The 67,631-nt window shown below is 36.4% G+C and overlaps 11 protein-coding genes across 15 annotated transcripts in view; 3 read left to right on the forward strand and 8 right to left on the reverse strand.

Annotated features, from left to right (window-relative positions):
• The first annotated feature begins 1,041 nt into the window (after positions 1 to 1,041).
• On the forward strand, positions 1,042 to 2,121 carry LOC110752700 (uncharacterized). Its single transcript, XM_021953413.2, has 2 exons — positions 1,042 to 1,530; positions 1,627 to 2,121. The coding sequence occupies exons 1-2, from the start codon at positions 1,042 to 1,044 to the stop codon at positions 2,119 to 2,121; spliced, it is 984 nt and encodes a 327-aa protein (XP_021809105.2).
• A 149-nt stretch (positions 2,122 to 2,270) lies between these two features.
• On the forward strand, positions 2,271 to 2,777 carry LOC148296754 (uncharacterized). Its single transcript, XM_088248619.1, has one exon. The coding sequence runs from the start codon at positions 2,271 to 2,273 to the stop codon at positions 2,775 to 2,777; it is 507 nt and encodes a 168-aa protein (XP_088104745.1).
• A 14,061-nt stretch (positions 2,778 to 16,838) lies between these two features.
• Positions 16,839 to 17,198, reverse strand: LOC110752703 (uncharacterized). The gene has a single exon (XM_021953415.2). It carries the CDS (start codon positions 17,196 to 17,198, stop codon positions 16,839 to 16,841), a length of 360 nt encoding a protein of 119 aa, XP_021809107.1.
• A 34-nt stretch (positions 17,199 to 17,232) lies between these two features.
• On the reverse strand, positions 17,233 to 18,122 carry LOC110752704 (uncharacterized). The gene is made up of 2 exons (XM_021953416.1): positions 17,711 to 18,122; positions 17,233 to 17,609 (listed from the first exon to the last, which is right to left on the reverse strand). The coding sequence occupies exons 1-2, from the start codon at positions 18,120 to 18,122 to the stop codon at positions 17,233 to 17,235; spliced, it is 789 nt and encodes a 262-aa protein (XP_021809108.1).
• Positions 18,123 to 21,040: 2,918 nt separating this feature from the next.
• Positions 21,041 to 24,542, reverse strand: LOC110752696 (non-specific phospholipase C3-like). The gene is made up of 4 exons (XM_021953409.2): positions 23,794 to 24,542; positions 22,000 to 22,409; positions 21,643 to 21,813; positions 21,041 to 21,505 (listed from the first exon to the last, which is right to left on the reverse strand). Exons 1-4 carry the CDS (start codon positions 24,426 to 24,428, stop codon positions 21,171 to 21,173), a joined length of 1,551 nt encoding a protein of 516 aa, XP_021809101.2. The 5' UTR covers positions 24,429 to 24,542; the 3' UTR covers positions 21,041 to 21,170.
• A 4,332-nt stretch (positions 24,543 to 28,874) lies between these two features.
• On the reverse strand, positions 28,875 to 32,454 carry LOC110752694 (non-specific phospholipase C3-like). The gene is made up of 4 exons (XM_021953406.2): positions 31,638 to 32,454; positions 30,298 to 30,707; positions 29,981 to 30,151; positions 28,875 to 29,513 (listed from the first exon to the last, which is right to left on the reverse strand). Exons 1-4 carry the CDS (start codon positions 32,270 to 32,272, stop codon positions 29,179 to 29,181), a joined length of 1,551 nt encoding a protein of 516 aa, XP_021809098.2. The 5' UTR covers positions 32,273 to 32,454; the 3' UTR covers positions 28,875 to 29,178.
• Positions 32,455 to 35,454: 3,000 nt separating this feature from the next.
• On the forward strand, positions 35,455 to 36,795 carry LOC110752705 (uncharacterized). Its single transcript, XM_021953417.2, has 3 exons — positions 35,455 to 35,735; positions 35,826 to 36,513; positions 36,595 to 36,795. The coding sequence occupies exons 1-3, from the start codon at positions 35,455 to 35,457 to the stop codon at positions 36,793 to 36,795; spliced, it is 1,170 nt and encodes a 389-aa protein (XP_021809109.2).
• Positions 36,796 to 38,868: 2,073 nt separating this feature from the next.
• On the reverse strand, positions 38,869 to 43,918 carry LOC110752699 (non-specific phospholipase C3-like). Its single transcript, XM_021953412.2, has 4 exons — positions 43,140 to 43,918; positions 40,950 to 41,359; positions 40,618 to 40,788; positions 38,869 to 39,527 (listed from the first exon to the last, which is right to left on the reverse strand). Exons 1-4 carry the CDS (start codon positions 43,775 to 43,777, stop codon positions 39,193 to 39,195), a joined length of 1,554 nt encoding a protein of 517 aa, XP_021809104.2. The 5' UTR covers positions 43,778 to 43,918; the 3' UTR covers positions 38,869 to 39,192.
• A 7,489-nt stretch (positions 43,919 to 51,407) lies between these two features.
• Positions 51,408 to 54,545, reverse strand: LOC110752706 (RING-H2 finger protein ATL52-like). The gene is made up of 2 exons (XM_088247767.1): positions 54,441 to 54,545; positions 51,408 to 52,632 (listed from the first exon to the last, which is right to left on the reverse strand). The coding sequence occupies exons 1-2, from the start codon at positions 54,465 to 54,467 to the stop codon at positions 51,520 to 51,522; spliced, it is 1,140 nt and encodes a 379-aa protein (XP_088103893.1). The 5' UTR covers positions 54,468 to 54,545; the 3' UTR covers positions 51,408 to 51,519.
• A 4,647-nt stretch (positions 54,546 to 59,192) lies between these two features.
• Positions 59,193 to 60,699, reverse strand: LOC110752718 (RING-H2 finger protein ATL52-like). The gene has a single exon (XM_021953438.2). It carries the CDS (start codon positions 60,429 to 60,431, stop codon positions 59,328 to 59,330), a length of 1,104 nt encoding a protein of 367 aa, XP_021809130.2. The 5' UTR covers positions 60,432 to 60,699; the 3' UTR covers positions 59,193 to 59,327.
• Positions 60,700 to 63,497: 2,798 nt separating this feature from the next.
• The window catches only part of LOC110752714 (uncharacterized), a 14,102-nt gene continuing 9,968 nt past the window's right edge, over positions 63,498 to 67,631 (reverse strand). For 4 of the 5 annotated variants that reach the window (XM_021953427.2, XM_088248902.1, XM_088248903.1 and 1 more), the window contains 6 exons: positions 67,136 to 67,184; positions 66,764 to 66,834; positions 65,732 to 65,851; positions 65,120 to 65,205; positions 64,673 to 64,718; positions 63,498 to 63,875 (listed from right to left, as the gene is read on the reverse strand). In XM_021953427.2, the coding sequence (XP_021809119.2) occupies positions 63,843 to 63,875; positions 64,673 to 64,718; positions 65,120 to 65,205; positions 65,732 to 65,851; positions 66,764 to 66,834; positions 67,136 to 67,184 (405 nt within the window). In that variant the 3' untranslated portion in view covers positions 63,498 to 63,842. The remainder of the gene's footprint in view (positions 63,876 to 64,672; positions 64,719 to 65,119; positions 65,206 to 65,731; positions 65,852 to 66,763; positions 66,835 to 67,135; positions 67,185 to 67,631) is intronic. The other variant, XM_088248904.1, reaches the window with a different exon arrangement.

Consider the following 67,631-nt stretch of genomic DNA (forward strand, 5'->3'; position numbering starts at 1 on the left):
TGGCAGGGGGCTGTAGCCAAAATGAGTTTGTCTTTAAGCACTTCTTCCCTTCATCCAAATTAGGCCTTAACATGCTTGAATTGCATGAATTATGCTCTCTTGCTCTATTGGCCTACAAAACACACAAATAGAGGCAAATAACTCAGAATTATAGGAAACTAAGCAAAAGAAGTAAGTAAATTGGGCATGTATATGTATGAAATTATGAGCTTTAACAATTACCACCGCCGACTTGCCTCCATGCTCGACGCACGCTCCCGCTTACACCTCCCATTAAACCCTAGCCCGTATGCAATTGGGCTCCACACACTTCTCTCCTCCCGATCCACGAAGTCAAGTAGACCTTAATATGAGAGTTGACCAGCTAGCTCAGAGAATGGACGACCAAAGCAATAAGGCAGCTCCTCAACCAAATAAATTTGGCTCAAAACCTTAGTCTTGGAACACTGGGCAAAGAGAAAAGGATGGACGAACGCGCCGATAGGCAGCTCAATGGGTACCAAGCAAGTCGAGCAGGAATAAGCAGACAAGGAGAGGGACAACAACGTGATCGGCTTGCTGACATGTCGCAAGCATCCGCGAGCCACACTTAGAGCAGACGAAGTCACCCACCAATTGAGTTTAAGGAACAACGTGCGCGAAAGGCTGGGCCCATGACTTGACATCCGCGCCCGCCTGGGCCCACAGGGAAATGTTCATCAAAGGCTAGGCTCCCAGGGAGGTCAACCTAATAACCCTCACAATGAGGACCATGAAGAAAGGCGCACCGCTGCGCACTCGTAGCGGAACATTCACAAAAGGCTAGGCCCCGAGGGAGGTCAACCTGATAACCCTCACAGTGAGGACCATGAGGAAAGGCACTCCGGTGCTCACTCTCGAAGAGTCGATCCTCATCAACTAACTACAGAAAATCCTTCGCAAGTGCAGTCCACCAACACACCGCTTAGGCAACACAGCCGAGAAGGTCAAACCTTGCGAATCAACAAGGAGGTCAATCAGCGTCGCCCCAATCGCGAAGGTTGTCAGCGTGGCCAACCAGAAATGTGTGCCGAAGACGTTGAGAAGCTTGTGAATGACCGACTTCAAGACTTGAAGACCGGCGGGAACTTCGAAGATGCACTACGTAAGGAGATGGACCAGGTAAACTCTACGCCTTTCACAGCGGAAATCGAGCAAGCTGCTCCCTCGAAGCGATTCTCAACGCCGTCGTTCACACACTTCAAAGGGGATTCGGATCCCGAGAGCCACCTAAAACACTTCAAAAGTGTCACGATCCTCTACAAGGCTGACGATGCGCTGATGTGCAAGGTGTTTACAATGACCTTGCGAGGAGTAGCCCAAGACTGGTTCCACACTCTACCTTCCAGGTCGATCAACAGCTTCAAGGAGCTGGCTTACGTCTTCACCAAAGAATACACCTCTTACCCGACGATCAAGAAGAACCCTGATCACTTGTACAACCTACGCAAGAAGTCCGACGAATCGCTTCGAGACTACATCAAGAGATTCAAAGCAGAAAATGCCAACATTGTAGGATGTGACGATCGGATCGCGTCCTCTGCTTTCAAGAAAGGCCTTCCAGCTGAACACGACTTATACCGCGAATTGACTATCACTCCTAGCTAGACTCTGGCAAAGGTCTTCGCGACCGTGGAAAGCTATGCGCTCTGGGATGATGATCGAATCACTGTGAAGAAGTCTACTGAGAAGGAAGATCAGCCGACTAAGCGGGCAGGCCAAAGAAGCGACGGGTTTAGCAACAGGAACAAGGACAAGAGCCAGTCACACCTACAAGGGGATGCTATGGCAAGAGAGAACTACACCAAGTTCTCCATCCCCATACATCAAATCTTAGCCCAAGTGAAGGACAAACATTGGGTAAGAAGACCGCCACCCTTGAAGGGAGATCCGGACAAGAGGGATACCAGAAAATATTATGCCTTCCATGGGACGCACGGTTACACTACGAACAACTGCTTCGCTTGGAAAGCGCACCTTGAAGAACTCGTGAGAAAAGGTCATTGCATGGAATTTATTGCGAAGCAGGCCATCCAGCGGACTGAGGATCGTGATGTCGCCAAGGAGCCACCTCAGAAGGTCATAAGGATTAACACACCCTAGCCGACTCCGAGGAGTCTGGGCTAACCAGCAAAGAAAAGAAGAGGAAGATCAAATAGGCCACTGTGATCTCCCAAATCTCAATCGACCTTCCACCAGCAGAAGACGACCCTGTGATCGGCTTCCAGAAGAAATATCTAATCGGCCTCGACATGCAACATAACGACGCCCTTGTCATCAGCATTCAAATCTCTCAGGCCTTGGTTGACCGAATCCATGCAGACGAAGGCAGCGCAGCCAATATCCTGCAACTGGCGGTCATCCAGCAGATGGGCTTAGAGACGAAGATCATCAAATCAGCCAGATTGCTGATCGGCTTTAATGGTGCAACAACGGTTACCGTGGGCACAATAGACCTTGGTGTCTACTCCCTACCTGTAATCAGCTTGCAAACATTCATGGTCATTAATGAGGTCTCACTATACAACGGCATTCTGGGCAGACCATGGATTGGCAAGATCAACGCCATCACCTCCGCCACACATCAGAAAATCCACTACCCAATCCCTCGGGGCAGTGTCGGCCAAATCAACAGCGACCAGGCAATGGCGAGGAAATGCTCGACCCAAGGGCTAAAGAAAAGCAAACAAACGCAGTTCCTCCCTTTAAGTCAGGCAGATCTGAAGGAAGTTGAACAATCGAATCTCGCTCCCTTATAGCAATTAAAGCGTCAAGACCAAGCGGAGGAAATCTGCCCAGAGGTCTCTCTTGAAGAACGATGAAAACCCGAAGAGGACGTCGAGCTAATACCCTTGGATCCTGACCAGCCAGACAGAAAAACGCGGATTGGCTCAAAGAACAACAAGGACAGATGAGAAGGTGGAGCTGACCACCTTTCTCCAGAACAACAAGGACATGTTTGCGTGGTCATCGTCTGACATGCCCTGCATCGGCCTAAAGATCATCTGTCATCGACTTCACGTTAACCCTACCAGCAAGCCAATGGCGCAGAAGAGACGCAACTTCACTCCCGAGCGAGTCGTGATCATTGAGGCCGAGATTGACAAACTCCTAGCTACCGGCTTCATTGAAGAGGTCTCCTACTCGGAGTGGCTAGCCAACGTTGTTCTGGTGGCAAAACAAGAAAAGGGCAAATAGAAAGTTTGCGTCGATTACACCGACCTCAACAAAGCATGCCTTAGAGACAACTTCCTATTGCCAAGAATCGATCAGCTTGTGGATTCAACTTCTGGCAATCAGCTACTCAGCTTTATGGACTCCTACTCCGGCTAAAATCAAATCTTGATGCATGAGGATGACAAGGCGAAAACCTCTTTCATTGAGAGAGAGGGACCTACTGCTACAAGGTCATGCCCTTTGGGCTGAAGAACGCTAGAGCAACCTACCAGAGGCTCGTAAATAAAATTTTCAAGGAGTAGATCAGCAAAACTATGGAAGTCTACGTGGATGACATGCTAGTCAAAGCCCCCAAGCGTGCAGATCACATCAAAAACCTCGCAGAGGCATTCAGCTTGCTCCTCCAGTATTGCATGAAGTTAAACCCAAGTAAATGCACGTTTGGCCTCTCGTCCGGCCGATTCCTAGGATACCTAGTCACACAACGAGGTATCGAGGCACACCCACACCAAATCATAGCCATTCTAGAGATGAAGTCACCTTCCACAGTGAAGGAAATACAAAGTCTGATGGGGATAGCAGCGGCCCTTAACCGATTCCTCTCGAGATTTACTGACAAGTGCAGACCATTCTTCAAAACTTTGAAGAAAGGGCAAAAAGACAAGTGGAACGAGGAGTGCGAAGTACCTTCCAGAATCTAAAGACTTACCTCACTTCACCTCCCTTGCTCTCAAAGCCAATTCCTAGTGTTGAAGACTTGTTCGTGTACCTGGCAGTGTCCAACTCAGCCGTCAGCTCAGCTCTTATCCGAGAAGAGCTAGGGACCCAACATCCGGTATTCTACACATCAAAAGCTCTCCTCAATGCAGAGACTCGCTACCTGAAATTGGAGAAGCTCATTTTGGTCCATGTAGTTTCCGCGAGAAAGCTGCGACCCTATTACCAAGCTCACCGAGTCATCGTTATGACCGACTTTCTTTTGAGATAAATCCTCCACAGTACATGATTGAGATCTCTTATTCAGATTTAGGATATATGTTGCAGTATGCTTATTTCCTAATCATATTTTGGACTCACAAAACTGATATAATTGAAGTATAATTGCAAACCCTTAACTGTGAAGTTATTTTGCACAATGGGGATTGATATAATGGATATGTTGCAGTATGCTTATTTCCTAATCTCTTCTTTTCTTGGTTGCTTGCTCTCTCCTCAGTACTCATTACATTAATGCTTGTTGATGCAGGTCTTTCCCTTCTTCAATATCCTGGGGTGATGCACTTTAGGGAGCCATAATCTACATAAATGAGATTTTCCAGTCAAGTACATGACTACACTAATTTAACATTATCAATTTATGCAATTGCATATTGTAAACTAACAATTGCACCCAGACACTAAGAAATTGAATACAGGTATATGCAATTGCATATTGTAAACTGAGAATTGCACATATGCCCTATCAAATGTGGTTCAATTTTATTTTTCATTAATTCAATGTGGTTCAATCATTCGACCATTTAGTAATTCTTTTTGTTGAAAGTTTTTAAATTCATATTTGTATCAACAATAATATGTTTGATATTATTGATTTTTTTTTGTGTTAATTAACAATTGGTGATAATCAACAAAGTTCAATTTTCTTTCCATTAATTCATTGTGGTTCAATTTAGTAGTAAATCACAAAAGTTCTATTGAATAATTTATTCTAACAAACACTAATTAAGCGACTTATTCATCAAGTAAATGATGTCGTCCCTTGAACAAATTACCCAACGAATGCCATGATTTACTCAATGAACGAGTCCCTCAGTGTTCATTGGTTAAATTATGTCGTTCGATGGATAAATCACTTAACAAACACCTTGACAAAAAAGTAAATTAGTTAACGAATGAAATTATTTACTTGGTAAATGAAAAAGGGCTTGTTTGTTAGGTAAACAATATTGTTCCTTGAGTAAATTACACAATGAACTCCATGAACGTCTCATTCAGCATTCGTTAGGTAACATTGACACTCAATGGGTTATAGGCATTTGGACTCGTTACCAAGCAAACAAAATTCTTTACACAACGAACGCTAAAGAGGCTCGTTCATTGGGTAAATTACATAACAAACGGAATAATTTACCTGATAAAGTTGTATTATTCTTTATTATTTGCTCTTTGTTAAAGTTGTATTCATTATTATTTTCTCTTCGTGGATTATTATCATCACTATTTTTTTGGTCGAAATTTTTTTGGGAGCTTCACTAATATACCCAAAATGGGAGCTAAATTTATAAAAAAAAAAATCCCACATAGAATGCACTTCAGAAACACACCCAAAATACATTTATTATATAACAAATTGGTATTGAAGTTCCTATATATTACAGGGCTACCACTGATAAGCCCAACAGAAAAAAAAACTCAAAAAACACCCAAAACCAACCCAGCCCAAATTTATAAACAAGCCCAAACATTTTAACCATCCAGAAAACCGTAACTTTTGTCCAAAAAAAAACGGTAACTCAACTTCGAACACGCGCTTTTATTAACTTCTCTGCAAAACGTTGCTTCTTTCACCTTCATCAAAGCGTCTTCATCTTCAATCAGACAGAAACTCCACAACCACCGCCAAGCACCAAGAACAAATACCACACAGTGACCTCCGCCTACAAAACCAAGAGAAAAATTCAGGGGACGATTTCAACACGAAAAAGCTTCAAAGGTAAGACATTTACAACACCGAACTTACTGTAATGTTGATAAATTTATATAAACTTCTAGTCTAGGGTAATAACATTATTTTAGATTCGAATCAATGAAGAAATCTTGAAACTATATTGTATTTTCACTATTGCACTGAAAATGTTGATAAATTTATAAAAACTTCTAGTCTATGGTAATAACAATATTTTAGATTCGAATCAAGGAAAAAATCTTGAAACTATATTGGATTTCACTATTGCACTGACTGCATAAGACCATAAAATAGTCAGTAATTTAGTCGCTAGTTTACTGTCATGTTGATTAATGGCTATAAAGTTCCAATATAAGGTAATAACACTGCTTGTTTCCTATGAAATCCTATTTGTAATGCATGTCAACCACTATAAAGTTCCAATATATGGTAATAATACTGCTTGTTTCCTATGAAATCATATTTGTAACGCCTGTCTACCATTGTAAAGTTCCAGTATACGGTAATAACACTGCTTGTTTCCTATGAAATCCTATTTGTAACGCATGTCTACCATTGTAAAGTTCCAGTATATGTTATTATCCTATTTCTGATGCATGTCTACCACTGTAAAGTTCCAGTATAGGGTAATAACACTGCTAGTTCCCTATGAAATTCTATTTCTAATGCATGTCTACCACTCTGAAGTTCCAATATAGGGTATTAACACTGCTGTCATGTTGCTATTTCTAATACAGGTATACCAAAATAAAGGATGAAGAAAGAACAATCCAGACCAACCTCCAAACCAAAAGGCCAACAGTCATCATCCAAAACAAAAACAAACAAGAAGCCAGGCAGATGGGAAGACCCAAACTATGTGCAAATCAAGAGCAACATGCTCTCTTTTATAGCAACAATTGACAACATTAGACAAAGACATGAAAAGTGGAATGATATCTTGACACTGCTATCGAAGACACCTTTTTGGCCACTGATAGAAGCATATATGCAGAAAAGGTTAACAAAGCTAGAGTGCATGAAGTCTAACTATGACATCGTGAGACTCATAAAAGACTATGACACAAAGACAAGGAAGTTCAAGTTTAATCATGGTCACAGTGAGATGAAAAGCCAAGATGTGGCTGAAATTTTTGGCTTGCCAAACAGAGGCAACAAGTTACCATGCACAACAAGCTCAACAAGGCCAGATTCGCATTTTGTGAAGAAATACTTCACGGGTTATAAGAAGATAACAAAGACTTCAATTGATAAGTGCTTGAACTTAGCACTTGAAGATGAAACAGAAGAGGGTCCAATGGATGTAACAAGATTGATAATCCTTCAACTCTTCATGGCCAATTTATTCTGCAACTCTGGTTGTACACTTGCTTGGACATACACAACCACAATAGACACCTTAGAAGAGATGGGGAAATATAATTGGGCTCAAGGAGTTTTGGACTACATGTACTTTGGATTTGAACAAGCAAAGAAGAACAAGAAGGACAAACAAAAAAAAAGCAGCCAAGCGTGAGTGGCTGCCTAGTCCTAATACTGGTAAGAACACAAATCTCCAAACTACAAATTCGTAGCATTATTCTAATGATATGAATTGACAAGTGATATTGCAAAAAAAAAATTGTGCAGTATTGGCTCTGTCAAAGATCTAACCTGCTCACTCCAATTCCTGGAAGAGAACAAATGACACCAGGGGCTGTCAAATGGAGTCTTCAAGAACTGAGTGCGAAGCTTCATCATCTAAAGAACAACCAGATAAAGGTACTCTTTCCTTTCAAATAATCTGCAGCTGATATGACAACATTGTTAATAACATGTCATAGACGTACATTCTTAATACCATGTCATAGAAGCTAACTATTAATACCATGTCATAGATGTAAACTATTAATACCATTTCACAGAAGTAAACTATTAATACCATATCATAGAAGTACACTCTTAATACCATGTCATAGAAGTACACTCTTAATACTAAACTCTACTTAACAAACAGATAAAAAGCACTAAAGTTCAAGAGGAGGATGATGTTGCTGAAGAAGTGAATGAAGAGCATGATGATGCTGAAGAAGTGAATGAAGAGCATGATGATGCTGCTCAAGAAGAAAATGAAGAGGAGGATGATGCTACTGAAGAAGTGCATGAAGAGCATGTTGATGTTGCTGAAGAAGAAAATGAAGAAGAGGATGATGAGAACCAAGAACATGAAGTCCACCAACACCACCAGCTACAAGATGACCTTCAAACTGAAATCCCAGAATACAAGAATTCAACGTTGTTTGAGGAAGTTGTTTGATCAATCCCAAAATACAAGGAGGATGAAATACAGCTTACAAAAGAGTATATGATGGAGATCAATAATGCTGCTGAATATTGGACAAAGAAAGGAGAGCATCAAAATATCCATGATGTAATAGCATCTTGCATAAAAAAGAATAAATTGATTCAGATGCTATACAATGAAAAAGAAGAATTAAGGAAGCAGCAAGAGCAATTGCAGAAGCTGGTTAAGGAAGAAGCATATCACAAGAATTCCATTCAACTTGATCTTTATGAGGAAAAATCCTGCATGAGAAAGCTGCAGCTAGAAAATGATCAACTTCTTGCAGAGAAGATTTCCTACCTTGGAGATTATAAATGAAAAGGAAGCTATCATTGCCTCTTTGACAGATAAAAAATTAGCACAAGAAATGCAGAGTGAAGAGGATAATGGAGAAAAGAAAAAAGGTGAAGCAGAAGAGATAAAATCAAGAACCTTGCATCTAAGGGCCAAAAAAATCAAAGAAACAACATCTCAAGAGATCGCAACAGAACCAGATTCCTCATTCCCTAAAGCAGAGAAGAGAGCACAAAAGAGAAAGGCACAAAGAAAAGGTCAAGAACCAGCCAAATCAAAGAAGAGGGCCAAAGGTTCATTCCTGCAATGGAATACATATCAGGTCTACAACATTTAGTAGATGGGTAAGGCAATGTGTTTCATTCATTTTCAATGGGTTTAGGCACTATTATTGAACATGCATTAGAAATAGGATTTACAGGCATTAGAACTAGGATTTCATAGGAATCAAGCAGTGTTATGATCCTACACTGGAACTTTACAGGGTGTAGACATGCATTAGAACTAGGATTTCAGAGGAATCTAGCAGTATTACTACCCTATACTGGAACTTTACAGTGGTAAGCAAGCGTTAGAAATAGGATTTCATAGCAAATAAGCAGTGTTATTACCCTATACTGGAACTTTACAGTGGTAGACATGCATTAGAAATAGGATTTCATACCAAACAAGCAGTGTTATTACCCTATACTGGAACTTTATTGAATAGTTCTTTAACTTTTATTAACATTTTTTCTAACTACAAATATTGTTACAGCACTGCTTTTTGGCAAGGGGAAAGCATTTTGTTCAAAGACGACATACAAAGCTTATTAAGAGATACTGAAATTTTTGGACAAATCATAAATGCGTATGGAGAGATACTTCATCATGATGAAAAGAAGGACCCAAAAAGACAACATAATGCATACATCACGTGCTACACTTGCGTAAGAAAATAGCTATCTCATCACCTCTAGTGAATATCACAAATTATTCATCTTCCTATACTTTTCACATTCTTTCTAATGCTGAAACTATTAATCTTGCAAAGGTATCTCACAGGGAAAATGCACACAAGAACGTTTGATGAATATTTTTTCAAAATCCTTGAATTAATAGGGAAAACATCAAAGGTTTTCATACCAATAACGGATGACGGCCACCACACCCTCCTTGTCTTTGACACCAATTCATTGCAATGGACGCACTGCAACTCTTTGAGGGGGGAAACGGAGCAAACAGTTGAATACTACAACAAAAAAACAGTAATTTTGGTAAGACAGACTCCTACTGTGAACTGTTAACACAAGGCATTAACAAAATAGTTAAACAAGAATCAGTGAAGCTAACAACATACTTGCCTACAATGCAGGTAGACACCTCAAATGTCTTTCTCAATAGTGTGAAGGAATGTGCTCCAAAATTTTTAAAAGAAAACAGCTTCACACTTCTTGAGTTCAAGAAGCCAGTCTACAATGAAGAATTCACCGAAGACATTGCAAAACTTCTTCCAAACCTGAAAGTTACCCCAGCAATTGCTCAAACAATACAATATCTGATGAAACATGATCCCACCAAATTCAACTTTAAGGAGGACAGGGAATGCGCCCAACAACTCGAAAATTCGTAAGTGTCACAATAACACTTTTCTTCCCCCGATTCAAATTAAACTATGATTCACTAAATATTGCATATGTGTTTGTGAATTTGCAAAAAAGATTGTGGTGTATTTGTCATGTACTACATGAAGCAGTTGTCGCAACGAAAAAAAAATTGACGAAAGCTTGAGTACAGAGCAAGTGTGGGAAATGAGAAAAGAAATTTTATTGAAGACAATGGGAAGTGAAAAAAGTTGGTATTTCACAGAAGGGAATAAAGGATGAAAGCATGGATTTCACAGATTTTAGAACTGTCCAATATGTAGCTTCTAACTTCCAAATGTCAAATTGTTAATATGTAGCTTCTAAACAAAATCTTTTGCTGCTTCTTAACTTTGTCGTTACTGTGTAGTGAAATTCAAATGTAAAAAATTGTTACTCTGTAGCTTCTCATTTTCAAAATTCTTAACAGTGGGTTTCAAAATGCGCATTAACAGTGACTTTCAAAAAGCCCAGCCCAAGTTGACAAAAACGAGGTCAGAAACGAACTAAAGCCCAAAAAAATCAAATAAGCCATCGTAAAATACAGAAAAAAGGCCCAATCTAATTTGACAAAAAAAAAAAGCCCAAATAAACTAAAAGAAATCACAAAAAGTCTCATAAAAAAAGCCCATAAAACTATATTTTAAAAAAAGCCCAATTTCACCAAGCCCATTAAAAAAAAAATTAAACGCAGAGAACATGAGAGACGCACGACCCAAAAAGTGAAAAACCAACTCACCTCTCACTCCTATCTTTGCGACACCGACTCCAAAAGCAGGCGACAACTGCCATAACCACCAATCAACGACAAACTCCATAACGAGAAAGCCGGCGACTCGAAGTTACAATCTGCCATAGCCACAAGTCTTCAAAATCGACACAACAAAACCCTAAAACAGCAACTAAGCACAAGGACAACCTAGGAAAAAAGGAAGAAAATTTCATCCATAAAGATCGACAGAAGGTACAGTCTCAAAAACCCAAACTCACTTTCTACTTTCGTGTTAAGATCGGGCTAACTAATGCAAGAGTACCACGTTTCATACAGGTAACTGACGAAAAGTTCCAACAATGACAGAATCAAAGACCCAAACTACAAAAATCACTGACCAACAACCATAAACAAACACTCCATATGCAAAAAGCACAGAAGACCATCCCAAATCAAACAAAGAAGCTTCAGAAATGACTGACAAAGCATCAGTATCAAACTCCCAGGTATTACAAAATCTCTAACTTCAAAGTCCAATAGCATGTTTTGACATGTTTTGAAAAGAAGCATGTTTTGACTGCAATGTATATGTTTCACAACAGTTAATACTATGCCATAGAACTTGAACTGTTAATACTATGTCATAGAACTTCAAAATATATACCATGCTTTGTTACTGAAAATCTGGGAATGCTATGCATATTGCTCTTCTAGTGCACTGCTTGAAGACCGAAATATATAGCATGCTTTGTTACTGAAAATCTAGCACTGCTATGCATCTTGCTCTTCTAGTGCACTGCGAAACAGTGCACTTGAAGACTAAAATATATAGCATGCTTTGTTAATCAAAATCTAGGACTGCTAGGAATCTTGCTCTTTTAGTGCACTGCAGAAGACCAAAATATATAGCATGCTTTGTTACTGAAAATCTGGGAATGCTATGCATCTTGCTCTTCTAGTGCACTGCTTTGCAGTGCACTTGAAGACCAAAATATATAGCATGCTTTGTTAGTCAAAATCTGGGACTACTATGCATCTTGATTAATACCATGTCATAGACCAAAATATATAACATGCACTCGAAATGCATATGAAATAAATTATAGTGCACTAGAAAGAGAAGCATGAGGTTCAAATGCATAGAAGTAAACAGTTAATACCATGTCATAGAAGTATTAATACTCATGTGTCATCTTTCTTTTGTTTAGTTAAAGTAACCTATTTGCTTCACTTAGCAGGTGGTCATATGGAAAAAGGTAACTGGGTTCAAATACAAAAAAAAAAAAAAAAAAAAAGCAAACAAAAGGATCCCAAGCCAGCAAAAGCACAAAATAGCATCCACAAACACACAAGGCACACCACCAACAACAGCAAAAGCCAAACTGTCAACACCTAAAGCCAATCCACCTAAACCAAAAACCAAAGCTAAACAAACACCAAAACCATCCACACCCAAATCCACAAACACACTGAAACCAAAGAAAACAACGAAGATCAAAAGAACACATTCCCAAACACAAAAACCTAAACCAAACAGACACAATAACCCAAATTATGTGCAGATCAAAAGCAACATGCTCACATTTGACAACACAATTCAAAAGGTAAAAGACAAGCTTGAAGCAAGAAAGGATGTCCTCAAGATCCTACAAAAAAACTCCATTTTGGAGCATCATCAAGGCTTACATGGTAGGACAGTTCACCAAGACAGAGTGCCAGAAGTCTAATTATCAAATAATTAGACTGATCAAACTCTACAACCCTGCAACCAAAAAATTCAAATTCAGTGAAGGCAACGCGTATGAAATTACAAGCAACGATGTGTCTGACATCTTTGGATTGCCAAACAAAGGAAACAAGTTGCCAAGCACAACAACTTCCACAAGAACAAATTTGGACTTTGAAGAGAAATACTTCAAGAATTCCAAAAAAATCATAAAAATTGATCTTGATAAGTGTCTGAACATAGCAATAGCATATCACAAAAACAAGAATGCAATGGATGTTTTGAGGTTGTTAATCCTAGAGCTCTTCATCACAAATCTCTTTTGCAACTCTGGGGTGACAATGGCTTGGACCTTTTTTACTATGATCGACACCTTAGAAGCAATGAACAGCTACAACTTGGCACAAGGAGTCTTAGATTACATGTATTTTGGACTGGACCAAGCCATAAAAAATAAAAAAGACAAGACAAATCAACCAAGTGTGAGTGGTTGCCTTGTGCTAATCCTGGTAAGAAACTACATCCATTTGTTAATCCTATTATATTATTTGTTTTCATGTGCATTAACACTTTATATTGAAAAACATGTGTGCAGTATTGGCTGTGTGAGAAAACTAACCTGATCAATCCAATTCCTAGAAGAGAAGATCATAAACCAGCGGCTGTCAAATGGAGCCTTCCGGAGCTCAATATCAAGCTGAATATTGCAAAATATGAAAACATTAAGGATTTTCTTACTTCCATAAACACATATAATGTTAGTACACCATAATTACTACTGACTCCAATCATTAAACAGATAAAACTTGCTGACAATGAAAAAGAAGAAGAAGCAACAAAGACTGATCATGCAGACCATGAAGAACAAGAAGAAAATGAAGAGGATGATGACTTTGTTATCACACTTAAAGATTGGGTAAGATAACCTACAATGATCAAACATTTATATTTGAAAACTAAATTGACAGTGTACAAACACATATAAATGTATATAAATTTGCTAATCCTCTTTTTCCTCCTCTCTAATATTTGTGACAATTAAAGAGTCATACACGAAAAGGAAAAAAGCAGACTGTTATTACCCAGAAACAGAACTTCAGCTTCCATGAAAATGTGGACCAAAGTGTTACCCAGACAAAAACTCCACAAGAGGAGCAAAAGGTAAAATTTCTCCACAAATTAAAAACAAATGTAAATCATTTAAATATCCAAATGCAACCAGAAACCAAAAACAAAATTATCAGTTTTAGTTGCGAACATTCTATTATTAACCTAAGTAGAAAAAAACTCTTGTGCTTCATGAGGAAAATGAAGACAATGCACAATCATTGGGATGCAAAGCAAATGATGAAATTGAAGAACAAGCAGTTAACCTTAGTGCAGACACAATGACGGAGGAGAGGACTGTTAATGTCCGGCAACAAGATCCAGAACTTGACAGACATAGTGGGTTCAATCCCAGAGTACTACAAGCATGAAATAGTCCCTACCCATGAGAAAATCCAACAGCTAAAGGAAGCAGTCGACTATTGGATTGAAAAGGCAGATACTCGAAAGGATATGATGCAGACTGCTATAGAATCCTGCATCAAGAAAAATACATTCATTCATCAAATATGGGCTGAAAAAGAAGATTTGGAGCAACAAATCGAAATACTGAAAAAGCAGCTTGACCAAGAGCAAAAAGAAAGTAGAAAATTACAAGGGGAACTTCATGCACTAAAATCAAACATGAGACAGCTACAGGAATAACGTGAACTACTTGAAGGGGAAAAGTTGTCCTACATTGAGAGCATGAAAGAAAAAAACACTGTTATTGCCTCTCTGAAACATATGATGGGGAAAAAGGAGAAATTCCAATGAAAGAACGAGCTGATAAGGAGAAAAAATATGAGAGAATAGCAAAAGAACGAGATGACAACAAAGCAGTTGAAGGTGAAACAACAGAAAAGATTGAGCAGAAAATTGAGAAACCAGCAAAGAACCTTGAAAGAACAGATGGAAAAGACAATCAGAAAGATGATAACACAATGGAAGAAGAGAAGGAAGAAAGTGAATTGGAGATGCAAGAATCTCCTAATGCTGAAGATGAGAATGCTGATGAGAAAACTCCTAAAAAATCAGTTATCATGCAAGCGAAAGAAGTAGGAACACGGCAGTTACGTTATGGCATCAAAATAATCAAAGACAGAAAAGACAAAGCCTGCAAAAAAACAAGAGTACACATACCCCGAAGCACATAAGAAAGCCCGAAAAAGAGCAAGCCAAAGCGAAGATGAAGCAGCCAATAAAAAAAAGGACAAAGATACATACCTTCAGTTGCACATGTATGAGGTCTTCAACAGGCTGGATGAAATATCAAAGAAGAAGTTGGAAAATTACTGGAAAATTGCATCTGATTCTGATGAGTAAGCCAATCTGTCATAGAATTACATTGTTAATACTATGTAGTAGAACTATCTAGAATTACACTGTTAATACTATGTCATAGAACTGTCTTCTTATTAAACTGTTATGAGATTTTCATTTGCTGAATTATTATTTGAACAACATTATTGTTGCAGGGACGCTTTTCACCTAAACAATAGGACAATATTGTACAAACATAACATTGAAAAGCTGATGGGAGATGATCCAATTTCTGCACTAATCATCAATGCTTATGGAGAGGCCCTTAATGATGATGCGAAGCAGAACACTCAGACACAAAAAAATGCTTACTTGTCTACCAATAACTATGTAAGATCACATCTAATACATCAAATTTATATCATCAACATGCTCACTAATTACCAACATATGACTTTTGCAGATGTTTTTGCGAGGTGCTTCATACAAGCTGACATATGATGCTTTCTATATGCCACTTAGAAAATATTGGAAGAGTTGATAGAGTGTTCATACCAATTACAGATGAGAACCACCATACGTTGCTTGTCTTTGACACCGGTGCAGCAACGTGGACACACTTCAACTCATTCAGGGGGACATCATAACAAACTCTCTAATATTATCACAAGAAGGCAATTGTTTTGGTAAGTAAGACGGGTGATTAACACTGTTAATACATAGGACACTAAATTTAAAGGAAACTAAGTACATACTTGACTATAATGCAAGTTGAGATAGCAAATATATTCCTCTGTCTTCTTAAGGAATGTGTTGCAACATCATTGAAGACAAAACTCATCCAGATTCCTGATTTTGATGCCAAGAAGCTGAGAGGGCTGAATGAAGCTTCAGCTAAAATGATTGCAAAAATACTTGCCAGCATCAAACTTACACCAGAATATGCTCGGACATTGAAGTATCTGATTCGTCATAAGACTACTAACTTCAAGCTAACTGAGAACAGAGAATGTCCCCAACAAGCAAACAATTCATAAGTTACACAACAACAGTGAAACTTAAATCCTCTTCAACTAAAAAAAGGCTGAACTAACTCCTGCATGTGTATCTCTATTATGCAGCAATGATTGTGGCGTCTTTGTCATGCACTTCATGAAGCAACTTTCCAAAGACCAACAAATAGAATCAGATTTCAACAAAGAAAAGGTTTGAGAAATGAGAAAAGAAGTCCTCATGAAGATTATGAGCAATGAAAGAAGTTGGATTTCCATCAAAGAGAGAAAAGAGATAAATGCAAAAGAATGAAGTTGTAATCAAATATTTTGCCAAAACTCTTGCTTATATTGTAGTTCCGTAGGACTTGTGCAGGTTTAGAACACTAAAGTAAGGTGATTTTAAAATTCAAATTATGTACTTATTCAAAAACCAGTTTATTTACGCGAATTAACAGTGTATGTAACCTGAAATAACGGTCTCCATAACACTAAAACAACTAAAAAGTTGAACTCCAACAAATAACAATGCACTCTAAGTACAATGTTAATATTATGTGATAGAAATAGATTGTTAATACCATGTCATAGAACTATCTTGTTATTACTATGTCATTGAACTATCTTGTAATTTCAAGAATGATGTAAACAGTGCGCATTAAACAGTGTTCGTTGATTTATAGATAATTCAAACAGCAGTAATTCATATCAAACTTCCAAACCAAAATTTGCAAAATACCAAAAATGGTAAATATTATGTATTAATACCAAAAGTCAAAGAGTATTCATATGCAGTAACTGCTATTTCACCATATTAACAACTTGCATATCAATTTCTATTCCTTTCAACTATGATTGTCATTAATCAATCACATAGCACTTTAACTAGTTAAAAACTAACTACACTCAGTCAACTCTTTATACTCCAGAACCTTTACATCAAATAGGGGCCTTGCAAGTCCTCCTATTATGACGATCACAAGAACTGCATCTCTTGCACTTCACTTGCCTTTTAGTTTCACTGCTTGACTTAAAGCGCTTTGTTGGAGGTCGTCCCGGAGGCTTTCTTGTATGAGGAGGCAGAAGAACAACATCTCCAGGAGGAGGCTTCTCAATATCAGGTATGGAAAATATAGGGGTTGCATAAGTAGCCCTATAAAAGTCTGCCTTGTAATACTCATCAACAAAGTCGTACAAACATAACTCGGAATGATGGATAACTTGAATTGCATGCTGACACGGAAACCCAAGCAATTGCCACTGATAACAGGGGCAAAACCTCTCGTCCAAATTGACCATAACACTCAAATCAGCATGAACTTCAAATATAGATTCACTCACGCGACATATCACGACCCTTTGAAGCTAAATTCTTCAACTCATCCTGAATAACCGAACACAAAACACTACACCATTTCTCGGATGCAAGCTTCCTCCTAGAAATCATATCCATCATTTTGATCCTAATAGTGTCAATCAGCTCATAAATTGGAGGCCTACGCACCTCCTTAACAGTCGGTGCATACAACAACTTACAAAAAAGCCATAAAATATGATCCTTGAAAAAGGAACCAACAGAATGCGGATACTTCTTTTTCAAATTGTCTTTCAAATGATATAGACAAAAACCATGGGGAGAAGAAGGAAAAACAGTCCTAACAACATCGATAATAGCACCATGCCTATCAAAAATGAATGTAAGTTGCCTACCTTCATCCACCAAGACTTCATACTACTTAACATCAATTCATTTGCATAACGGGTACAAAAAATTGTAACAACAGCAGTGAAAAAAAGAGAGCAATGCATACCTTTATTTCCATTCTTTGCAATAGCTCCTAGAAGAGTACCCTTGTACTTGTTTGTGACGAAAGTACCATCAATGAACAGCATAAGCCTACACCATCGAAAACCATCAATGGAGGCCTTGAAACATATAAAGATCTGTTGGAAACGAGAACCATCCTCACCACAATCAAGCACACAATGAGATCCAACATTGCTGGCCTTCAAAACATCCACATACCAAGGCAGGTGAGCATAAGACAACTCCTCATCACCATGTAAATACTTAGTAACCGACTCCTTCCCATACCACGCAACATGATAAGGGATATCCAATCCATAATTTTCGTTCAAATCAGTAATCAGCTCAATAGGCCTTACCAAAGGATTGTTACGAACTTTATCTTTGACAATTAAAGACACCAAACGAGACCCCATTGCCTTATTTCTCTTCTCTCGGATCAAACCAGTGCAACTGTGTATGTTATTTAAATTCTTAATATAAAAAAATTCATTTACATTAGAATTAACAGCATGCACATGCCACTCACAGCCATCTGATTCCTTCTTAGCACACACAGCAGTCACACGACAAGGCTCATTTTTCAAATACTTCATCTTAAAACCATTCTCAATCTCGTACTTAGCCAACTTATCATGGAATTCAAAAACTCCACCCTCAAACTTCTAACCCTCATGAGTAATATAACCCTCCCAATCAGTAGACAAATACTTACGACCTCCACAACTACCATATTTGCCTAAATAATCATTTCCAAACTCACTGCTAATACTATCAAAATCAATACTCAAACAAGAAGAAGAAGCTACACTTGAATCAACAATACTACCAGCCACACTTGAATCTTTACATGTATCCTCATCTTGTGCAACATTGTCATTATTAGGAACAGACTCCAACAAAAAAGGAGAAGCAATTATGTTCGTATTAACTGTTTGAACATGATTCACTAGAGCCTTATCCCTAACAGAAATGTGAATTAATTGATCCTTCATCAGTCCACATACCATAAACATGACTTTCAAATCATCATCCGATTCCAATAAACAATTGGAGCAATCTGTAAAGGAGTACCTCAACTCAAAATGACCTAACTTAAGCTTAAACCTACTACACAACTCATTGGACAACCAATCAAAAGTAGTAGTTGAAGAAAAAATAACCATTAAAGTTCCAGCACCATAGGTGCACTTTGCCACTCTCGAATCATCCATATCTCTACACAAAAAAACAACAAACAAAACAAAAATGACTACTAGTAATAACAGTGTTATTACCCTATACTGGATCTTTACAGTGGTAGACGTGCATTAGAAATAGGATTTCATAGCAAACAAGCAGTGTTATTACCCTATACTGGAATTTTATTGAACAGTTCTTTCACTTTTATTAACATTTTTTCTAACAACAAATACTGTTACAGCACTGAAAAAGCACGAATATACTCAGATTCAACTGAAAAAGCATACCTCAATTAATATGAAAACCAAATCGAATATCACAAATTTCTAACCACAGCTCAAACCAAAACATGCATTAGAAATAGGATTTCATAAGAAACAAGCAGTGTTATGATCCTATACTGTAACTTTACAGGGTGTAGACATGCATTAGAACTAGGATTTCAGAGGAATCTAGCAGTGTTATTACCCTAGATTGGAACGTAACAGAGGTAGACGTGCATTAGAAATAGGATTTCATAGGAAACAAGCAATGTTATTACCCTAGACTGGAACTTAACAGTGGTAGACGTGCATTACAAATACGATTGCATTAGAAATAGGATTTCATAGCAAACAAGCAGTGTTATTACCCTATACTGGAACTTAACAGTGGTAGACGTGCATTACAAATACGATTTCATAGCAAACAAGCAGTGTTATTACCCTATATTGGAACTTTACAGTGGTAGACATGCATTAGAAATAGGATTTCATAGCAAACAAGCAGTGTTATTACCCTATACTGGAACTTTATTGAACAGTTCTTTCACTTTTTATTAACATTTTTTCTAACTACAAATACTGTTACAGCACTGAAAAGGCATGAATATACTCAGATATAACTGAAAAAACATACCTCAATTAATATGAAAACCAAATCGAATATCACAAATTTCTAACCGCAGCTCAAACCAAAACACGAGCAAATCCACAACCAATCAGAATCTGAAATCAATCCAAATTATAAACAAAAAGAAATTAAAATCACAATTTAAAACTCAAACGAATATCTAAGTACAAATTAGAACGAAATCAGAAAATCCAATAGCTTACCTCCAAATCAGCAATAACAAAAATAAACATATAAAATCAAGAAGAATTGGATCTGCATGTCAAATTTAAACTCCAAGACTGCAAAAATTAAAAACAAAAACCTAATCAACAACTTAATTAATCAAACATGAAATCACCAAAAATCAGACTACAATATAATCGAATACCTCAAAAATCGAATATGAATTCACAAGAAAAAATCGAATACCTCAAAATCGAAGATCGCAGATCGCACCAAGCTCCAATCGAATCTCATGCAGCACAATATCGCTCCAAAAACCACAAATTCAAACAAGAAGAAAAAAAGAATGAAGCAATAGAACTCCAATCTACACCGAGCACCAAAAATTAAGCTCAGAAGAATCTAAAAAGAAAGGAGATCTGGAACCAGATCATACTGAGCTTCGTTCAAACGACGCTCGTTTGGAATATTCGATCTGCTCAAAAAAAAAATCACGAGGCTGCCAAACAGGTTTCAGTTATGAGGTCACCAACATAAATTTCAAGACATTCCTATCCTACCTGGCTAATTTTGGGCTTGTTTCTCAAAATTCAAACCAAAAGGTCAAAACCGTAATCCAACATAGATACAGAATCCAAAAAGATTTTTGGGTTTATTTTGGGTGTGTTTATATACACTAAATAGTATAGGGTATATTTATAGTTTTATGTCTAGGAATGGGTATTTCACTAATTTTATAAAAAAAAATTATAATCACTTGTGGACATAAATTGTACTCATTTGTATTTTTGTACGTATTTGGTGTTTCCGGCATCTACTGTTATGATTCGTATCTTAGAAAGAGGTGAAGTCTACTCTCACATTTTAATTGAATTTATGATTGAACAAAAAAATATTTATAGAAAAACTTTTTCACAATTTTTGTTTTGATGAATCTAGTGGAAAACAGTATTGATATGCATACTAGTGGTTTTAGGTCCATAATTTCATGACACCTTGGTAGTGTGTATGTGAAAAGCCTCTCTCTTCGTAGTTTAGACTATCGCTTATATCCAAAAGAAAGAAAAGTGAACCAACAGAATAAAAAGGTGAACTAACAACGAAATATTTGTAATAATAATAATTAATTATTACAAGAAATGCAAATAAAGTATGTTGTGATTACAAACCAAATCTTAGGAATCAATTCAAAAAACAAAAAACGAAAATGAAAATTTGAGTCATCATCAGTGATCACAAACCAAGCAAGAAAACATCTTTTTAGCAAACGACTTGGGAGATGGCGATTCAAGTGAGGTTGCACAGACCACAATCTCAGATTCGTCTGCTCCACTTTCCCTGGCTTTCTCGCATTCATCTGAAAATTTCTTAAACGATGCTTCCACATAATTGACAGCCTTGGAAACAGACATCTTCTCCACCAGTTTGTTGGGATAAATATCCTTTCTATGGTCCCCATTTATGGCTGCTGCCAATTGCACTATTTCTTCTTGAAAATCACTCATTTTGGCCCCCTCTTTGGATGTAGTCTCTCGTAGTTTCACAGGTTCGGGCAAAGTAACTGCGAAAGTCAGAGATGTCAAACGATGAAACACTCAAAAACTCTCGAACGGTGATTCAACAACACCACAAATTTGTAGGCATTAAAAAGATCGATACTTATGTATGAAAACAAAAAATCTTTAAATTTAGGTTCACCTGGACAGTCAGTTCTTGGGGTTGATCTACTCAGGACACCCTCAAAGGTTCCCGCCCAAGCATCACGCTTTGTAAGAAAATCTTTCAGGTTGAAAATCTTCTTCACAGTTGCTGGGATTGAGGAGTGCTCGAATTCTGATGAGGGATATGGCCCTGAAGGCCCATGCAACACTGCATTTTTGTTATAAACAAAAATTAATTAGTAAACCAGTAATTTTTTGTGTCTGATGACTTGTAATGACTACTTTTTTTTTTCTTTCTCCATCCATGTATGAGAAATTTATGCAAGGGGATACCCTTAAGTGATACTTTAATAATTAGTAAATACGATACAAATCTTTTAGTTATTTGAGTTACCTGTTCCACGTTCAATCCATGGGGAGATTAAGATGGCTGGAACCCGAACACCAAGACGATCGAATTTGAAGTTGTATGGCTCGGGACCGGCGATATCATCTGGACTAGGAACATCCGTCACAGGTGTTGGAACATGATCATAGAAACCGCCATGCTCGTCATATATTATTACAAGCAGCATTTCATTCCATTGGGGACTTGCTCTTAGTGCTTCATACACTTCTTTTATAAACTTCTGGCCTTCAGAGACGTCGTGGGACGGGTGATCATCATTTGCAGGAAATGATAACACATCAAAGAACCTTTGCTCCACCACCACATAGTTTGGTAACTTCCCCTCCTCGCAGTGCTTCTTGAATTGCAGATCAAACTGATGGAAATTCTTAATGTACTTCAACTTTCTTTGGTTCCTGCCATGTAAATTAAAATTCAAAACGAAACATGAGCGCTTTTTACTTCTTTGTTAATTATAAATAAATAAATAAATGAAAGCTCGTTTGGTTTCTACCGTAAATGGTTTGTCCACAAAAGATAGAGAAGGAATAAGATAAAAGAAGGTTTAAGAAAAAAAAGAGGAGATACATGCGAGGAAAGATAATATATAGATTCCTTTTGTAAAATTAAATATAGAACCAAGAACGATTGTCTTAGTTTATGTGTTCTCAAGATTTCTTTTTCTCTCTCATCTTTTATGTATCTAAATATTTTCAAATTATTCATGAGCATCCAACTTAAAATCAATTAGCAATGAGTAGAAAAACACAAGTCGTTTTAACTATTATGAAAGACTTTAATTCTACGATATGAAATTCACACCCCCAACACAAATATCCTGTTTAAAAAACATTAATTATATTAATAATCCATGTGACATATATATATATATATATATATATATATATATATATATATATATATATATATATATATATAACAACTGGCCATCCAATTTCAATATTGGATGTTTCAATGTTTTTTCTTTTTGTTTTTTGTTAATAGCGCAATTGGTCTATTTAAATCATGGCAAAAGAAAAAGCAACATGTGTTTGAAAATAACTTTGAACTAATGATGGGTTTCATGCTAATGACTTGATAAATTAAATGGGTAGGAAGAGAAGAGACAAAGCAATAGTTATGTAATAAGGGGACAACTTTCACATGGCATGCATGTTCTTATATATATATATATAATCTGAAGCTAAAGAAAGTTGACTCAATATCCACATGCCAGAATAGGTACTTTATATTAATTAATTTAAGGACAGAGGTCGAGCAGTTCATTTTCTCTTTGATTTCTTTTGTATAATACTTCTCTCGTTTGTTCAACCATTTAAAGTTAGGTGAAGTCTTGGCAGTCTCCAAAATTCCAACCTGGCGTTTTAGGAATATCTTTTTTTTAAATACTAGTGATAATCTAAATTACAGAGGACAGAGTTTTTCACGGATGCCATGGGATTCGAATATGAAATCTCTTATGTGCAAGTCAAGGAAATAAAATATTGTATGTGTTTCTGTTATCAATGTCTTGGATTCTTTTATCTGGATAAAAAATTATTACTCTAAAAACTTGCATTTAAATATTTAATTAGAAATTATGGAATTACGTAGGCTATCTAAATTCAGGTCCGAAGAACAAAAAAAAGAAACTAAAAGTTTCTAATGTATTAATTTTAAAATCGCTTGTTATACATTCCAAATTTTCAAAAAATTATCACTCGAAATTCACCTGTATATCTCTTTGTTCATCAAATACTGAAACTTGTTGAAACAGATGATTTGAATTTTTTTTTTTACCTGTACAGAAGAGTGGAAGGGAAGGTCTGAAAGTAAATCCCGAAAGAAAAGTCTTCTTCATCCAACGACTGAAATATAGTCTTCTGAGGCAACCCTTCGACCAGCGTCTTAGTATCATTCCCCGTCAGCCCATGCGACGTTGCAGAGTGGATGTACTGCCGGTTCGGCTGCGTTGCAGCCGGAACCGAAGCAAACCACCGGTCACACACCGCAAACTCCTTCACTAGCTCCCTGTGAACGGCGACGTTTTCGGGCCTGAAACCGTTCATGACCGTCTCAGCAAGACCAGTCTGTGTCTTCTCTGCGTTTTGGGCGAAACCCTTCATTGTGGGAGCTAGGGTTTTGGTGGCGGAGGCCTCCGTCCATGGCTCGCCGAAGACTTGCTCGTAGACGGCTTGGATGGAGTGGCCCGGGTCCGGGTCCACGTAGGCGGAGTCGTCGCCGAAGAAGACTAGGGTGGAGTTCGGGTCGGAGGTGGAAATGGGGTTGGATTCGGATCCGGTGACGCCGTTGATCTCTGGGTTTAGGGACTTCATCCACCCTAGCATGTGGTCGAAGGAGCGGTTCTCTTGGACCAAAACGACCACCGTTTTGATGGGGCTGCTGCTGCTGCTGCTGCTTGACTCTGTAACCATTGTTGGTGGTGGCGGCGGCGGCGGCGGCAGCGGCAATTAATGGTGTTTTGGTGGTGTCGGAATATGAGTGTTGTGTAAATTTAATGTTGTTCAGCTTACGTTTTGGATGTTGTGATAATGGGTATTTAGAGAGAGAGAGAGAGAGAGAGAGAGAGAGAGAGAGAGAGAGATGATATTGGAGAAAAAAAAAACACGTGATTCATTTTAGGGGCTAATTACAGTTTACTATTATTTGATTTACCTCATATAACACAATTATACCATGCTCTCAATATTTGGTCAAAAAAGTACTTAAACTATTCTTTAATTGATGACATGAGAATTATGGGATACTTCTTTTTAGTTATGTCGATGACAAATGTGTGTGGCATAGATTTAAAAAATAAATTGTTTAAAAGATTAATAAATTTTGAGAATGTAATTTCAATATAAAACATAATACTAATTAAATAAATAACCATCTCTCCTACCCAAAACACTTGTTGCACCTCTCCGAAAATGAGTTCAATTCTCTTGTGCCAAATTTGCATGTGCATTTAAGCGGTAGTGTAAATTTTCGTTGTTCTTCTAAAATGATTGTACTAGTTCATAAAGGTACCATTACATTAATTTGGTTTCAAGGTATAAGAATAGTTTTCGGAAGGGCCTCTTGAAGTAGAATAAAGAATGGTGAAGGTTCAATATTGGTAGTGGTTTGTGTGGGAGAAAATAATCGCACGTTAATGGTACGACGCCACATAGATTAAAGGGCAACCACAAGGACCAAATTGCACTTGATCAAGGGCGAGAGAAGATGTGAAACATCATATCGTGCATTAATTATGGGCAGTTGGCATTACTGCTTAAGGAATTCCTCAGCCAGGGTGTTTGAGGATATCATGCTCACCTACTTTAGGTAAATACCTTACACGTCCACATCAACGAATTGTCACTCCTGCAATAAACGTCGAATACATAGCCTCTCACGGCCATAAACCAGCCTCCAAAAAGCTGAATATAAACCAACCTTCGCCTTTCGGAGAAAGTAACTATTCATTGATCTAAGAAACCCTATTTTCTCTCTGTATGGTCAAACTAATTTAGACATCATAGGCTCTTTGGCTCACACCACACCAGTGTGTTCAAAGACTAGCTATCCATGCCGGGCGGCCCGACTCGTTTAGAGTCAGCCCATTTAATAAACGGGATGTGTCAGGCCCGCCTATTTAGGAAAATCATCAATCTTGGCCCGAGCCCACGGCCTGAACTCATATGGGCTCAGGCTGTGCTCATGTCAGGCCACTAAATGGGCCGATATGGGCCTACGCCAAATTTGACATATGTATTGCATTTTTTTTGCAACTTCATTTAAATATTTTGTACAATTATGTGTATATGAATAAGATTTATTATTTGTTAAAAAAAAAAAGGCCAATAAATTTATTTAAAGTACATTTAAATAGAAAATTGCTAAATTATTGTTTGGGTTTTAAAAATTGAAATTTGAAAAATAAATCATTATTTTATATATAAAGGAAACATTAATTATATATATATATATATATATATATATATATATATTATTAGAGAAAAGAAATAGACTTGAATTTAAGATATATATGTAATAATATTATGTATTATTTTTCTCAAAAACAAGTATAATTTAATAAATAGGCTTTAAATAGGCCGGCCTGTTGGATTTTGGATCGACACAACCCATGAAAAACCGCGGGCCAGCCTGGCCATTTGGACTTAATTACCACGTCCTCACACTGCCCAAAGATACAGGTCGTGCCGTGTCGGGCCTTACTTAAGCAAGCCGTGCTCGTGTGTTCGGGCCGATCTTGTCCATTTGACACCTCTACTAGATAAGTCCATGGTAATATTTTTTCCCTCATTTGTATATGACTCTCTTTCAAAGGTGTCTAGCCTCTATGATTTTGAAGTTACACAAAGAGGAATTGAACTCTTGGCCTTCTTCACATTTTCCTTTTCAATTACACAAAGGTGCTTTTTCAGTTCCCACAAGCAATGGAGGAAACAAGAGTCACATGACCATTGGTATCCCTAGCTGAGAGCATCTCCAGCAGACTCCCTATCCTCTCATCCCTAGCTACTTTGGCTAAAAAGAAGGAAAATCCTCCTTCCAACAGACTCCCTACTTGACTCTCTATTTTGGAGAACTAACTTTTGGCTCTCTACATCTAGCAAGGAGGAGAGAGAAATGGAGGCACGCCAAATTGAAGAGAAAGAGAGAGAGAGAGAGAGAGAAAAAAAAAAGTGCTGCTAAACGAACCCTAAAATTAACTGAGTACACCCTAATATTTTAATCAAAATATAAAATTAACTAAATACACCCTACTTTACTACCAAAATACCCTTGATACACCCTAATAAACTCTATCACACATTACCTAGTTGATATTCATGTTTTAGTTCAACAGTTAAATTAGCCAAGTGGTGTTTTCTTTCACTCCACGACACTGCAATAGAGCTACACATGAGGTGGCAGCCTATGTTTCTAGGATGGGTGGTAATCATGTATGGGATCAAGCAGGTCCGGCATGGGTCCTTAATATTTGGCTAGTGATGTAAACGATCTTATTCATCTTTAATAAATTTCCCTGATATTTTGACCAAAAAAAGGGATGTACTAGTAGAGTTACAATCGTTAGGAAGCTCACAATCATCCCTCCTAGAAGAAAGCCCTATCGACAAACCCCAATTCACCCAAACTTCCTTGGGTCTGCTCGCTTTTTCTGGGGTCACAAGCCTATTTCATTGTCCACAGATTTCCCAACATGGTTCTTTCGCTTTCTCAGTACCCGAAATTTTGTTGAACACTAACAAGTCTCATAATGGTTGGAATCAGAGAAGCATTTTTCTTGCTTAGGCCTTTCATTAGGGTTGAATATGGTGAGTCGGGTGTACTTATTAAAATTACATTTGTTTCACAATTCAATATATCTTTTTTGGTAATTTTATTTTAGAGTAAATTAGTAATTTAATAAATACTTTGGTAATAGGGTGTACTCAGTTAATTTTAGGGTTAGTTTAGCAGCACTCAAAAAAAAAGGAAAGAGAGATAGAGACATTTGGGAGGTTGGTGGGGTTGGGTTTCTACTTTTCTTTTTAATATATTTGATTTGCAAGAGAAAGAGGGAGAAAGAGAAATAGAAAATAATAATAAAATATTTCAGATTAGCCAAAATAGAGAACATTGCTGAAGAAAACACCTTTTAAGTGGTTTGCTATAATAGCTTTCTAGCTATTTTAGCTAGAATTTGGCTATAATTTGGAGACTCTCTTAAAGATGCTCTAAGTCCATGGAAATATTTATTCCCCTCATTTGCATATGACACAATTTTTCAAAAGCACGTAGCCCGTATGATTTTGAAGTTACATTGAACTCTTGGCCTTCTTCACACTTTCCTTTTTAGTTACTAGGTGCTTTTTAAGTAATTTCATCATTGTTAAAACTTGGATTCTCTGGTTGTGTACTAGAATCGATGATAGACAATGATGATATTTACCATATTTCATAGTAGGCCATCATCTTTGAGATGTGATTGAGAGAGAAAAATTATGGTTTAACAACTATATCTTATTGAGAAATGCCTTTCCCTTTTTGCCTTTATCATTCATTTTGTGTCACATGTATTCTACTTACGCATAAATCTTTATCATTCATTTTGTGTCACATGTATTCTACTTACGCATAAATCTATGTATTTAGTGCAAAATACTAAGGTCATGTTTGGTATTCTATTTGAATCCAAATTTTTTAACTTCAAAACAGAATATGACTCCAAAATCCAAAAATTATGTTTGGTAGGTCAAGTTTTAAAAATCCAAACTAAAAAAATAGCTCAAAAATATCCAAATACTTGAAAATATAAATAAATAAAAAATTATTTGTTAGAATTTTTTTTCTAGTAACAGCTTTTAAGTTGCATACCAAACAAGTTTTTGAATCTTAAAATACGGATTTTTAGAGACAACGAGGTCTAGCCCAATGGAAAATGACCTTGGTTTTCAGACTAGTGGTCTCAGGTTCAAACCCCCTAATACTTTGCTTGTAAAGTTAATAAAGAAGTTTTAAACACATTAAATACATAAATTTATGTGTAAATAAAATACATATGATACAAAATGAATTAGAAAAACAAGAGGAGAAAATAGCTAACTTTCATCTATTTGATTTTGAACGAGAGGCTAGAAATAAAAAGCACGAAAAAACAAGTCTCATCTCATTAGCAAAGTTCATTGTTCCTATGATTTGTGTAGATTTGAATGGTTATATGTGACCGTTCAAAAATACCTTTGATTGTTTTTTAAACACCATGATTAGCATAGGCCAAAACATTATAAAACATAAAAAGCCAAATTCAAATGAACTTTATGATTTGGACTACCATCAATACACATAAATCGATCATTAGTGCAAACAAAAAGTTGTTAATCACATAAAAAGAAAAGGGAACAACTTACTTTTTATTTAATTAAAAAGAAACGCGTCCATATACAATGTTTTTTTCTTTAGGAATTTACAGTCCAATGAAGAGACATGAAAAGACAATTTACAACACAAAGCAAATAATGACCCGCAACATAGTTGTCTTGTACTTTCGTTTTATTTATCAATAAAAATTACTTATTTTAAAAAATAAAATAAAATAATGACCGGTAACGTTGTTGGTCCAAATGATTTTTCATGAATGAATGGGATGTAAAACCCAAGAAATTTAGGTGCTCCAAACAAATTGAGTCATCAGTTATCACAAACCAAACAAGAAAATAACCTTTGAGCAAACGACTTGTGCGATGGTGGTGAAGGGGAGGTTTCACAGACGACAATCACAGATTCATCTGCCCCACTTTCCCTGGCTTTCTCACATGCATCTGAAAATTTCTCAAATGCTGCTTCCACATATTTGAGAGATTCTACAACAGATATGTTCTCCACCAATTTGTTTGGATATATATCCTTTCTATGGTCCCCGTTCAAAGCCGCTGCCAATTGCACTAGTTCTTCTTGAAAATCACTTAATTTGGCCCCCTCAATAGATGCAGTCTCTCGTAGTTTCATAGGTTCACCCAAAGTGACTGCAATTAATTAATCAACAAATCAAACACTGTATATGATATCCATAATCCAATATTGACTTTCCGGACAATACGAAACGTTTTCTTCCTCATTTATTCTTTGCTCTATTATACCATGCGGAGTATACTATGAAGATTATATATTTATGTATCACATTGCATACGACCGCTTTAAGTGGAGCACACCCATACAATGAGTCTCACTTTTATTAGAAAACGGGTACATAAATGTGATCTCTCTAACATTTTCATGTAATATGCATGCTACCCACTATCAATCACTCTACACATTGTAATTGACATGCTACCCACCATCAATCACTTTTTCAATCATATAAGCATATTATAATGGTTGCAACAATCAACTTATATAATGATGAAAAATGTTCCTTTGGCAAACAATGCAGCAAGTGACACGACAGAGATATTATTATGTACACATAGGTAAGATGGTCGGCAAGGCTCACCTGGACAATCCGTTCTTGGGCTAGTTCTGCTCAGGACACCCTCAAAGGTTCCCGCCCAAGCATCACGCTTTGTCAAGAACTCTTTGAGATTGAAAATCTTCTTAACTGTTGCTGGGATTGAGGAGTGCTCGAACTCTGATGAGGGATACGGCCCTGAAGGCCCATGCAACACTGCATTTTTAATTATTACAAAAGATTAATTCGTGCAAGTTGTTCCCACTTGTAATAATTTTAGTAACTAAGACCTATCTAATCAACGGTATAATTAGTAAATATTTTATTTTTTGCTAAGAAATTAAGTTTATTGTTTGAGTTACCTGTTCCGCCTTCAATCCATGGAGATATTAAGATGGCTGGAACCCGAACACCAAGACGATCAAATTTAAAGTTGTATGGCTCGGGACCAATGATATCATCCGGACTAGGAACATCCGTAACAGGTGTTGGAACATGATCATAGAAACCGCCATGCTCATCATATATTATCACAAACAACATTTCATTCCATTGGGGGCTTGCTCTTAGTGCTTCATACACTTCTTTTATAAACTTCTGGCCTTCGGAGACGTCGTGGGATGGGTGATCATCATTCGCAGGAAATGATAAGACATCAAAGAACCTTTGCTCCACAACCACATAGTTTGGTAACTTTCCCTCCTCGCAATGTTTCTTGAATTGCAGATCAAATGCATGGAAATTCTTGATGTACTTCAATTTTCTTAGGTTCCTGTCATGAGTGGGATGTACTTCTTTTGTGAATATATATTAAAGTACATAAAAATGTTATCCTTTATCATTGCACATGAGGACAGGCTAATGACTTCAAGCTCAACCAAAGCACTGATTAGCTAGGTTGACACCACAACTAATACGACAAGAGAAAAGGTAATGTGTCATCAAATACCGTTGAATTTCCATTTGATTATTCTTAGTTATGGCTTCCAACTAATGACAAGATAAGCCGCAGGTTAGGAAGAAAAGAAACAAAGCCAATTTGGGTGGGGAAGGAGGACAAATTTGGGATTTTTAATAGCAATTTGGGTAGGTGTGGTATCCACGTGGCATGCTGAGATTAGAGATCAGAGTTGACCCATTATTTGAATAAAAACAGTAAGCAATATAATTAGGTATTAATGACGGCTATATAATTAGTTTCGCCAAGATAGAACAAAAACTAATGGCGGCTAACCATCTAAATTTAGGTGAGTCTTAGCAATATGCCCTGGCAAGATTATTTTCCACTCAAGTAGACCCCATTGAAGGTTTAGAGAATAACTAGTATTTATCAATGGAGTCTACTTGAGTGGAAAAGAATCTTGATTTGCAAATCAGAAGTATCATATTCGAACCCCATGATATTTTGGGCGTGTGTGTGAAAAAACTTCCTCCTATAAAAAAAAACGATTAGTTTCCTAAAGTTTTTTAAAACGATTACTCTAATATATTCTAATAAGCATAAATTTGTGTATTAAATAAAAACAACTTATATTCTTGTTGGTTAAAAGTAAAACTACAAGGGTGATACTATGCATGAGATTAAAAAAAAAAATTATAAATAGAAGCATGTGACAAGAAGTGCCAAAGTGAAAAGTATACTTGAAGTTCTTCCCAAAGTAATTAAAGTGAAATGATAAACTATTTAAATTGTTTTTAATACCTGTAGAGAAGGGTGGAAGGAAAGGACTGAAAGTAAATCCCAAAAGATAAGTCTTCTTCATCCAACGACTGAAATATTGTCTTCTGAGGCAACCCTTCGACCAGCTTCTGCGTGTCGTTGCTCGTCAGCCCATGAGACGTCGCCGAGTGCACGAACTGCCGGTTCGGCTGCGTCGAAGAAGGAATCGAAGCGAACCACCGGTCACATACAGCAAACTCCCTAACCAGCTCCGCTGAAACGGGGACGTTTTCCGGCTTAAAACCTTTCATCACCGTCTCAGCAAGACCAGTCTGTGTCTTTTCAGCGTTTTGGGCAAAACCGTTCATTGTTGGAGGTAGCTTTTTGGAAGCGGAGGCCTCCGTCCACGGCTCGCCGAACACTTGCTCGTAGATGGCTTGGATGGAGTGGCCCGGGTTTGGGTCAACGTAGGCGGCGCTGTCGCCGAAGAAGACTTGGGTGGAGTTCGGGTCGGAGGTGGAAATGAGGTTGGATTCGGATCCGATGACGCCGTTAATCTCTGGGTTTAGCGACTTCATCCACCCCAGCATGTGGTCGAAGGAGCGGTTCTCTTGCACCAAAACGACCACCGTTTTGATGGGGCTGCTGCTACTGCTGCTGCTTGACTCTGAAGCCATTTTTGGTGGTGGTTTGGGGATTCTGAAAGTTGTGTAAAATGTTATTGAGCTGGTCGACGTTGTGTGTGTGGCTATATATGGTTATTGAGAGAGAGAGAGAGAGAGAGAGAGAGAGAGAGATGATGTTGAACAAGGTAATTTGGTTGGACTTTGGAGAAGAAGATTGGACATTATGAGGAAAATATATAATTGATTTTCTATTTTGTTAAAAAGGGTAGAGTTCCACAAGAGTAGTATTCTATTATTGTAGAATTCTTTTATCTGCTTGTAATAGTTTGTCTGGTTGTTCACTTTCTTAGAGTACTTTTTTTTTTTTGGAATAAAAGCAATACTCTAATCTAATCTCATTTGCCCTTTATCCGAGTTCAGACTTCTTGTATTAGCTTTTTCAGGTAATAATTAAAGTTACAAACCAAAAGGAGAACTCAAGTTCAGGTGGTGGTGAGTAGATTTTATTATAAGAAGAAGCCCTTCTTTATGAGTTAAATATATAATTGATTTTCTATTTTGTTAAAAAGGGTAGAGTTCCACAAGAGTAGTATTCTATTATTGTAGAATTCTATTATTCCACGGAGGCCTCCGCCACCAAAACCCTAGCTCCCACAATGAAGGGTTTCGCCCAAAACGCAGAGAAGACACAGACTGGTCTTGCTCGTAGATGGCTTGGATGGAGTGGCCCGGGTCTAGGTCCACGTAGGTGGAGTTGTCACCGAAGAAGACTAGGGTGGAGTTCGGGGCGGAGGTGGAAATGGTTATATATGACCGTTCAAAAATACCATTGATTGTTTTTTAAACCCCATGATTAGCATAGGCCAAAACATTATAAAACATAGGGTTAATGACCTAAATGGTCCCCCAATTATTGCTAGATTATCATTTTGGTCCACCAACTAAAATTTTCAATTCAAACGTCCTTAAACTTTTTAATTTGTACCTAAATGGTCCATCCGTTACAGATTCCGTGAGTTTTGATCACGCGATGGCCACGTGACTGAGTTTTGAAAGGTATATGTGACTTTTTGAGAATATCTATTCGTTCAGAATCAAAATACCTTCACTTTGCTCCATGTTTCTCTCATCGCCCGCAATTACCATCGATTGAAAGGGATGTGAATGCGAGTTCCAGAATTGGTCGATGCTGTAGTAGTGTGCGAGTTGTTGAATTGGTGAAGTTAGTGTGTAATTTCAGTGTTAGTTTTGGAGTTCGAATTTGGGAGTTAGGTTTAGGGTTTGATTTTGGGGATTTTGGAGATTTTGGGAAATTCACTAGTTGCTGATAATGGAGTTCGAATTCCGTTCGGGTGGAAAGACTCCCAAATACGGTAAGGGCTTCTATAATGCATTTTATGTTGTTTTTGTTTGGAAATAGATGAAATGGATGAGTTGTCCTTGTCAGGAACTGTGGTTTCGTAAAAGATTCCTTTTTCTGTGTTTGTGTTCGGCTTTTTAGTTGTTTTATGTTTAAAGTAAGGGTAAAGGAATCGTTTTCTTGTAAGGTTTGGTTGTGGCTTTTGCTACATTGACTCCAAAGTGTAAGCTTATGTCTGTGGTCCCTTGGTTGTGGTTGCTATATGTTGAATATGGGGCTTTTTTAAACGTATGTGGTCCCTTGGTTGTCTGGTTCACACACAACTCAGTGGAATAACATACTGTTGTTTCAATGACTTTAGAATAACATACTGTTGTTTCAATGACTTTAGAATAACATACTGTTGTTTCAATTTTGCAGCTACCAATGGAATGTGCACTCTAAAATTACATCATGGGGGCAGGTTTGTAAATGGGGTTTATAAAAAGGGTAAGGTCTGTTATTTGGACAATATTATAGAGGATTTTCTGTCCTTCTTAGATTTACTGAAAATTGGGAGAGGTCTTGGGTATGATGTTGACATTTCTCAAGTTGAGCAACGTTTGGAAATTAGGTGTAAAAATGCGGAGGGTGGACTTGAGCTTGTTACATCAGATGCTACTATGGTTGAAATGGTTGGTCACATACCATCCAATAAGGTTGTTGTGTTATACTACAGTGAGATTCAAGAGTATGAGTATGATGCAGATGCAGAGAATTGTGATGGGGATGTGACTCAGAATTACCAAGGGAAGGAGGTGGCTTACATTGAAGTTGGAGATGAGGAGACTTTTGAGAATGTTGGGACAAAAGTGGCAAATGAAGATGCGGTCAAAGAGGTACCAAATGAAGATGCAGGGGCAGAATTACCAAATGAAGATGTAGGGGCACATGTGATAATTGATAATGAAGGGGCAGAGGCGCCAAATGAAGAAGAAGAAGCATATTCAGAAATTAAAGACAGTGATTATGAGTTCAATGAAAATGAGGCAGAGGCCAGGCCAATTGTTGGAGAGAATGTAGTAGATGAGGTGACTACTCATGGGGCTCCAGGAGAGGTGTCATTAGATGGTGCTAACACATCAGAATTTGACACTGGAAGTGAGACTAAAGATGAGGGTAACGGTGGAAAAAAGAAAAAACTGCCAAAGTTTAAGCAGTATAGAAGAGATGTGGATTTGAAAATTCCTAAGTTTAGATTGGGAATGAAGTTTGCAAACAAAAAACAACTGATAGAGGCTATCAAGGAGCATGCAATTATACATGGTAGGGAAGTGAAATTGATAAAAAAAAAAATGACGACATAAGAGTTCAGGCTAAATGTGTGAAAGGGTGTTCTTTCCAGGTTTATGGATCAAAGATTAATACAGAGGAAGGGACATTTGCAATAAAAACTTTGAGCCTAGAACATCAGTGTGGAAGAGTGGACAAGCTTAGGCATACCACATCAAAATGGCTTTGTGACAGATATGCAAACAAGCTGAAGCGCAACTCAGAGTTTGATCTGAAATCATTTCAAGAAGATGTGTTGGAAGATTACAAAATAAATGTCACAAAACTTCAAGTGTATAGGGCAAAGAGGCTAGCCAGAGATTTAAATGAAGGTACTTTCAAAGAACAATATGCTAGGTTGTGGGATTATGCAGAACAATTGAAATCAGCAAACAGGGGTAGTACAGTGAAGATTAAAACTCAGATTGTGAAGGGTGAGATAGTGTTTCAAAGGATATATGTGTGCTTGGCTGGCTGTAAGAAGGGATTTTTAGAAGGTTGCAGACCTGTTATTAGTGTTGATGGCTGCCATTTGAAAGGGCCTTATCCTGGATAGATCTTGATGGTTGTTGGGGTGGATGGGAACAATGGTTATTTCCCAGATGGAAAAGTTTGGGTAGTGATTAGTGACAAACAAAAGGGACTTGTACCTGCCATAGAGACAGTACTTCCAACTGCAGAGCACAGGATGTGTGTGAGACACCTGTACAGTAACTTTAGGGCATCACATATTGGTCTTGCTCTGAAACATATATTATGGGCTGTAGCAAGAGCTACAACTGTGCCTTGGTGGGAGGCAGAAATGGAGAAGATGAAAAATGAGGATGAGGAAGCTTGGAAGTGGTTAAAGAAGAGACCTGCAAAAAATTAGAGCAGATCTCACTTCCAGTCACATTTTAAATGTGATCTTTTGTTGAATAATCTATGTGAAAGTTTCAATGCAGCCATACTAGATGCAAGGGATAAGACAATTTTGAGTTGCTTGGAGAGGATAAGGGTGTATATGATGCTTAGGATGGCTAGTAGGAGGTCTGCATGTAAGAATTGGAGATACTCTGTTGGGCCTAGGATCTTCAAGATAATTGAGAAGAACAAGCTAGGTTCATTTCAATGCATTCCTAGATTGGATGGTGAAAAATTGTATCAAGTGAGCCACATTTATGGTGGAGAATTTGTTGTAGACCTTAGAGCAAAGACATGCTCTTGTAGGAGGTGGAATTTATGTGGAATACCATGTCCCCATGCAATCTCAGCAATATTTCAAAGATGTGAAAACCCAATTGCTTATGTGGATGATTGTTATAAGCTCGAGACTTATATGAAGGCTTATGAACCAGTGATTCACCCCATCCCTTCAATGGACCAATGGAGTAAATGTGGCCTTCCTCCAATTAAATCTCCACTTTATAAGCAACAACCGAGTAGGCCTAAAAGAGTTAGGACGAAGGAGCCTGGTGAGGTTGAAATACCAACCCCCATCCCACCAAACCCTAGGCCTCCAAATTATATTGCCCCACCAGCCAAGCTTAGAAGGGTTTTCATTAAAATAAGATGTTGTGGATGCGGTCAAAAAGGTCATAATAGAGCAACATGTGACAGACAAAACAATGAAACCCAACAGGTATGACTATTAGACACCTTGTTTAGTTCTATGTTTAGTTCTATGTTATTTCATTGAAATAATTTTGTTTAACATTTGCAGGTTCATGCATCTTCAGCTCAAATGGAGAAAGGTTCTTCTTCACAACCAGTACAACCTTCTTCACAACCAGTACAACCTTCTTCACAACCAAGACCTAGCATAGTAAGAGGGAGAGGCATAAGTAGAGGGAGAGGCGTAAGTGAAGGAATAGCTACTGCTTACCCAATGGCACAACAAAGTGTAAGCTTTGGTTGCTCTTGAGGTTTTAAACTGCAAATGTCATTAGGGAACTGAAATCATTTATTTTTTTTAGATGGCAAGAGTTAATGGAAAAGGAGGCAGAGGCATAAGTATAGGAAGAGGCAATGTTGCTCAAGCCCCTATTTACCCAAATTCACAAGAAAGTGTAAGCTTTATTTTCTCAAAAATTCAATTTTTTATTGCTTATGTCATTGGAAAACAATAAAGATCAGAAACTTTTTCAGGTGACAAGAGGTAGGTTTCCCTTCTTCAAAGCTAAATGCAATTAGAGGAAGAGGCATAAGTGGAGGAAGAGGCTTACCATCTTCACGCCCAACTGTAGGCTTACCATCTTCACGGCCAACTGCAAGTGGAAGGGGACAAGGAGGACCATCTTTGGACAACATTTCCCATGATAATAACATGGCCTCCAAATAGGGGAAATTATTGACAACGCTGTCATATGTTGTGTATTTTGGAACATGTCATTGTCTGGCCAGAGGCCTTTTGTGACAAAAGGGACTGATTCTGACTTTAGATTGTGTAATTGGTTTTGCATTTCAAGGGCTAGAACTCTGTAATTGCTTGCCTATTTTGGGTTAGGTACTTGTTTGGGCAGGTGCATTTTGTGTCCCTGTTCTGTACTTTGTCTAATTGGTTTGGAGCTAGAACAACTCAAACTGTGTAATTGGTTGTCTATTTTGGGTTATGTACTTTTCTAGGCAGGTGCATTTTGTGTCCTTGGTCTAACTGGTCTTGAGTTTGAAGGGCTCGAACTCTGTAATTGGAATTGGAATGTTTATATGGATGTTCATTTTGTAAATTGCCTGTGTGGTCAACAATGGAATGGCTTTTAATATGTGCATCTCCCAGATATTCAAATAACTCAAATTCAATAAAATTTCAGAACACTAATGCACACTCATTCTACAATTGAAACATAAGTCTTCACCATTTACATTCAAAGGAACAAACCCCATAACAATTAAAACTTCCCAGTCATCACTACTGTTATAAACAAACCCAAGACAAAATCAAGGAAACCCACATTTTCCCAGATATTCAAATAACCCCAATTCCAAAAAATTTGAGAACACTAATGCACATTCATTCTACACTTGAAACAGAAGTCTTCACCATTACATTCAAAGGAACAAACCCCATACAACAATTAAAACTTCACATTCATCACAAATGTTATAAACAAACCCCAAGACAAAATCAAGGAAACCCACATTATCAATTGTCTTTGCCCATGACCCCATTCCAAAACCTTTTTTTCCTGAACCATTTCTTTCAATTTCTACTACAGTTCTTTCTTTTTTGCTTCCACAGATCTCAATCGTTCTTCCTTTGCTCTACCTTCCTCCTCCATTGCTCTAAGTCTTCTAAGCAAACCAGGGACCACTTGTTTTCCTCTTGGACAAGTTTCATTATCCACCCACTCGAAAAAATGCATACCTCTTCTGCTATTCTGGCAAATCAAACCAGGTACCAATTTCATACCTCATCAAGCAATTACAAATGGAAAAGAACAACTTTTGCAACCCAAATAATAACTTACCCAATTTTTATCACAAGCATCGAACCTTCTTCCTGGGTTCAAATCTGTCCACGAAGTCCTACGAATTATCTTCGTCCCACAGGCGCAGTACTGACTCGTCCCACTTGAGGTCGCTGAAATCTTTGACGTTGAAATCTCCGACATTGCAAACCTAGGGTTGGTTCTAATGTGGGAGTTTTGGTGGATCTTGTAACAGAAATGGGAGGGAATGCATTCCTACGAATGCTTCGTCATTAGGCAAAGGGTTCTCACCTAAAAATACGGTTTTGTCCCTCAATTTCACGGAATAATAAACAGACTTTGACGGATGGACCATTTAGGTACAAATTAAAAAGTTTAAGGACGTTTGAATTGAAAATTTTAGTTGGTGGACCAAAATGATAATCTGGCAATAGTTGGGGGACCATTTAGGTCATTAACCCTAAAACATAAAAAGCCAAATTCAAATGAACTTTATGATTTGGATACACATAAATCGATCATTAGTGCAAACAAAAAGTTGTTAATCACATAAAAAGAAAAGGGGACAACTTACTTTTTATTTAATTAAAAAGGACAACTCACTTTTTTCTGCCTCTATCGACCGAAAAAGAAACGTGTCCATATACAATGTATTTTTCTTTAGGAATTTACAGTCCAATAAAGAGACATATGAAAAGAGAATTTACAAAATAAGTAAATAATGACCCACAGCATAGTTGTCTTGTACTTTTGTTTTATTTATCAATAAAAATTACTTATTTAAAAAATAAAATAAAATAAAATAATGACCCGTTGTTGGTCTAAATGATTTTTTCATGAATGATTGGGATGTAAAACCCAAGAAATTTAGGTGCTCCAAACAAATTGAGTCATCAGTTATCACAAACCAAACAAGAAAATATCCTTTGAGCAAAAGACCTGTGATATGTTGGTGAAGGGGAGGTTTCACAGACGACAATCACAGATTCATCTGCCCCACTTTCCCTGGCTTTCTCACATGCATCCGAAAATTTCTCAAATGCTGCTTCCACATATTTGAGAGCTTCTGCAACAGATATGTTCTCCACCAATTTGGTTGGATATATATCCTTTCTATGGTCCCCGTTCAAAGCCGCTGCCAATTGCACTAGTTCTTCTTGAAAATCACTTAATTTGGCCCCCTCTCTAGATGCAGTCTCTCGTAGTTTCACAGGTTCACCCAAAGTGACTGCAATTAATTAATCAACAAATCAAACACTGTATAAGATATCCATAATCCAATATTGACTTTCCGGACAATACGAAACGTTTTCTTCCTCGTTTATTCTTTGCTCTATTATACCATGCGGAGTATACTATGAAGATTATATTTATGTATTACATTGCATACGACCGCTTTAAGTGGAGCACACCCATTCAATGGCGGACCCAGGAATTTTTCAGCGGAGGTGCAATTTTAAAAAGCTAAGAGCTCAAAAAAAAAAAAACCCCAATTAAAACCCAATTATGTAAGGAATTATAGTAGCCCAATAATTAAAACCCAATTATAGAAGGAATTATAGAAGCCTTAGAAAAGCCCACGAAATGGCCCAGTAGCTTCCCTATTTTTTCCTCTTATTTTTTTAAAAAAACCCTGGTCCAAAACGACGTCGTTTTGGCCAGGTTAAATAAAATTAAAAAACAAAAAGTTGCGTCATTTAAACAGCCTGGTCCAAAACTACGTCGTTTTGGCCAGGCTTCGTTAAAAAAAAACAAGGTCGCGCTCGCTGCGCGCAGCGCTCAAGAACCAGCAGCGCATCGCAGAGTTGGTGTGCGCATTTCGTCGAACAGATTGTGTGCATCTCTGGTTTGAAGCAGAGGTGCAACACCAGCGACTGTAATGGATTTTTCCGGCGACCGGAGGTGCAGGTGCACCTCCTTGCGCCTACACAGATCCGCCACTGCACCCATACAATGAATCTCACTTTTATTGGAAAACGGGTACATAAATGTGATCTCTCTAACATTTTCATGTAATATGCATGCTACCCACCAACAATCACTCTACACATTGTAAGATGACATGCACCCGTTATATAAGCATATTATAATAATGGTTGCAACAATCAACTTATATAATGATGCAAAATGTTCCCTTGTCAAACAATGCAGCAACTTAAAATATATATGTTGTGAAATTGTGAATCTAACTCATTAATCAGGTCGATTTGTACTAGAATGTCACGTTCGTATTCAATTTGGTAGTATGAGTCAGTTGGCAAGTGACACGACAGAGATATTATTATGTACACATAGGTAAGATGGTCGGCAAGGCTCACCTGGACAATCCGTTCTTGGGCTAGTTCTGCTCAGGACACCCTCAAAGGTTCCCACCCAAGCATCACGCTTTGTCAAGAACTCTTTGAGATTGAAAATCTTCTTAACTGTTGCTGGGATTGAGGAGTGCTCGAATTCTGACGAGGGATACGGCCCTGAAGGCCCATGCAACACTGCGTTTTTAATTATTACAAAAGATTAATTCGTGCAAGTTGTTCCCACTTGTAATAATTTTAGTAACTAAGACCTATCTAATCAACAGTATAATTAGTAAATATTTTCTTTTTTGGCTAAGAAACATAATTAGTATAGATAAGTTTATTGTTTGCGTTACCTATTCCACGTTCGATCCACGGAGATATTAAGATGGTTGGAACCCGAACACCAAGACGATCAAATTTAAAGTTGTATGGCTCGGGACCAACGATATCATCCGGACTAGGAACATCCGTCACAGGTGTTGGAACATGATCATAGAAACCGCCATGCTCGTCGTATGTTATTACAAACAGCATTTCATTCCATTGGGGGCTTGCTCTTAGTGCTTCATACACTTCTTTTATAAACTTCTGGCCTTCGGAGACGTCGTGGGATGGGTGATCATCATTCGCAGGAAATGATAAGACATCAAAGAACCTTTGCTCCACAACCACATAGTTTGGTAACTTTCCCTCCTCGCAATGTTTCTTGAATTGCAGATCAAATGCATGGAAATTCTTGATGTACTTCAATTTTCTTAGGCTCCTGTCATGAGTGGTGTGTACTTCTTTTGTGAATATTAAAGTATATAAAAATGTTATCCTTTAAGCTCAACCAAAGCATTGATTAGCAAGGTTGACACCACAACTAATACGACAAGAGAAAATGTGATGTGTCATCAAATACGGTTGAATTTCCATTTGATTATTCTTAGTTATGGCTTCCAACTAATGACAAGATAAACCACTGGCTTGGAAGAAAAGAAACAAAGCCAATTTGGGTAGGAAGGAGGACAAATTTGGGATTGTGAATAGCAAATGGTCAGGCATGCTAATCAATTATGTATGGTATCCACGTGGCATGCTGGGATTAGGGATCAGAGTTGACCAATTATTTGAATAAAAACAGTAAGCAATATCCACAGGCATGACAGTATGCAATTTGGAGGTCTAACAATTCACTTCCTCTTTGATTTTTTTTTTTTTGTACGGAATTGAAAATTAGGTATTAATGGCGACTATGTACTTAGTTTCGCCAAGATAGAACAAAAACTAATCATCGAAATTTAGGTGAGTCTCTTAGCGATATGCTCTGGCGGACTCCAAAGTTCCAACCTGACGTCTTAGAAACTATGCTAATTGGCCACTTGAATAATCATTAGAAACCTCTTCCCTATAACTTTTAAAAGCACCATAAGCAATCAAATTATAAAGGATAACACTTACAAATTATTTGTTAATCGGAGTCTTAGATTCTTTAGAAAGAGGGAAATGTTGTGGTACATATTAATCAACAAACATATCTAATAAATGGTTGAGATTAAAAATCCTGAACCAATCGTACAATTGGAGAAGTTGCCCCCAAAAAAAAAAAACACTAGAAATTGCATGTAAATTTGATGAAAAATGATGGGAAACATTGAAAGATAAAATTCACTCGATTGGAGGTCAAGCACTACTTGAAGGCCCCGAGTATTATTCAAGCCAATTCGTGCATTTTTTAATGGGATATATTTCTGAATAACTAATAAAAAAGAAGATAGAACTTTATTGTGTTAGAGAATGAATAGTATTCATCAATGAGGCTTAGTCTAGTGGAAAATGGTCTTGATTTGCAAATCAAAGGTCTCATATTCGAACCCCGCGATATCTTGGATGTGTGTTTGAAAAAAACTCCCTCCCATAAAAAAAACAATTAGGGCCGGTTTGATATTCAACTTGAATCCAACTTTTTAAACTCAAAAACAGAATTTGAGTCCAAAACAAAGAAAACCTGTTTGGTAGCCCTATTTTTAAAAACTCAAACTCAAGAACAACTAAAAAACACCCCAATTATTAAAAACAAAAAATATCTGTTTTTTCAGTTTTTTTCTAACAACCCACAAGTTCTCAAAATTTTAAGATTTGAAAACAGTTTTCAAGTTGCATACCAAACAAGTTTTTGAATCTTAAAAATGGATTTAAGAACTCCTTATTTTTAAGAAAAATCAAAGTTTTTGAGTTCCCTATTTGAATAGGATACCAAACGCCCCCTTAGTTACCTAAAGTTTTTTTAAAACGACCACTCTAATATATTCTAATAAGCATACATTTGTGTATTAAATAAAAACAACTTATATTCTTGTTGGTTAAAAGTAAAACTAGAAGGGTGATGCTATGCATGAGATATAAAAAAAAATATATTATAAAAAAAAGCATGTGACAAGAAGTGCCAAAGTGAAAAGTATACTTGAAGTTCTTCCCAAAGTATTAGATTAATTCTTTTTCGGCAGAAAAAAAAAAGTAATTAAAGTAAAATGATAAACTATTTAAATTGTTTTTATTACCTGTAGAGAAGGGTGGAAGGAAAGGACTGAAAGTAAATCCCAAAAGATAAGTCTTCTTCATCCAACGACTGAAATATTGTCTTCTGAGGCAACCCTTCGACCAGCTTCTGCGTGTCGTTGCTCGTCAGCCCATGAGATGTCGCCGAGTGCACGAACTGCCGGTTCGGCTGCGTCGAAGCAGGAATCGAAGCGAACCACCGGTCACAAACCGCAAACTCCCTCACCAGCTCCGCTGAAACGGGGACGTTTTCCGGCTTAAAACCACTCATCACCGTCTCAGCAAGACCAGTCTGTGTCTTTTCAGCGTTTTGGGCAAAACCGTTCATTTTCGGAGGTAGCTTTTTGGAAGCGGAGGCCTCCGTCCACGGCTCGCCGAACACTTGCTCGTAGATGGCTTGGATGGAGTGGCCCGGGTCTGGGTCGACGTAGGCGGCGCTGTCGCCGAAGAAGACTTGGGTGGAGTTCGAGTCGGAGGTGGAAATGAGGTTGGATTCGGATCCGGTGACGCCGTTAATCTCTGGGTTTAGGGACTTCATCCACCCCAGCATGTGGTCGAAGGAGCGGTTCTCTTGCACCAAAACGACCACCGTTTTGATGGGACTGCTGCTGCTGCTGCTGCTGCTTGACTCTGAAACCATTTTTGGTGGTGGTTTGGTGGCTTGGGGATTCTGAAAGTTGTGTAAAATGTTGTTGAGCTGGTCGACGTTGTGTGTGTGGCTATATATGGTTATTGAGAGAGAGAGAGAGAGAGAGAGAGAGTGAGAGAGAGAGATGATGTTGAACAAGTTAATTTGGTTAGACTTTGGAGAAGAAGATTGGACATTATGAGGAAAAGATATGATTGATTTTCTATTTTGCTAAAAAGGATAGAGTTCCGCAAGGGCTCGTTTGGTACACAGGATTGGCTTGAACTAGCTTGGACTAAATTTAATACCATGTTTGTTTTATCTAATCCTAGTCTTAGATGGGATTGCTAATACCGGGCCCACCAAAAACACCTCCTTAGGAGGGGACTACTAATCCCATGTGGAAAGGGAGGATTAGCTAATCCCAATGCTCACCAATGTATAAAATGCATATATTATATTGTAAAATTAATAACATATATTATTATTATTAAACTTACTTACACATATACTATAATGTACATATATACATGTATATACACATAAATATATCATATATGTATATATGTATATATATACATACACATATATACATATATAATATATATAATATACATATACATATATACATGTATATTATTATTATAATATACCCATATACACATATACATATTAATATTATAATAATAGCATACGTGTATATATGTAATATATATTATATATTATATATTATAATACATATATATATATATATATATACGTATATATACATATATGTGTATATATATTATACCCATGTATGTATTATAGTATACATATACACATATGTATAATGTATGTATATATATATATTATATATATAATATACATATATACATGGGTATAATACATATTTTATAATATATATATATATGTACAATATACATGTATGTGTACATATATATATATATATATATATATATATATATATACATACATACATATATTTATATTATTTATAATATACATATATACATGTATATACACATACATGTCACATATATTATAAAATACATATGTACACATACATAATACATGTATTTATACATATATACATATACATAGTTTTGAAAAGAAAAAAGAAAATCTTGTCCTAGTCCAAGCGTACACCAAACGCAGGATAAGTGTTATCCAACTTAGACCAAGCCAAGTCAAGCCAAGACAGTCCCTAAGCATAGTCCATGCCAAGACAGTCCTGTGTACCAAACGAGCCCCAAGAGTAGTATTCTATTATTGTAGAATTCTTTTATCTGGTTGTTCACTTTCTTAGAGTACTTTTTTTTTTGGAATAAAAGTGATACTCTAATCTACTTTAAATTAATCTAATCTCATTTGCCCTTGATCCGAGTTCAGACTTCTTGTATTAGCTTTTTCATATCAATAATATTCTGTCGCTTATCATAAAAAAAATTAATTAATCTAATCGATCTTTACGAGAAGAGGGACTCGAACTTAGGTGCAAGCAGATGGACTCACTATCCAGAGACTAAAAATGATCTTAACAAGTAGGGGTGGACGCTGTTCAAATTGGATCGATTTCACCTTAAAATCACGATTGGAATTACAATATAAAGGTTTATTTCGGTTCGGTTTTTGACAAAATCCATGAAGAAAACCAAACCAAACCAAAGAAATTTAAGACAGTTTGATTCTTTTTAGTTTAGTTGGTTTGGGTCTAAGACAATTCTCTTTCCTTTTGCATTTTTCAACCTTATTAGCCAAATTACAACCACCAAATTCTCAACTTGCTCCATACTTAAATCATTTTCTAGAGTATGAAACCATCATAAAGTTCAACATGCCATAAAACTTGAAATTTCAATAACTAATATAGCTCAATTCAAATATCCATATATAGTTATTATCGGCCGATTTCATCGGTTCAGCGGGATTAACAAGATACTGTTGGAATTTTCTTTTCATGAAATATAAGGTAGAATTTTCATTATCATTAATTAGAACTGGAAGCCCGTCTCTCTTTCTTTGGTTGCCCATGGGAATGGGAAACCCACCCTCTCTTTCCCATGCATGTTTGCAAATCAAACATGATAAATGACTTGTTTTGGTCGGAATAAATGAATTAATTTCATACTCATACCAAAAGAATCATTCCTTTAAACAAAGGCTAACCTAAGATAAACTTACTTCTACCATCAATAACAGAACCATTATATGCTAGCAAGCGTATTGGTATGTAACTGTAAACGAGCAAATTTCTTATAGTGATGTCAAGAATCATATATTGTAAAGATAATTTCTAAATATTTGAGTTTTCCCCTCAATTGAATAATTATTCTTAATAAAGAGGAAAATATATGATTGATTTTCTATTTTGCGAAAAAGGGTAGAGTTTCACAAGAGTAGTATTCTATTATTTAACTGGTTGTAATAAGAAGTTTATCTGGGTGTTCACTTTCTTACTCTCTTTTTTTTTGGGGGGAATAAAAGCGATAGTCTATTCTACTTTAAATTAATCTAATATATGAGAAGAGGGACTCGAACTTAAGTGCAAAGGGACGGACTGAGAATAAAAATGGTGTTAAAAAGATACGGTTGGAATTTTCTTTTCATTAAGTGAAGTACAAGGTATAATTGTCATTGTCATTACAACATGAGCCCATCTCTTTCTCTGGACGCCCATGGGAATGGGAAAACCACCCTCTCTTTCCCATACATGTTTGCAATTATCAAACATGATAAATGACTTTTTTTGGTCGGAATAAATGAATTAATTTCATATATAATATAAAGAATCATATATTATAAATTGTAAAGATAAGCATATTAAGCAGAATATATTTTATTTTAATATAATGTAAACTACGAAGAAGAGGGAGACTCGAACTAGATTCATAATGAGGACCATGTCCGCAGATAATTTATAAATATTAGAGTCTTCCCTCAATTGAATAATTATTCTAATAAAGAGGGGACCACATAAAAAGGAGCGGTAGTTAAGTTGATGACTTGCAATGCGATCTCAAAGTACGTGATGAGCGGGCTAAGAAGAAGCCCACAAGGCACCACAAAAAGAAATTTATTATTTTATAGGCTGCCAAAAGTATATAGTATAGGATATATATATATATATTCTTTTTCTTTTTCTTTTTTCGTGGTCAACTGTGTATCTATATATATAAAGCAAAAGGCAGAAAATGGTGTAACATTCAAAATACCAGAAAATGCCCTTGGATAGCAAACATTAAGAATTGAAATTATTAATTAAATGAGGATAATATGGTAAATTCACACTTTTTCATATTTAAAAAAATTAAAATTAAAAGAAAAATCAGATAATGGATCATATTTTTATGGAACACAACTACCCATTATCTTTTTTAATTCTAAAATAAATTTAAACTTTTTAAAAAAAACCTCTCGCAGACACGGAAGTACGTGCAAGGAAGCTAGTGGATAATTAGAGTAGGTATGAAATTTGGGTTTACCAAGATATGCTAACGTACAAAGAATATGCTATGCGTGTAAATAGGCACACGGAGTTGTAATGACGAAAGCAATTTCGAAGGTCAACAAGAAACGAAATTATGTTCAACTCATCAGTATTTTTAATGATTTTCACATTGAAAGTTAAAAGACTCGTCTAGTAAACATTTCGTTTTTAATTCTCTTTTTTTTTTTGTAATTACCCTTGAAAATGGTGGAAGAAAGATGATGGGAAAGATGTATAAGAAATGTACACCAAGCGATGTGGGACGGTGACACCATTCTTAGTAGTCACAATCCATCATCTTTAGAGGTCCGATGTCCTAGTTGGCACATTTTCGGTTGAGTCCAACTGGAGCATTTTTGTCTGACATGTACACCGCAACGTTGTTTGCATTTACGACTCAGCAACTCGAGATCTTGGCGCTGTTGTTATAGGAGGTGATCGCGGTGAGTTCCGGGTGTGGAAGGGATGTGGGAGAGTGGCTGGGGATGGGGAAGGAGCCTGAGTATTATTTTTCTCTCACAGTATTTTAAGTTTTGTTTAAACATAAAATGTTGTGGTTTTTCTTTTGTACACGTGGCATACACGTAGGAAAACAAGGGATTTCTAAAGTGCCACGTCATCACTTTGGACGAAAATTTTAATCAACTTGCTAACATATTTTAGTTAGTATAGGATTTCTCAAGGGTAAAATTGAACATGCAAAGTTGAGTTATGGCACAAGTTGGGTGAAAATGACTCTCAGGGGCAAAGTATAGAATTCAGTTCAGAAACATCTTTCAGTTAGTTTCAAAGTCTTTGGGGACTGGAGAGGTGGCTTTGCTGTCAACTTAGGTAATGGACAAACTCTGGATGCTGAGCTCTGGGGGTTATTCTTTGGTTTGAAGCTTGCTGTGGCTAAAGGGGTGGCTAGACTTTCTATTGAAATGGATTTCTATGACTGCTGTCCAGCTTATCAAGCAGCATGTTCCTGGTTGTCTTCATCCTTTTACTGGGGTGTTTGCAAGTCGTGTTGCTTTGATGAGTAATTTTGATTATGTCGAGCTTTCTCATGTTTATAGGGAAAAGAATGCTGCTGCAAATTGTTTGGCAAATTGGAGTCTGAATATGGATCTGGGGGTCTGCTTTTTTGATGATGCTCCAGTTTGGATTAGCTCTGTTCTTATTGATGACTTGTTGGGGGCTGTGAAGCCTCGGATGATTAGTGTTGGCTAATTGGTTTTGCTTTTGGGGTTTTCCCCACTTCTTCATAAAATAAAAAATAAAATAAAAGTCTTTGAACATTAAAATTCGAATTAGTCAGGATATACTTATCTAAACCCTAAAGTTAAACTAATTCTCCACGATTAAGATTTTCTCAAGTCTGAAAAACAAATGTTCAACAAAAGAGTTCCTACCAAAACTAAGATTTAGGTGAGAAAAGAGAACTGCGTTTTATTGAATAAAGTGGGCACAAATTACTTTATCTAGATCATCAAGACATGGTTTATCAAGCATCTTAAATGTAAATATTTGCAAGCACATAATCTAAAGCAAGACTAACAATTCGGTGTACACCTTTTATTATTTTGGTGCCAAAAGTAAATTACAGATTTCATCTAAATACAATTTGGTACGAACATTATACCGTCCAAGTTATACATACTTGGATATGTACGAACAGAAAATGCATTTTTCCAGGTTAGCCAGGTATCCAAAACCAGATAATACTTCATCCTCAAAAAAGAACCATCACTAAGCCCAATACATATTCTATTCCACATCCATTACAATAATAAATACTAACACAATTTTCATTCGAAGATAGAATTTTATTAATCTGACCAAAATCTTCAATTTCCAAACCCGATATCCAAGATTCAACGTCACTTCAAAGAGTGATATTCTAACCAACACATATAGTAGATCTTTAACTTATATAATTCAAACAAGGATGTAAACTCGAATGAAACCCAAGTCCACCCTCGTCCAAATGACAATAACAATTAACTCATTTGTTTATACAAAGAAATCACGGTCGAACCGTACAAAAACCACCCAACATGTAATTGAAGTAACCGAATGCTTCACCTGGTCTAATGGCTCCTGATCTGAACCAAGTCTTCTTCAAACTCAAGAAAAGAGCGTAACCCATTATATCACATATGCTACTGCTACCTTCAACTACTCAAAGATCGTGGTCTCAAAAGAGTAAAACAGAGGTTGATAGATGCCTTCGCACCATTGCCGCAGCCTAGGGAGGTCTACTCTCTGTGGAGAGTGAAGTCTGTGAAAGATAGGGAGGCTGCGGCTGACGGAGTACTACTTATAGTGGTTCCTCTGAAACCCTATTTAGGGTTATGGGCTGCTGAGGTCTATTTTGGGCTATAATATTGGCTATGCCGGGCCTATTAAGTCGGTTTCATGAACATAATTGTTTGTAGAAAAAGGGCTAGGCTCTTGAGTTCGAATTACAAAGGTCTCTAGTTTCGATTTTTTTTTTTTTTTTTCCTTTTAAACAGAAATTCTTTTGCTCCATCTCCATCCAAATTTGGATAGAAATTGTATTGTAACAAAAGATAAAAAGAATAGGAATTGCACTTATATGGTGATTGCGTTTCTTTGAGTGTCCAAATTATGGATTTCATCAATGTCTATAAAATTGTTTTTCTTTTTTCAGTCTAAGGGGAGAAGACCATAAGTCGAACTCACACCTGCTAAAGACCAATATATTCTATTTGATGGATGCATGCAATTGCCGGGACTCAAACTCAATAAACTTGGTGGATTAGGAGTAACCCCAATACTTAATTTTTATAATGAGTGTCTCCGGCAGATCATTAGGTTGCATATAAATTGCCACTTTCTTTTTTAACTTGCCATATATGAAAAATAATTGAATTGGTTTGTCTATTTGTTTCGTGTGTGAGTAATTTCTGCAATTGCATGTTAAATGATGATTATTTTTAGTATAAAATTTGTTTTATGGCATATGCAATATTTTAGTATAAATTTGTGTGTTAAAGAAACCCTGTTTCTAAAATCTTAGAAACAGCCCTAAGACTACTCTACTATTAGAAGTTATAAACTTGCTGAACTCTTGATTTTCTGAATATTAACAAATTTTGTTTTATGTACGTTTGTTCATACATATAGATATTTAAAGAGATTGATAAATTATTTGAAAAAAGCAAGGACAGATGCCCAGTCCATATCAGTTGTTTAGAGTCTGATGTATCATGTTGTTTCCATTGTATTTCTATTTTGTATTCTTTCACTCTTTAATATAATATTTTGAGTCTAAATGCTTCATTTCCTTCAACTTTAATTCTATGGTTTCAATTTAACCCACTGCTGAATCTTATCAAAATAGAAATTAACCCCCCCAAAAAAAAAAAAAAAAAAAAAAACAGTGATGAATACGATTGTGTGGTTGTTGGTGATTCACAACTGTGCTCTTACTCAAAGCTTCACGCATTGCTTAAGGCACCACTTACTCTTTGAATGTGACTTGATCTGTTATTGTCAAAATTGGTTGGAAATTTAAGCTCCACTACCTCCCAAAATGGTGGGCCAATGTTATCAGTTCTTAGGAGCTTAGGTTTTGGGTTATATCTCCAGCTCTTGCCCCAAATGTCACCCTCCAAATCACTTTCTAGATCATCTAAGACACAAATCTCATCTTAAATTTGGGTCAAATTATAAGTTAGAGTCATGCATTAGAAACTCAAAACTTAAACTTAACATTTACCCAAACTCAAACACATATTAATCATGTGTTTTTTTTGGACAAAGTTAGGAAGGGGGAGGAGGGGGATTTTCACACACATTACCAAGGTACTATGAGAGTTCCTAACTTGAGGCCACAGATTTACAAGTCAATATCATTTTTCAATATCATTTTTCACTGAGTCAGACCCCATTGACTATTAATTATGTGCATTGGAGCGACAACAAAAAATTATAAATCTTAAGCCCCACTAGTTTTGGACCCAAATATGAGAATATGGATATGGGATTTGAGCTGCACTAATAATATAGCACCAATTTGGAGTAATTTCCCAGAATTTTCTACTTTTTGGACTTTTCTAACAGTGTGTAGCTAGCACAGAACAAAAAAGATTCCTGAACAAAGGAAATTAATAATATGGGGAAAATTCTTACTCCCACAAGCACTTGTGTTGTACCTTCCTCTAATATTCTCAGTTTTTCACTATTAAGTACTAATTGTGCAGAGGGGGCACATTATTTTTAGGAGATGCAAAGCAAATTATAATTGGAGTGGAGACTAGCAAATTATGTTGGATTTGGAATTCTGTTCCTCAGCTACTCTATTTGAGGATCCAATTCCCATGGAAAATTGGACATTTTCCATCTGGTTCTCCAAGTCCTCATCATCTTCATTGTCATGTAAATGCAACACATCAGCAATGGAAACACAATTCAAAGAAGCTGATCTCCTCAATTGCGGGATCCCATCTTGTCCAATCTCACAACTGTTCACTGTATTCTCCAAGTGAGCCCTTTCTCTAACAATATCTTGAGTTGTGGTCTTTGGAACAACATGATCATTTGCAAGACTTACAACCTCTTCCAAATCTTGGACAACCAAAACACTTGCATGGCTTCTGTGCTGGTATTCTGAAGCAGTCACATTTTGATCCTGCTGTGGATTCTCTTGAACTGGAGACAGCACTTGTTGATGATGATGGGGCACCAAAGATATGGCAGGAGCAGCAATATTCGACCGGCACAGCGGGCAACTAGAGTGAGATTTGAGCCAAGTATCAATGCAAGGAACATGGAAAGCATGGCTGCACTTTGGCAATAACCTCAGGCTCTCATTTTCTTCAAACTCACTTAGGCAAACAGAGCAGTCTGTGCCTTCTACAAGGCTGTCACCTCTCTTATACTTGTGAACTTTGATTGACTTGATCAGGGACTCATCAAGGCCAGTTGTTGAGCCTTGCCATGATTCACTACCTTGGTTTGGATTCGAATTCTCCATGTCTATGTCTCGACTGCCATCGTTGTCTCTTCGCCGGCAATATTTCGATATGATGGTGTAGTAAGTGACTAAAATGAAAGCAATTGCAAAGATGCCAATGACTGCTATAATGAGAGGAGAGAAATCTGTAGCAGAGTCTTTGCTGTCATCAGCTTTTGCAAAATAAAAAGGAGGAGGAGGGCCAAGGATGTAGCACCATTGTGGACAGTAGATGCTGCAAATTCCTTGAGAACAATCTTTGTAAGTGTCATATGGTGCCCAAGGATTTTTTGTAATTACCTTTAAAAATGGTGGAAGAAAGATGAAAGATGTGGAAGAAGTGTACACCAAGCGATGTGGGACTGTGACACCATTCTTGGTAGTCACAATCCACCAATCTTGGAGGCCGATGTCCTAGTTGGCACATTTTTGGTTAGTTCCAATTGTTTCCACAACAGAATTATTAATTATATACAAAATGAAAACTAAAAACAATTTCAAGTAGGAAGTTTTTGTTTCATATCTCTAGCCTCCATCCTATCACCCTTCCTCCACTATTCTTTCATCCCTCATTTTGTGTTTCCCCCTATCTCTAACAAAAAACTGTAAATTGAAGTCTAAAAATGAAATGATTATCAAATCGATCTTAAGTTTTTTTTATACTTATCATTCAGAAGAGGAGCTTAATCAAAAACAGCAATGAAGTACATCCATCACGTCACTAATCTAACGGTTTAGACATGGAGGCACCTCCTCAAGCCAACCCGCCTTAATTAAACTAAGTGTATTTGCATTAGGAAATTGCAAATCCATGAGACTTAATGTACGATATTCCAATTTACTTGTTTGGTCACCCAATTCACCATGTTTTGTCCCACATGTACACTGCAATGTTGTTCGCATTTACGACTTCGCAACTCAAGATCTTGGCGCTGTTGTTACAGGAGGTGATCGCGGTGCAACTCAAGATCTTGGCGCTGTTGTTACAGGAGGTGATCGCGGTGAGCTTCCGGGTGTGGAAGGGATGTGGGAGAGTGGCTGGGGATGGGGAAGGAGCCTGAGTATTATTTTTCTCTCACATTAGTTCAAATTTTGTTTAAACATAAAATGTTATGGTTTTTCTTTTGTACAAGTGGCATCCACGTAGGAAAACAAAGGATTTCTAAAGTGCCACGTTATAACTTTGGACGAAAATTCTAATCAACTTGCTAACATCTTTCAGTTAGCATAGGATTTCTCAAGGGTAAAATTGAACATGCAAAGTTGAGTTATGGAACAAGTTGGGTGAAAATGACTTAAGGGCAAAGTATAGAACTCAGTTGAGAAACATCTTTCAGTTAGTTACAAAGTCTTTGAACATTAAAATTCAGAACACACACTGAAGTTAAACTAATTCTCCACGATTAAGATTTTCTCAAGTCTGAAAAACAAATGTTCAACAAAAGAGTTCCTACTAAAACTAAGACTTAGGTGAGAAAAGAGAATTGCGTTTTATTGAATAAAGTGCGCAGAAATTACTTTATCTAGATGAAAACATCAAGATACAGAGCCATATCATCATCAAGACATGGGTTATCAAGCATCTTAGATGTATATAGATTTGCAAGCACATAATCTAAAGCAAGATACAAGCTAACAATTCGGTGTACATCTTTTATTATTTTGGTGTCAAAAGTAAATTTCAGATTTCATCTAAATACAATTTGGTACAAACATTATACCATCTAAATACAAGTCAATCAAACCTTGTATACATACGAACAGAAAATGCTTCTTTCTAGACCACTTGCATGAATCACTATGACCAACACATATTCTACTCAACATCCATTTGAAGATAGATTTTTATTAAGCTGGCCAAAATCTTCAATTTCCAAATACAAGATCCAAGATTCAACGTCACTTCAAAGAGTGATATTCTAATTAACACATATAGAAAATTTTCAATTTATGTAATTCGAGCAAGGATGGATACTTAATGAAACCCAAGTCCACCCTCGTTCAAATGACAATAACAATTAACTCATTTGTTTATACAAAGAAATCACGGTCGAACCGTACAAGGACCAGTAATTGATCCTGATCTGAACCAAGTCTTCTTCAAACTCAAGAAAAGAGCGTAACCCATTAGATCATATATGCTACTGCTACTGGTACCTCCAACCACTCAAAGATCGTGATCTCAAAGATTAAAAGAGTAAAAAAGAGGTTGATGGATTTACCCGTGGAGCATAAGAACTGTTACTCATAATATGATGCCTTCGCAACAGTGCCGCAGCCTAGGGAGGTCTACTCTCTGCGGAGAGTGAAGTCTGTGAAAGATGGAGAAGCTACGGATAACTATTTATAGTGGTTCCTCTGAAACCCTATTTAGGGTTATGGGCTTCTGAGGTCTATTTTGGGCTATAATATTGGCTATGCCGGGCCTATTAAGTCGGTTTCATGAACATAATTGTTTGTCGAAAAAGGGCTAGGCTCTTGAGTTCGAATTAAAAAGGTTCAAGAGAACATAAGGTCTCTAGTTTCGAATTGTTTTTCCTTTTAAATTAGGATAGAAATTGTATAGTAACAAAAGAAAAAAAGAATAGGAATGTATATGGTGATTGCGTTTCTTTGATTGTCCAAATTATGGATTTTTTTATGTTACTTAGGCGAATTATGAATTTAGAAGGTGGATAGGGAGCATGATTGGAGTTGTATTTTTCCAAATCCTCCCTAAAATTTGTCTAAGGAGGTGGTTTAGGGAGCTCATTGTGAATGCTCTAATAAACTTGGTGGATTAGGAGTAACCCCAATTCTCAACTTGCTGAATTATCCATTAGTTAGTGAGCGCCTTCAAAATTCAATTTTTACAATGGGTGTCTCCAGCAGATCATTAGGTTGCACATAAATTGCCACTTTCTTTTTTAACTTGCCATATATGAAATAATTGAATTGGTTTGTCTATTTGTTTCATTTGTAAGTAATTTTGGAATTTCATGTTGATGATGATTTTTAGTATTACATTTGTTTATGGCATATACGGTATTTTTAGTATAAAAATTTGTGTCCCGGTTTCCCACACGAGAAATTATAGAATGATACGGTATCACCACGTCATTTGGTGATACTTCCATTCAAAATGCGCCATGTGTACTATTTTTTTAAAGAAAAATTAACTATTTATACAACTTGGTTTAAAAATCTAATTTTATAATTTAAAACCATAAAAATAAAACTAAAATAAAAAAAACTCATTAATAATAAAAATCCCCAACAACCACTTCCCTGAGCTCGCACCAAACCTCCACCTGCCCACTTTTTGCCATGGCTCCCGTTGTTCTTTCATTTTTCCAATCTCTCTCCCTTTCTACCTCACCATCCCTCCTCTCTATTATGGATTTAGGGTTCATGGAATTCTCTCTATGATGGCTTTAGGGTTCAAGGAATTTAGATTGAAGATTTGTTGGGGGTGGGTTTATGGTCTTTGAGAAATTATTTAATTTCATACGCAAAGGTCAAGAAGTCTAAAAGTTTTTGAGGAATTTGATAAGCTTCCAAAGTCCTACAAGGTATATGGCCATTGAGATTATTGACAAGAAAAGCAAATTTTATAGTAGGTGAATAGGAATCCAATCTTGGTTGCATAGCTTTCCATGTATCAATAGCCGAATCAATTTTTTTTTCTAATGATTGTGAAAGTGGAATCATCCATGTGTTGGGGTGTCATCAAATTCACACAGAGAATGAGGCAGTAGTCATGGAAGACAGTGGTGGGGGATCACTGTCGATGAAGCGGGTGGTTTTTGGGTTTTTTTATTTCTAAAGTTTTTTTAAAATCATTTTAATTTTATTTTTAAAGTAAATATGAGTGTTGAATTTAGTTGTCGAAAAATAATACATGTGGCGAATTTTGAATGGAAGTATCACCAGTTGACATGGTGATACCGTACCATTCTATAATTTCTCCTCGCACACATCCTCTAAGATTACTACTCTACTACTATTAGAAGTTATAAACTTGCTGACCTCCTGATTTTCTGAACATTAACAAATTTTGGGGTCAATTTGTATTCAGAAGAAAAATGGCTTCCCAAGTAAGTAGTGCAAAAGGAGGAAAAGAAAAACACTCAACAGTCGAAGTAATTGGAGTATCCTTGTAAAGTTATGATTATGAATACATAACGCCTCTCACATGCATGTGAAAAATAATTAATGACCATATACCAATATATCTAGAGCAGCGGCCGAGGTTGTTTACATGTGATCTTTAATCTACATTACTTCACTTCCAACCAAAAAAAAAAATCTACATTACTTCACTGGTCAATGATTTTTTTCTTCTTTTTGGTTGAAACAGTAAGATTCATTGATAAACAGAATAAAATATAAGATACAAACTTGAAGAACAGTCTCCAAAAAGGTTATTGCAATGCATAAAATCTAAAAAACATAAACAACTAGGCAAATATATATATAGGGCTGAAAAATGCGGGCCCATGTCCCATCGTCCGGCTTCTAATTTCATGAAGCTTAAAGCAAATACAAAATTTAAAAAATATATATATATTTATAGTAAGGTTTATGCAAAGATGTTCCTACATTATTTTTAGAGGAATGCTATTCACAATCGCTCTAAAGCGATTCTCACGACACTTGCTAGACACGTGTACACGCGTTCCCAATGTATTCTCCTTTTTATTTTTTTATTCTTCTCTCTTTATTTCTCTCGGTTGCCTCGCGCTCTCTCTTATCTCTCTTCTTCTTCTCTCCGTCTCCCTCCCTCTCTTTCTTTTTTTAATTTTCTTTCTCTTTCTTCTTCTACTTCTATCTGTATCTCTCTCCCTCTCTTCTCTCCTCCTCTTGCTTCTTCTCCTTCTTAACAAAGGGGCTTAAGCCCAGAGAACAACTAAACACAAATCTTCCTCTTTATTTCCTTATCTCTTATCTCTCTGTTCTCTTTTTCTTCCGAATTCCCCCTTATTCTCTCTCCTCTTTTTTTTTTTTTTTTTTTTCCTACTTTCTCTCCGCCAGTTTTCTTCTTTGGCCATATTCGCACTATCGGAAAAAAAATTGGGGGTTGTGAACCTTTCTGGGTTATGAAATTTTGGGGGTTTCTATAATCCCTCCCTCTCAAATCTCTGCCTCCAGTATTTGGCATCTGGCATTTAACCAAATTTACACAGAGAGAGATACGGAGACTAAGAAGAAGAAGAAGAAGAATAAAAGAGAGACAAAAGTAGAAGAAGAAAGAGAAAGAAAATTAAAAAAAGAAAGAGAGGGAGGGAGACGGAGAGAAGAAGAAGAGAGATAAGAGAGAGCGCGAGGCAACCGAGAGAAAGAAAGAGAGAAGAATAAAAAAATAAAAAGGAGAATACATTGGGAACACGTGTACACGTGTCTAGCAAGTGTCGTGAGAATCGCTTTAGAGCGATTGTGAATAGCATTCCTCTTATTTTTAATTGAATTATATAAAAAATCTACTTGTTTGTTCATGCATATAGATATTTAAGGAGATTGATAAATTGTGGTGATTTGGGCTAATAGTTTTAGTGATGCTTTTGTCCGCGTTAGTTTTGCTTTTAGCATGTTAGTTTGTTACACTCTTGAAATTAATATTTTAAATGTCTTGTTGATGTATTTGATTGTACCGTTAAAGTTTATCTAATGAAGTTTCTATTTTATTTATATATATAAAAAAATCGATAAATTATTTAAAAAAGAGCAAGTACAAATGCCTTATCGATATCAGTTGTTCAGAGTCTTATGTATCATTTTGTTCCCAATGTATTTCCATTTTGTATTCTTTCACACTTTAATATAATATTTAGAATCTAGATGCTTCATTCCTTCAACTTTAATTCTATGGTTTCAATTTAACCCATTGCTGAATCTTATCAAAATAGAAATGAACCAAAAACAAAAAAACAGTGATGAATACGATTGTGTGGTTGTTGGCGTGATTCACAATTTCACAACCGTGCTCCTACTCAAAGCTTCACGCATTGCTTAAGGCACCACTTACTCTTTGAATGTGACTTGATCTGTTATTGTCAAAATTGGTTGGAAATTTAAGCTCCACTACCTCCCAAATTGGTGGGCCAATTTAAGGTCACCCACCAAGCCTTCAGTTCTAAGGAGCTTAGGTTTTGGGTTATATCTCTAGCACTTGCCCCAAATGTCACCCTCCAAATCACTTTCTAGATCACCTAAGACACAAATCTCATCTCAAATTTTGGGTCAAATTATAAGTTAGAGTCATGCATTAGAAACTCAAAACTTAAACTTAACATTTACCCCAAACTCAAGCCCATATTAATCATGTGCTCATTTTTTGTTTTAACAAAATTAGGAAGGGAGAGGAGGGCGATTTTCACACATACTATCAAAGTGTTAAGGGAGTTCGAACTTGAGACCATAAGTCTACAAGTCAATATTATTTTCCATTGAGTTAGACCCCGTTGACTATTAATGATGCGCATTGGAGCAATAAAAATTATAAATATTAAGCCCCACCAGTTTTGAACCCAAATATATTGAGCTGGCCTAATAATATAGTACCAATTTAGAATAATTTCCCAGAATTTTCCACTTTTTGGACTTTTCTAACAGTGTGTAGCTAGCACAGAATAAAAAAGATTCCTAAACAAAGGCAATTAATCATATGGGAACAATTCTTATTCCCACAAGCACTTGTGTTGTACCTTCCTCTAATATTCTCAGTTTTTCACTATTAAGTACTAATTGTGCAGAGGGAAGCACATTATTTTTAGGAGATGCAAAGCAAATTATAATTGGGGTGGAGACTAGCAATTCTGGTAATTTTTTTCATTAAAGCTTTCTTTATACTTTTTCAAGTAAAATAACCACATAAGGAGTTGATGAATAATTTTATTCAACCACGTCGGTTCATGAGATTTGAACTCAAGACCTCCTCAAACAAACAAATTAGAGACTAAATAGCACTAGACCAAGCGCTTATGTACATAACCATATAGGATTTGAAAGTCAATTAATCTCATATTTGTTTGCAGGGTCTCTCTTTTTGTGTATAAAAATATGGTACAAAGACAAAAGAAGAAGAAATTGTGGTTTTACAGATTAAGTTTGGAAAGGGGAAACAAATGGTTTTAATTAGGAGTTATAGAATTCTTTTCCTTTCCATACCTTGTGAACACAAATCTCCCTGTTGAAGTTGATCTCTTCACCAAGCTGAAAACTCCACTTCTATGGTTGTCAGATTTGGAATTCTGTTCCTCAGCTACTCTATTTGAGGATCCAATTCCCATGGAAAATTGGACATTTTCCATCTGGTTCTCCAAGTCCTCATCATCTTCACTGTCATGTAAATGCAACACATCAGAAATGGAAACACAATTCAAAGAAGCTGATCTCCTCAATTGCTGGATCCCATCTTGTCCAATCTCACAACTGTTCACTGTATTCTCCAAGTGAGCCCTTTCTCTAACAATATCTTGAGTTGCGGTCTTTGGAACAACATGATCATTTGCAAGACTTACAACCTCTTCCAAATCTTGGACAACCAAAACACTTGCATGGCTTCTGTGCTGGTATTCTGAAGCAGTCACATTTTGATCCTGCTGTGGATTCTCTTGAACTGGAGACAGCACTTGTTGATGATGATGGGGCACCAAAGATATGGCAGGAGCAGCAATATTCGACCGGCACAGCGGGCAACTAGAGTGAGATTTGAGCCAAGTATCAATGCAAGGAACATGGAAAGCATGGCTGCACTTTGGCAATAACCTCAGGCTCTCATTTTCTTCAAACTCACTTAGGCAAACAGAGCAGTCTGTGCCTTCTACAAGGCTGTCACCTCTCTTATACTTGTGAACTTTGATTGACTTGATCAGGGACTCATCAAGGCCAGTTGTTGAGCCTTGCCATGATTCACTAACTTGGTTTGGATTCGAATTCTCCATGTCTATGTCTCGACCGCCATCGTTGTCTCTTCGCCGGCAATATTTCGATATGATGGTGTAGTAAGTGACTAAAATGAAAGCACTTGCAAAGATGCCAATGACTGCTATAATGAGAGGAGAGAAATCTGTAGCAGAGTCTTTGCTGTCATCAGCTTCTGCAAAATAAAAAGGAGGAGGAGGAGGGCCAAGGATGTAGCACCATTGTGGACAGTAGATACTGCAAATTCCTTGAGAACAATCTTTGTAAGTATCATATGGTGCCCAAGGATTTTGGTTCCCTGAAGAGCCCATATGACCAAAAACCTCAATGGCACACCCTACCAGATCTTGGCCTCTTTTCTTAATTTGATCACTTTTGCTTTGCTTGATATATGCCAAAGAAGGAGGGAGAGAGAGAGAGAGAGAGAGAGAGAGAGAGAGAGAGAGAGGTAGGCAAGTGTTAAAGAAAAAGTAGAGCAAAATGAGGGGCTTAGATGGAAAGTGAAGCAAAGTAGTAGAGGAGATGGATTATTGATGTGTCTCCCTTATATTCTACTTTCTCTTTTATTTGTTTTCTCTCTCTCTCTCTCTCTCTCTCTCTCTCTCTCTCTCTCTCTCTCTCTCTCTCTCTCTCTCTCTTTCTTTTTCTTTTTCTTTTTCTTTTTCTTTGGCATTATTTATAGGAGGTGATGGTTTCTTTTCTAGTCTATTTGTAAGTAGATGATTGGTAGTTGAGTTTGTGATCCGAGTGACTAATCTAAAGCTTAAGAAATCATCCAAGTCTCTAGTCGGTGAATATAGGTGAGAGAGTGGACTCCTTGCATTTTCTATGCAAGCACACCACACTTCCAACTAACTCAACCTCAGCTTCCTTGCCATCTTAAAAAAGGAGTAATCATTTTTACTTAATTTAATATGTACAAACATTTTAGTATTAACCGATATTTTATGTCTAGTTAATTACCATGACAACTTAGTGAAAGTCGCCATGATCTTGTATTTTATTTCTTGATAGTTCATTATAAACATGTATTAAGTTTTGGTAATGGTTCTCAATCACCATTTTATCTAGGAACATTTTATATCTCCACTCGTTCGAAAACTTGTTTGACAATAGTTCACCCACAGAAACAAAGAAGAATTTACTAAAGTTAGTACATTGATGCATCAATGGAGTAAGTTTTAGGTTAAACATTATATCGTTACGTGGTCCATATATCAACCGTGTTAGAACTCCATTATGTTTATTAATATTATACCCTTATTGTATAAATCTATCATTCATTTATATTATAATACGTGTATTAAAAACAACCATCACGTTACAATACAAACAACATTTCCTCAATGTATCTTTCATACTTGCGATGTTGTTGAACAAAAAAACCCTTAATAGGTGTTGAGATTCCTACTTTGGAAGGATTTATCTCCTTAAAATAAAGTTATTTGAATTGCGGTTCTCTCAAATGAGTGTGAGATGTTTTATTCTACGTAGGCGCAGGCCTAAGGAGGCCGGCGTTACATACAATACAATCCTATGTAAAATTACTACAAAAGTTAGTTTAGTAATAAATAAATATTAATCATAATAAAATATTTAAATATTTAAACCCAAGAATAATTTTTCTTTACTTTACAGAAATGTGATTGAGATGTGAGCTAAACACGTGCAGCCATGTGAGTTCTATGCAATTACTGAGATCTTATTTGTTGGCTTAGGTGAACTTAGGATGTTTTGAACAAAAAAATAAAAAATAAAAACTTTTTCCCCCAAAAACATATATATATAGAAAAAATAGAAAAAGAAAAAAAAGTAATTTGTGATGTAAAATAAAAAGACTTGTATGCAGAGTTTGGTGCGATTGGCAAACTGCCACCTCCAGATGGCAACTTACCTAGTGCCTTAATGGCATAGGTTCGAAATCCGTTGAAAGCACTTTATGGTCAGGAGTAAGCCGAATTCAGAGCGATGATTAATCCTACTTTTCAAATATGGGGACACCTCGTGATATTTAACAGAAACAGAAATCCTTGTATGCTTATGGAAATTTTGACCCTTCTGCAATTCCAAGGTAGCATTAAAAAAATTAATGAATACAACATCACCCAATAGTACCCTTCCAATTTTGTGCCGTCTAAATAGGCTTGAAATCTTTTCCGGCCAAAAAAATAATTATAGGCTTCAAACTTGATCATTTGGCTCCAAGGAAAAGAGAGTATTCCCAGCCACTGAACTGAAATCTCAAATTTAAAATTACAATGAAACATGTACTAAAATTTTATATGGAAACCACGAGTTTATAAATTTAACAAAATTTGAAAAGAATATGCATCTACAAACTGATAAAATTATGATTGTGCGAAGCGTTCAGATTCATCTTATGAAGTCAAATTAATAACGGATTGACCTAATAATGACACGTTCTTAAAGGATCAAGTCAATGTTCATTCGCGAGACACATTTTAGGTACACATTAAAATTGTAAACTGAGATGTGAATATTATAAGTCTTAACTGAAAATGTTTTTTATTTTATTTTTGGGTTTTAGATTTTAACTATTACATTTTATTTTCAATTAGAGTATATGAAATCTGTATTAGTCCTCAATGTACGTTAAAATATATGATTGCTTTTCCACAGAACTAAAAAATATGCAGAGAAAGAAAAACAAATTTTTTTATGAACATTATTGTACGGTGCACTATATGTTTTTATTATCCATGTTACCAACTAATCCTACTTTTTTTTTTTTTTTTGGTTACATTGGGAGGAAAGAAACCCCTTGGGGTTTTGAACCTGGGTTGTCAAGCAGGGGGAAGGGGGAGGCCACCACTGTGGTACCTGCTCTCGACAACTAATCCTACTTTAGATCCTCCTATACTATTACAAAGCAAAATAGGGTGTATACATTTTATCTATCTGTGCATAATATATCTTTTATCACGTGAGGAGAGAGACAGAAAGAAAAGTATATATATATCAGGTTGCACGACATATTTGAAATAGTAAGAATTCCATAATATGACAGACTATTTTGATGAAGAGTTATTTACACTAACACTCCTTGAGTTTTTCTACTTTTTCACAAAAGTCCTTCAAGTTTTAGAAATTACACGAAAACCCCTTTAGGTTGTAAATTATTTTTACAAAACTCATTTTCATTGATTTTTCATCCAAAAATTGATGATTTTATACAAATTCTCCAAATGACAAAGTTTGCCTTTGAGATTACATTACATATACTTCATTGAGGTTAATTTTGGACAAACAATCAACAAAAAGGGGTTTTGTGAAAACACATGAAAACTTAGGGTGTGTTAGTATAAATAATTCTTTTGATGAGTAAGAATTACAACTTAAACTAACTAATACTTCACTAAAAGAAAAGAGTGTTTTTTAGCCTTAATTAATTGATAGTTGTAACATCATTTTCGGTTTCTACATACAGCTCAGTCTATGTAAAGAGTATTTAGCCTTAATTAATCGATAAGGAAATAATACAAGAAAAATACATCTATTTTATGCATGCTAGTCTATACAGTGCCTGTGTGATTTGTGGTTCAGAGATAAGCATTGACTATGAATAATACAATAGAAGAAACTACAAAAGCTTTTTTATCTTTAGCTTACCCATGCTGGTATTTAGATCTCTGTTTAATTAATTATTTATCGCTTTTTACTATGAAGGAATGATGGCTATAAACATTATGCTCAAATTATGACTATGCTCTTCCCTTCCTTCTGTCATCCAGTGCCTGCACCAGAAAACACAAAACAAAAGAAAAATAAATTTCCAAGTTTGAAGATTAGGAATTACTTACTAATAGTGTGCATCACCAAGAAACTAATGAAAATATGTGCGTCAAAGATGTGTCTCCCCCGGACCTAACCCTACAGATTGGCCCTTTGCGGGGCTAGCAATCACAATTTTTGATCAAATAGGCACCACTAGGTCAGTACACATCTAGAAGTGATGCCATCTAATCAAGAATCTCAACTAGCAGTCTAGAAATATAACTTCTTACACTGCACGACCATGTGTTCTGTGCGGTTGTGTTGTGTGTGCATTATAGATATGCCCTTTACATTTCCTCTTACATTCATTTCTCAAAGTTCTAAAGAATATGATATGGAAGCCCCTCTTTGCTCCACTGTTAGAGGATAATCTAGATAGACTACTAAATATCAGAAAATGATTGTTTGTTTCAAAACATTTCCATGCTTCTTTAACAAAAACAAAAACAAAACAAAAAATACTTCCATGCTTCGCCTCCTGAGTTTTACTGTAATCCACATATTCTGTTATAGTTAAACTAACATCAGAGTCAGACCAAATATGTTTCAAAGCATCTGTTTGTACTTGAGGCTTAAAAAGGGTCAATTGAATTTGTACTGCTTAAAAAGGAATCATATTAAAGAATTGATGACGAGGAGTAAAAAATATCCCCCATTCTTTTGTTAACCATAAAACTTATGTCCCAGATCTTGCATGAAAACACATGAAAGAACTATACATGCAGAAGTTGGGGCACAATCTGAAGTAAAGAAATACCTTGCCTTGGAGTATTCTCATGGTCAACACAAGAGTATCGCGCATCCTGCAAAAGAAATTGAATATATCATATCAGATGGGATATTGTTGACAAAAACAAGAATTTTTAGTGTGATTCACTTGATTACAGCCACTATCTCCTCCAAGATTAGCTCCAGCTGATTTCCTCAGTTATAGGCTTAATCATCACAATTCTAACATATTATCCACTGAGTAACCTTATATGTGATTCTCGTATAGATCCTAATGGCAACAGCAACTTTTTTGTACTATTCTCATATCAGAAAATGGACATAAAATACAAGTCTGATAAACCATAAAATCTCCAGAAAATGATCCAATGCAGCACTACAATATCAAGAATGCTTTAGTTTAAATATACAAGTATACAACAAAAGTTATTGACCAAAACAAAAATGAAACATAAAATCAAAATTAATGTATTACCGAACATTGTTCGTGCTACAAGGATGAGAAGATCCATCAGAACATGTCAACACAAATTGTGTTGATAAGCCACAAGGAACTTTGATCTGCAACCAACATATTATGGAAGTTTATATGGATTGTTATGTTTAGAAAATATAATACAATACATTTTATATATTGTCTTGAGTTTGACTTAATCCACTGAATTATATATTGTTTTGCATTGTAGGTTCTGATTACTTAAAAATGACTAGTGACAGAAACTGTAACTAATGTCTGGTAAAAAAATATTCATTATATGAATCAAACTCTATTCTGCCTTTAGGGAATCTTTCAACAGTGCGGATTCTTGCAGATTTTGTCAAACACTGTCGGGCTTATAAGAAAGCATGATTGCTTTTAGTTCTGTATGATGGATGCATATTTTGACAAGGAATTCACTTTCATCATGTGAAACTGTAGATACAAATTTTTTTATTATAACCTTTTCTAGACCAACTTGATACAGTTGTATAAAACTTATTCATTATGATTTAAATTCATCCAATACTTCAACAAGTAACTTGGAGAACATCTCATGACATAAAAACCTAATTTCTCAAATGAAGTATCACCAAGTAAAGAACATACTGATAATTCCTTTGAGAATTTCTCTGCAATTACAACAGGTTCTGTACTATTGATCTTGATCTGATAGCCTGACCGTCTCAGAATTAAAGCTGCTGGCTCCCAATTCTCAGAAGAGTCCATCTGTTTTTAACAAGATGATATGGCAAAAGTTTTTCATGTGATATGATATAAGGAACAGATTTAGCAGCATGACAAAACCATATAGCTACAAATTTATGAATATAAGGATCAATAAGGTACAAATTTATATCATTTTGACAATACAAAGTCAACCACACTCACCCCACAAAAACAAACAAACAAAACGAAGAGCCTGGGAGCCAGGCACTGTTAAAATAAGCATATAAGCTAGTAATTTATTATAAAACAATTTCCCAATCTTGCTCTATAAGCCAGGCATTTTAACTAAGCAGGGGAGTTTAGTACCCATCCTCCAGGGAAAAAAAAAGTTGCAGGGAAATAGCTTTCTGAGTTCTCAATTGATTCAAATAATTGCCCATCTATACCATATTTTCAACCCATTTCATATAAAATCAGGTTGAGATCATCATGCCAATTTATACGTGCATCAAACTTACAATACATGTATAAATCACATGGGGTGTTTCACTTAATCTTTTCTTTTGTTCTTTCCATAGTAATTTAAAATATTTATTATATTCTTATTAATTATGCAACAAATACTTCAATTTAGATGCTCACGTTTCATCCATATTCATACAAGTTATACAATATACTAAAAGCAAGAGGATGAAATAAAATGCAAAAGAAATTTTAGCAATGTGTTTAAACAAAAATTGGCACAATTGGTAAAACATTATTAATAAAAGTACCTATATTGGAGTTTTCTCCTAAATGACTCCAGTCCATACACAAACTCAATCATTATATTTGAATTTCACCAAGCACTAAGTTTCCTATAAACTAGCATTTTAGATTATTGTCAGGAGATGTGTTTATCAATCTACATTAAACAGACTGATGAATTAGATATGCAACAAGAAAATAGAAAGATGCAAAAATTAAACTTACCAGTAGCTGAACACTAAAAGTGGCCTGTCCTCTAGAAATATGTTCGTCAATCTCCATTTGCATCTCCGGGTCTAGAAAGTACCTCATGAAAATACAATGAAAGAAAAATTTAAGAGTACAGTCGACTATCCTTTTGTCTTTTTAAATAATTAATGTTGTTGGCGGAAAGGGATTAGAGGGAAAAACACACTGACAATTAGATGCAAAAACACACTGACAACTGGAAAGCAAGAAATTAACTTACTATCAGACTTTTAGAAAGAAAAAAAAAAGACATATACAAGGAATCCATTATACATAAAACAACTATAAAAAAGTCATTCATATAAGGCATGTTTATGCTGAACTCATCAATAATATAAATGGACATACCACATCTGATTTTGTTCTGATCATTAGCGAAAAGCCTCACCAGTTCCCCCTGATAATGATAAACAAATTTATTAGGAAAAAAAAATTCTCATGTATGTACGACAAGTATATAAAATGGCATTACTTATGACCTGGGTGATTTAATAAATTCCATGAAAACCATACAAAATCTCCTTTTGTCAGAGAATACTGGTGCTAATAACAAAAGTTAATGGGAAAATCTGCCATGCAATATACTCAAAATAACAAACATCAACAATCCCCTCAGGTAATCCCACCAAACAACTCGAAACCAAATGTGGACTTTGCATATGCAAATAAGCAAGATAAATCATTAAAAAAGGTTACACCCAGTTATCATAAATAATATTTTTGATAACTGATAAAGTTTATCAAAGCACGTTTAAGGGGGGTGCTGCACGGGTACACAATAAGTATAGCAAAAGATCTATATCAAAAGCAAAGAAAAAACAGAATCTTCAAATAAAAATGACTA

Source organism: Prunus avium, chromosome 2, assembly GCF_965620075.1.
Source record: "Prunus avium chromosome 2, drPruAviu1.hap1.1, whole genome shotgun sequence".
In the NCBI taxonomy this organism is placed as follows: domain Eukaryota; kingdom Viridiplantae; phylum Streptophyta; class Magnoliopsida; order Rosales; family Rosaceae; genus Prunus; species Prunus avium.

Excerpts from the sequence above, each read along its gene's own strand:
- LOC110752700 (XM_021953413.2), top strand. The coding sequence starts at position 1,042 with ATGTGTGCCGAAGACGTTGAGAAGCTTGTGAATGACCGACTTCAAGAC. Across the intron at positions 1,531-1,626 it reads AAGCAGAAAATGCCAACATT|ACTCTGGCAAAGGTCTTCGC; the intron begins GTAGGATGTGAC and ends ACTCCTAGCTAG.
- LOC148296754 (XM_088248619.1), top strand. The coding sequence starts at position 2,271 with ATGCAACATAACGACGCCCTTGTCATCAGCATTCAAATCTCTCAGGCC.
- LOC110752703 (XM_021953415.2), bottom strand. The coding sequence starts at position 17,198 with ATGGTCAATTTGGACGAGAGGTTTTGCCCCTGTTATCAGTGGCAATTG.
- LOC110752704 (XM_021953416.1), bottom strand. The coding sequence starts at position 18,122 with ATGGGGTCTCGTTTGGTGTCTTTAATTGTCAAAGATAAAGTTCGTAAC. Across the intron at positions 17,610-17,710 it reads TGCAAAGAATGGAAATAAAG|GTAGGCAACTTACATTCATT; the intron begins GTATGCATTGCT and ends TGGTGGATGAAG.
- LOC110752696 (XM_021953409.2), bottom strand. The coding sequence starts at position 24,428 with ATGGTTACAGAGTCAAGCAGCAGCAGCAGCAGCAGCCCCATCAAAACG. Across the intron at positions 22,410-23,793 it reads CCTTCCACTCTTCTGTACAG|GAACCAAAGAAAGTTGAAGT; the intron begins GTAAAAAAAAAA and ends TTTACATGGCAG. Across the intron at positions 21,506-21,642 it reads CCCAAGAACTGACTGTCCAG|TTACTTTGCCCGAACCTGTG; the intron begins GTGAACCTAAAT and ends TGACTTTCGCAG.
- LOC110752694 (XM_021953406.2), bottom strand. The coding sequence starts at position 32,272 with ATGGCTTCAGAGTCAAGCAGCAGCAGTAGCAGCAGCCCCATCAAAACG. Across the intron at positions 30,708-31,637 it reads CCTTCCACCCTTCTCTACAG|GAACCTAAGAAAATTGAAGT; the intron begins GTATTAAAAACA and ends CACTCATGACAG. Across the intron at positions 29,514-29,980 it reads CCCAAGAACGGATTGTCCAG|TCACTTTGGGTGAACCTATG; the intron begins GTGAGCCTTGCC and ends AATTAATTGCAG.
- LOC110752705 (XM_021953417.2), top strand. The coding sequence starts at position 35,455 with ATGGTTGTTGGGGTGGATGGGAACAATGGTTATTTCCCAGATGGAAAA. Across the intron at positions 35,736-35,825 it reads GATGAGGAAGCTTGGAAGTG|TTTCAATGCAGCCATACTAG; the intron begins GTTAAAGAAGAG and ends TCTATGTGAAAG. Across the intron at positions 36,514-36,594 it reads AAAACAATGAAACCCAACAG|GTTCATGCATCTTCAGCTCA; the intron begins GTATGACTATTA and ends TAACATTTGCAG.
- LOC110752699 (XM_021953412.2), bottom strand. The coding sequence starts at position 43,777 with ATGGTTTCAGAGTCAAGCAGCAGCAGCAGCAGCAGCAGTCCCATCAAA. Across the intron at positions 40,789-40,949 it reads GTGGATCGAACGTGGAATAG|TGTTGCATGGGCCTTCAGGG; the intron begins GTAACGCAAACA and ends TTAAAAACGCAG. Across the intron at positions 39,528-40,617 it reads CCCAAGAACGGATTGTCCAG|TCACTTTGGGTGAACCTGTG; the intron begins GTGAGCCTTGCC and ends AATTAATTGCAG.
- LOC110752706 (XM_088247767.1), bottom strand. The coding sequence starts at position 54,467 with ATGAGTAACAGTTCTTATGCTCCACGG. Across the intron at positions 52,633-54,440 it reads ACAGTTCTTATGCTCCACGG|GACATCGGCCTCCAAGATTG; the intron begins GTAAATCCATCA and ends TGTGCCAACTAG.
- LOC110752718 (XM_021953438.2), bottom strand. The coding sequence starts at position 60,431 with ATGGGCTCTTCAGGGAACCAAAATCCTTGGGCACCATATGATACTTAC.